This window comes from Sinocyclocheilus rhinocerous, unplaced genomic scaffold (assembly GCF_001515625.1).
Source record: "Sinocyclocheilus rhinocerous isolate Xijiao unplaced genomic scaffold, SAMN03320098_v1.1 scaffold163, whole genome shotgun sequence".
NCBI lineage: Eukaryota > Metazoa > Chordata > Actinopteri > Cypriniformes > Cyprinidae > Sinocyclocheilus > Sinocyclocheilus rhinocerous.
In genome coordinates this window covers 172,389-239,205 of record NW_015627544.1, presented here as the reverse complement: position 1 = coordinate 239,205, position 66,817 = coordinate 172,389, and the positions used below count along the sequence as shown (strand labels likewise).

At 35.1% G+C, this 66,817-nt stretch overlaps 2 protein-coding genes and 1 long non-coding RNA gene across 3 annotated transcripts; 1 reads left to right on the top strand and 2 right to left on the bottom strand.

Annotated features, from left to right (window-relative positions):
• Positions 1-13,384: 13,384 nt before the first annotated feature.
• prodhb (proline dehydrogenase (oxidase) 1b) lies at positions 13,385-31,270 on the bottom strand. Its single transcript, XM_016541794.1, has 15 exons — positions 30,878-31,270; positions 29,728-29,936; positions 27,013-27,047; positions 26,789-26,938; positions 25,209-25,273; positions 24,986-25,102; positions 24,039-24,112; positions 23,646-23,727; positions 22,583-22,675; positions 21,104-21,250; positions 19,053-19,228; positions 16,803-16,901; positions 15,242-15,330; positions 14,052-14,194; positions 13,385-13,948 (listed from the first exon to the last, which is right to left on the bottom strand). The coding sequence occupies exons 1-15, from the start codon at positions 31,262-31,264 to the stop codon at positions 13,901-13,903; spliced, it is 1,914 nt and encodes a 637-aa protein (XP_016397280.1). The 5' UTR covers positions 31,265-31,270; the 3' UTR covers positions 13,385-13,900.
• A 1,198-nt stretch (positions 31,271-32,468) lies between these two features.
• On the top strand, positions 32,469-62,821 carry LOC107730837 (scavenger receptor class F member 2-like). Its single transcript, XM_016541777.1, has 11 exons — positions 32,469-33,156; positions 36,341-36,399; positions 36,480-36,581; positions 38,160-38,679; positions 39,959-40,177; positions 42,601-42,729; positions 44,105-44,208; positions 48,479-48,593; positions 49,951-50,075; positions 58,240-58,389; positions 60,063-62,821. Exons 1-11 carry the CDS (start codon positions 33,002-33,004, stop codon positions 61,163-61,165), a joined length of 2,781 nt encoding a protein of 926 aa, XP_016397263.1. The 5' UTR covers positions 32,469-33,001; the 3' UTR covers positions 61,166-62,821.
• On the bottom strand, positions 46,013-48,478 carry LOC107730844 (uncharacterized). The gene is made up of 3 exons (XR_001638721.1): positions 48,361-48,478; positions 46,292-46,384; positions 46,013-46,180 (listed from the first exon to the last, which is right to left on the bottom strand). It is a non-coding gene; the product is annotated as an uncharacterized LOC107730844 (long non-coding RNA).
• Positions 62,822-66,817: the final 3,996 nt, after the last annotated feature.

Below are 66,817 nucleotides of genomic sequence, written 5' to 3'. Positions count from 1 at the left end.
TACTTCATATATATATATATATATACCTGTATATATATTAGAATAATTAAGTAAATATGCAAAAAAATAAATCTGAAATATTATTACAATCTAAAAGAACGGTTTTCTATTTTAATATATTGTAAAATGTCATTTATTCCTGTGACGCAAAGCTGAATTTTCAGCATCATTACTCCAGTCTTCAGTGTCACACGATCTTCAGAAATAAGTCTAATATGCAAATATTTTTTTTGCTCTTATCAATGAATCAGTTCACAGACTGGTCTGCATAGAATGATTATTTATTATTATTATTATTATTATTATTATTATGTAGAAATTCACAAATGTGAAAGGTGCGTTGTTCGAAAAGCGAGTTGTTGTTTTTTCATTGAGTTACTGATGCCATTGTAAATGTGCTATTTCTTAATTATGTCCACGAGTGAACCCATCCAATAATAGGAGGATTACTGAGATAAACTGAGTAGCATTCGTCTGGTCATGTGATCTCAACATGACGGTTCCCACGTGGAGACGTGCCCTGTCAAATAATATAGTAATGTTCAATAGCACTATTAATTTATTTATGAATAAAACTTTGTAATGAGGGAAAAACTGACTTAAGCCTATGTACTATATAAACATCTGACAGATTTTGGATTTGCTGGGGATCAAGGCTGTCAGTACAGCGCGTGGTTTAATACAAAGAGCGATCCAGCTGACATGTGTCGCAGCTCCAGGTGTTTCTTCGATTCATGTTCGACGTATCAAATGTGCTGTTTGTTTTTGCAGGCATCATGATTCAGATTGTACTTCATATATATATATATATATACCTGTATATATATTAGAATAATTAAGTAAATATGCAAAAAAATAAATCTGAAATATTATTACAATCTAAAAGAACGGTTTTCTATTTTAATATATTGTAAAATGTCATTTATTCCTGTGACGCAAAGCTGAATTTTCAGCATCATTACTCCAGTCTTCAGTGTCACACGATCTTCAGAAATAAGTCTAATATGCAAATATTTTTTTTGCTCTTATCAATGAATCAGTTCACAGACTGGTCTGCATAGAATGATTATTTATTATTATTATTATTATTATTATTATTATGTAGAAATTCACAAATGTGAAAGGTGCGTTGTTCGAAAAGCGAGTTGTTGTTTTTTCATTGAGTTACTGATGCCATTGTAAATGTGCTATTTCTTAATTATGTCCACGAGTGAACCCATCCAATAATAGGAGGATTACTGAGATAAACTGAGTAGCATTCGTCTGGTCATGTGATCTCAACATGACGGTTCCCACGTGGAGACGTGCCCTGTCAAATAATATAGTAATGTTCAATAGCACTATTAATTTATTTATGAATAAAACTTTGTAATGAGGGAAAAACTGACTTAAGCCTATGTACTATATAAACATCTGACAGATTTTGGATTTGCTGGGGATCAAGGCTGTCAGTACAGCGCGTGGGTTAATACAAAGAGCGATCCAGCTGACATGTGTCGCAGCTCCAGGTGTTTCTTCGATTCATGTTCGACGTATCAAATGTGCTGTTTGTTTTTGCAGGCATCATGATTCAGATTGTAATGCCGGTCTGAGGCGCGTGAAATGCAGGAGTGCCACCTAATGGCAGCCGGAGGTAGAGCGCACTGCTGCTGTCACCTCTTTATTGTGTGGACCTTAGAGTGAGTGAGTGTGTATGTGTGTGTGTGTGGGCTCGGCTATATGAATCACTCTCTCAGCCGTTGAGGGGGTAGTGTGTGTACTGACAGAGAAAGCAGATGTTCGCTGCTTTTGGAAGACACACAAAGTACTCAAATAGAGAGAGAGAGAGAGAGAGAGAGAGATGGGTGAAGAGAGAGGGAGACGAATCAATGAAGATGTTATAAAAACAGTAGAACCTTTTTATGATGGATTTCCGTTAAGCCGCAGGTGAAAATGAGAAAGTATGCCACTGATACACAGTCTCTTTGCATCTGCACAGACTCATCACAACCCTGAATGGAAGAAAAGAAAAACAGAAACAAAACAAGAGGGGAAAAGACAAAGATATCAAATTCAGTGCAATTTCCATGACCTCATTCAAGGTAAAACAGGACAGAGATTTAAAGTAATCTGACTTATTACCCCTCGCACCACTATATACACTTTTAGGCAATATACAGCTCAGTTATAAAACAGAAACTTCTTGTCCTGGATGCGGTTTTTCATCTTTGCTCATGGGGATTCATACGGCATTCAAGTGAAGTCAGAATGATCATATTTATAGGTTGAGTGCACATAAACGCCCCTATAAAGTCATAATTACCAGTGGGAAACTCGTTACTTTCTTTAAAGGCATGAAATGGAAATTGCAATCATCTTTTCTTCCTTATTGGGACGTATATCTGAGTGTAATGGCTTCTTGAATGAGAAAAAAAAAAAATGTTGGACAAGAATTGATTTTGTCCATTGGATCGTTGACGATTGCTAATTGGTAGCTGGAGGGCAGAGGTTATATATTAATGTATCCGATAAATATGTATCAGATGTACTAGTAATAATGATCGGATAAATAATTTAAAATAAACACTACAATATTCTATAAACCACCCCAATGAGTTGGGAGTATGTTGAATAAACTTACTGGGCAATTTAGTTTGTACACATTTTGTGTGCTGTTAATGAAAATCAGTGACTGATAAAATACTACTCATTTATGTTGACAAAGAGGTGTGCAACGAAACTACATATCACACCATAAAATAAAAACCAATTACACACCAAATGTGCATGCTTTGCTCTTCATTATGTTGCATTAAGACTAAAAAAGCTTAATATCTGTGTCAGGAATAAAGAACAGGGCGAATTATCCAGTGTAACGGATCACATTATAGTAGTTCCGTTATTGTTAGCTAAAACTAATACTATTAAGAATCATGGTAACACTTTACTATAAGGTTCCATTAGTTAATGTTAGTTCATGTATTAACTAACATTAACAAATAATGAACAATACATTTATTACAGTATTGATTAATCTTTGTTAAAGTTACATCGTTCGTCGTTCATTGTTAGTTCATGTTAATTCACAGTGCATTAACTAATGTTAACAAGCACACTTTTTGATTTTAATAATGCATTAGTAAATGCTGAGATTAGCATCAGCTAAGATTAATAAATGCTGTAGAATTATTATTCATTCTTTGTTCATGTTAACTGAAGTAGTTATAACCAATGCAAACTAATGACCCTCATTGTAAATTGTTACCAGAATCTTTTTTGGTAACTGAAATAAGGCTAAACTGAAATACAATATAAATAGTAGATGAAAACCTTAAAGGGTTAGTTCACCCAGAAATGAAAATTCTGTCATTAATTACTCACCCTCATGTCGTTCTAAACCCGTAAGTCCTCCGTTTATCTTCGGAACACAAATTAAGATATTTTTGATGAATTCTGAGAGCTCTCTGACCCTCCCATAGACAGCAATGTAATTACCACGATCAAGGTCCAGAAACGTAGCAAGGAGATCGGTAAAATAATCCATGTGACATCAGGGGTTCAACTGTAATTTTACGAAGCTACGAGAATACTTTTTGTACGCAAAGAAAGCAAAAATAACAACTTTATTCAACAATTCGTCTCCTCCGTGTCACCCTGGTGCCATTTTGGAGAGTATCCACTGAACGTAAACAGCGTATGCTATTCTGTGTCAGCTGCATCACGCGAATACGTTGTTTTCGTTCAAATCAAGGCGTAAACAACGTAGAAAACGCAGTGTGACGTTATATATTTCTGTAAATTATAAAAAAATTATTAAAACAAACTAGCATTAAAATGAAAACTAAAAATAAAAGCTAATTCACAACATTAGCAAATACTACAATACAATATAAATAAATGCATCACTACATCATAATTGTGATTTCCAAACTTGTAATTCAGACCATCCATCCTTTAAGACTTGAACACAGCATCAGAGCTTTTTGAGCCAATAAACTGAGCCATACCGTAAATGCCATATGATTCATTCCTGAGGTAGAGGAAAATAACATCAAGACTGATTGGTTGATGGCACCATAACCTCACTAATGAAAGATGGCAATGAATGAACTTGCTAAATCTTAAGTGTGAATGGAATGGAATTGCAAAAAGAATGGTTGTTTTCAAAGAGGTTACCTTAACACTCACTCCGTCTGCCATTGGTTGGATCAACGGGTAGTCCCAATCCAAACTCACACCACTCACTTTAGCTTTGGATGAGCCAAAGTTATTGTGTTGGGCTGGGTGAGATGTAATCGCAGCAAAGGTTGTATCTTGTGCTTTTTAGTCCTGACTTTATTCATAATATTATTTACTAATAATATATTGATTCATTTATAGACATCTTATTGGCGCAGATCCAATTTGCTCACAAATTTCAGATGGTGTTTAATGACACATTGATTCTGTATCCAAAGTGGTCTGCACCTCAGACATCATGAAGCGACACCATTACTGTGCTTAATAATGGAGTCCGTGGTCAGACCATTTATTTTATTTTTGGCCTCGACAGATTCTGAGCGTCTGTCCTCTCCAATTAACTCTGACTGCTGATCAGCAAGAGAAAATCCACACTGCCTTTTATGTTCCAGGGCTTCCACAAAAAACACCCACATTATACAGACTCACTCACATGTGCATGTGCTCTTCCTCACGCTTTCTTGTTATCCTTCTTCATCAGGGAGCTGGATCCATCACGTTCAATGTGAAAGAGGGCACCTATCAAATTATGGAGACGAATGTACCTGTTTGCAAAGCATTATACATGCAGAAAGAAAGAGAGACTGTGTGTGAGAGAGAGAAAAACAGGCAGAGAAAGGAAAGACATACTGTCCTTTATGAAAACACACACCTTTGTTTCAGTATTCCAGTAATCCCTCCATTACCTGCTGGTGAAATCAAATGTAAGAGAAAACTGCAAGGCCCCTGTCAAAGCACAAAAAGGTAATTAATTCCATAGTTAAAGCTCAAATGCAATTTCATACTCTTCTCAATTAAAATTGAGATGGCGCCGACGCTGATGGCTGCTTCCGTGGCGTGCTCCGCAGTTGTTTTTATGTTTTTGTTAGTTTGTCCTGTCTTTAGTTATATCCCTGCAATCAGTTTCACCAGAGACGAATTGCTGGATATTCGGAAGTACACACCACCCGATATTTCACCGGTTTTCGATTATTCTGATGTTTTGCTGGACATTGTAGTCGGGGGCGTATGTGTAAACATACCTGGCAATAAAGCTCATTCTGATTCTGATTCTGATTCATTCTGATTCTGTCAATGTTACGCCTGTGGCCCACGATAATTGTCGCCAAAGTCAGCAACTACCTTTACATCTGCCAGTCAGCGTTTCAAAACGTACTTCAAAAAGTAACTAACTAAAAGTAGGTTAAGAACCTAATGAAATGACTGAATAATGACTTTTCAAACACTTCTCCCATCTGCCATTGGTCATTTCAACAGACAGTCCCGCCCCCAAAATAACAGTTTGGCTAAACCAATGTTGCTTGGCAACACAATCACCGTGTTCGAATATTCATTCTGATTCTGATTCTGATTCATTCTGATTCTGTCAATGTTACGCCTGTGGCCCACGATAATTGTCGCCAAAGTCAGCAACTACCTTTACATCTGCCAGTCAGCGTTTCAAAACGTACTTCAAAAAGTAACTAACTAAAAGTAGGTTAAGAACCTAATGAAATGACTGAATAATGACTTTTCAAACACTTCTCCCATCTGCCATTGGTCATTTCAAGGCTGCAACTGAAATAGCATACTTCCCTACTATATAATATGTGAAAAACAATATGTGACAAAAGAAGTATGTCCAAACTCACTGTACTCATAAAAGAGTAGGCAAAAATACCCAGATGACCTCTTCCAGCAAGATTCTGAAGTGTGCACATGATGAGGCTACGGGAGAGGATTTTTTAATGGCAGTGAAGTGACACAACTGACAGGTCACATGATAAAGACAACATGGTGAGTGTATTACATTCAGATTACATTCATGCTATATAGAACATACTTTTTAGCAGTCGCAAATTAATTATCTATTCAAAATAAGCACCTACTGAAGAGAGTATGCAATTAGCTCAGTTTATATATGCCTATTTCCATAATATATAGTATGTGAAAAACAATATGGCAAAATAATAGTATGTCTGAATTCATAGGGTGTATCGAAAATCGCATACTTTGTCCCTGGATAACCTACTACAGTATTCTGGATTCTGAAGCACATATCTGACGGATACTGTACTATCCCATGAGGCTATTGGAGAGGAAGCGATGCAACTGACACTGGAAGGTCACATGACAAATGTAGTATGTCCGAATCACATTTATACTACACTACACAGAATGTTATGAATGAGTTTTTGGAGTGTGCATTCGACTGACTGACTTTTAAGTCAAGATTCAAACCAAATGTAGTACCTACTAGACAGTATGCAATTTCAGAAGCAGCTAAAGTTTTGATAGCAACTTACAGTACACTTATCATGGGAATCAATGTATAAATTGCTTACTTATGAATGTCTCCGAAAGTGTAGCAACAGTAGCGCAACAAAACATAATTTCTTATGTTCACATAAGAATATTCAAATTCTTCAATTTTTACATTTGTGAGATTTCGTCAAAATTTTGCAAGCAAAAAATGGGTCAATGTCAATAGTCAATACTGTTGTGATGTCCTGTAAGTAGCACAGTCACTTTCAAACCAAATAAGTTACCACATGAGCTTTTAAGTTGAACCCATTGTGAAATCTGCATGTGGAAATCTTTCGGCCTCACGCAAAATTCCCAATCGTGTGGATTCCTATTGAAATGACAGGATTTTACTGTGAAAATTCACCAAACAATATTAAATGTGACCACACCTTTATGTCACTTGGTTGGTACCTGTAGATAGCGATATTGTAGTATCTTCCTGAACAATAACACATGGTTTAATGACGCTGATGTATCACTAGCGCCCCCTTGCGCACTGAGGTTATATGTAGTATTTATGTAGTTGTTTGTGTGTGCAACAGGACCATGTGTTGCAATGCATTTACCAAGCGTTTACATCTGCATACTTGTGACAAATTAATAAATATAAAATTAAACCATTTCAACATTTTGGTTCAAAAAACATTCTAGTTCAAAAAAACGTTTTTTTCCCAAGTTGCATTAATTGTATTTAGTGCAAAATTATACATACTGTAAGTTAAATGCTATCAAATGCAACGCTTTAAATGCTATTTTGTTATTCAAATCAGTAGTTTAACTGAAGTTTACCTCCTCAACAACACGCAGTCTGTGTGTGATCTCGTTTCTATATGCTGAGACATTCTTGAATTATTTTTCACATCATTGTCAACAAACAATATTGTCATATGTGTAAAAGCAGCATGGGACATCTGCACAAAGGATTGATTCAAACAACATGGAGTCTTTTAACAAGACCAAGAACACACGACCCCCAACCCTTGAAATATGAATAAACAGATTACAAGTGAAGAAATATTGCCTCAGATAGGGTGTGTACACAAAAAAAAAAAAAATTCTCACTTTCCTTCTTTATACTGTGTGCATCTGTACACTGCAATCTACATATAAAGTGAGTCCCATATTTATTGCTTCACTTTTTTTTTTCTGTGAAAAAACATGAATTCAGGAGCTGGTGTTTTATTTTTATTGTTTTTGAGTTCATAAATTACAGTGTACTGGACTGTGTTTAAAGGCCTAAAGTGTATTTTCCATTTGTATGCCATGAATAATTCATTGAAATAAAAGGTTTTGATTGCACGCAACTGATTATATATAATGTTACATAACAATACGCACTGACACTGTGGGCTAGGTATGGCAAGCTTAAAATAAACCTTATTTTTTAGAGCGTGAGGTAACATCAGTGGTCTTTTGACCCGTGATTTGACACACACAACCACTGTCAACGAGGGAATTAACCTCATGATTCCGCTTGACAAATGAAACAAAAATATTACTTAAGGCTGTGATTCAAGCCTTTTTAGAGAGTTAAAAGGAATATGCGAACATGTTATGATTCTAGAATGTTATACTGCTTCAACGATATTACATAATGTCAAAAAGGTTTATCAAAATATGATGATAACATAGCATCCCTAAATCCCAAAACAGTCTCATCTTATCTATGCTGACACCACATCTTTGTTGTCAGCAGTTTTGTTTGCACTGCAAAACTGGTCGTAGTTGCTGCCTGACCAGTATTAACCCTTGTGAAAACAAAGTATACTTAAACATACTTGCAGAAAGATACTTATTACGGAAATAATATACTTTAAAATAATATACTGAAGTACGAGTTGAATGTAATGTTTTCAGAAACATTACATGTTGTTTACAATTAAGTGAAACTATATTACAGTTTATATGTACATTAAATGCAATCAGTAGAAATTCCGAGTGCTTTTTAACCCACTTAAGTAGGACTTAAGTACATCTTTATATGCAATTATAAAACAGAGTACAGCCGAATGTACTGAAAAGCATTAATGCTAAACTAAAATATACTTTATTGTCATTTCTATTTAAACTTGTATGTCATGTATTTAAATACATCAATAATTACACATTTGTAATGATGATGTTGCAATTTAGTACAATTTAAATGTAATTGCAAATAAATAACACACTGCAGTTAAAATTATAATAAAGTACTTTATATGTGCTTAGTATTTGTCAACTCATCAAAATACAGTAAGTGTACTTCTTTAAAAAGCACAAAAGACTTTAAAGTAAAACCTTTATTTTAAGAATATTATAAAGTGCACATTTTAAAAGTTCACTTAAGTGTGTTTCGAATCATTGTAATGAAAGTGGACTTTAAGTACACTTATATGTCAAGACTAATTTGAAATACACTACATTTAATACAATTAGAAATCTAAAACAGGATGCCGACGACAAACAAATCCATTAAGTATTCCATATCCCAGAATGCTGTGGTAAAGAATGTCTCTCACACAAATGCACACTATAAGCCTGTTCACAGAAATTATGCATTCACATTAACATCAACTGATTTGAACTGAAAAGTCGGTCATCATCTACCCACACTAATGTCACTCTAAATTAGCAGTATGACTTCTTCCCCTTAGAACAGAAATGTCCACACAATGAAAATGCAGTTAAATTAAACTAAATTATTGGGACATGCTACATATAATAAAATGATGTAGCCTATTGATGTTACAATATCCCTTTGTCACATACTGTAGGTATATACAAGTGATAGCATCTAGCTAAATTCATTATATTTGAAACTCATTTCTTCTATTTACCTTTTTTTTCAGGTGAATACATTTAATACTAGTGGGAAGCGGCAAGCTATAAACTACTCCTAATTCCAATGTAGTTAAACTGTCGAGCTAGCTTTTTGGAGAGTAGTCAGCCAAACACTGCTACTAAATAAACAGTAACTACACAGAAGCTAATTAAGAGGGCAATATCTTTTTAAGCATATAATGAGCACAAAAACAATGAAGATCCCATTATACATATATTACACATATCCCATCCCTAGAGAAGGTTGGCATTACACAGAAAATTAAATGGTCAACTTTTAGACCCCACAGCTTTTGTAATTCTCAATATCACCACATAACGAATGAATAACTCAAATGAATACTAACGAATTATACAACTACTGTAAGTAAATTCAATCTTACTGGATAGAGTTATACAATATGTAGCCTACTAAATAGCAAATCTCTGCTTGCTCTAATCTGTTAATTGTGACTATAAGGCATTAAAGGGGTCATATGATGTTGCTAAAAAGAACATTATTTTGTGTATTTGGTGTAATGAAATGTGTTTATGCCGTTTAAGGTTAAAAAAAACACATTATTTTCCACATACTGTACATTATTGTTTCTCCTCTATGCCCCGCCTTTCTGAAACGCGTTGATTTTTACAAAGCTCATCGGTCTGAAAAAGCGAGGTGAGCTGTGATTGGCCAGCTATCCCCAAACAAAGTAGTTTCGTTTTCACAACGAAACACACGGCGGGCTTGAGTGAGCGGAGGTTGGCGGGCTTGAGAACGGCGCAGCCAGCGGATTCGACGAAGGAGCGGTCGGCGGGCTTGAGGCAACCACTTGTGACAACCCCGGGCTGTACTCCGCTTCGTCCACGGTGAAAGCCGATCCGGCGATCCACAGTGCGAAGTTGATGTATTTCCTCAGCGACCAGCACGGATCAGCTCTAGGCATGATGAAGCGGATATCGTCCTCTTTTGGAAGGCCAAACAATGTGAAACAATGAAACACAGCGTCTTCACGACATGGCGGCGGCAGCAACAATACTACAGGTGACGTAGGTATGTGGGGGCGTGTTAGAACAAACCGTTTTAGGTATAGGCGTGGTTGACTCTTAACTTTTATAAAGAATATCTCTTTGGATCTGAGACTTTAGTCTTTGCAACTTTACAGATCTTCTTTATGCACCAAGAGCTTGTAACACTTTAAAGAGAAAGGAAAAATTGAAATCACATCATATGACCCCTTTAAGATATTAAAAACATTAACATCATGATTTTCTGTCCAGCTGCTTTAAAACAATTTGTATTGGGGAAAGTTCTAATTTGACTTTACAAGGTCATGATGCATTTTTTTGTGTTTTGGTCAAAACATGGGGACTTATGATGATGGAAATATTTGTTATTCAGAATGAATACATATTTTAGCTCTGTGTTGCTTTTAATTATATTTTGTTGTAAAAATTATGTTCTAAGTTACCATTAGGATGATTCGTGTTCTTATTGGTGAACTTTCTTCCTTTCCAACCAGTTTATACAACCTTTGAGATATAGACATATTTTTATTTAACCTTTTAAAGGGGCTACTCATGCCACAGTAATTTTTCATTCGTAAAAGCTGGAAATACCTTTGTAACAAAGTACTGTTAACGAACATATAGACGCCGTCCACGCTGCTAGGAGCGGCGTTTTTGATGAAAATGTAAACATGCACAACAAAATAAGCACAACAAAATCAACACTGGTGAGAAAAAAAAAACATTGACAGAACGTTCCTTCGGCATTATCCTGAACATTGCAAGCATTAATTTCATGTGATAGGCTCTCAGGAGCATGCGTAAACGCCACATACTTTGATTTTCCAGGCAAAAACGTCCCAAGTCCTTCAAACATGAAAATTCAGTAATGCTTTATTTTAAGGACCAACTCTCATTTAACCAATTAACTAGTTGCTTATTAGCATGCATATTACTAACATATTGGCTGCTTATTAGTATTTATAAAGCACATATTAATGCCTTAATCTGCATGACCATATTTTAGATCCCTTAATCCTTAAACCCCATAACTTAACAACTACATTACTACATTCATAAGCAGCAAATTAGGAGTTTATTGAGGCAAAAGTCATAGTTAATAGTTTGTTAATAGTAATAATTGGTCCCCACAGTAAAGCGTCACCGAAAATTCTTACATAGTCCCTTTAGGTTTGCTCAACTACCCAATACACAAGTTAGACAAATTTGGTGGAAAGAATCTGCCAAACTAAGAAAGGTCTACATCACTATTAGTTTATGATATAGTTTCCTCATCTTAAACTTAAAACTTCCTCAACTTAAAATACAATCATATTTAATTGGATCCACAAGTAAAACAAACAGTATTAGTTTTGAGTCGACATAAATTACTATATTATCTTTGCTGAAAGCACAGACTAACTTTAATTGTTAAAATTTTTCCCATCAGTTCCACCAATGCTAATTTTGCATACTAAATAGTATGGATAATATGTAAATTAGGATTCAGCCATAGCCTCAACAGAACACTGGGATGTGGGGTGCATTATGGTCTGTCCTATTATTTCTCAAGGCAAAAGGCCCAAAGGGTTGTTAATTCATCATGGATTTAAAACGGGATATAAATGGATGAGGAAATAATGCCATTTACTTAAGAGCAATTGTCTAGAAATCATTAACTTTGGCTCAATTAATTAAAGCTTTTTACTCATCTTCCCCAAATACTCCACAGAGGGAAAGAAAATATTAACAGAGCGAGAGAAACCGTTGGTTATGCATAAAAGGCTTCATCACACAGATAATAAAAGAGTAATTTAATTCTCGCTCTGTATATGCTAAACACCAGAATCATTATGCTGAAAACCCAATTTAAAATCATCTCATCAGAACTTCTAAAGTTCATTGAGCACATCTGAGCACAAGAGAGATATCAAGAATAGGATAAAATAAAGTGAAAATAAAGTTCAGTTCTTTCCATAAAAACAATGTGTTTTTTTATATTACTCTCAATGAAATCCATAGTGCAAATTACAAGATTTGGCTTGAGCACAAAGAAACCACTCACTTGGAATATATCACATCTGAAATATAATGAAATATAATCTGTTTACAGGTTTATGGGGTTATGGAAATCTTGACGACGAGTTGTTGCCTGCACTCCAACTTACCCACAATTTCTCACACCGAGCATGAAATGTCGCATACATAAAATATAGTTCTCCAACTCCACGTGTTGTTATCCTTGAATTCAAGCCATCATTATTAGAAAGTGATACTGATGAGTTTGTTTATTACTGTTTAAATCATGTTTATATTTTTATTATTGGTGTTCCACTCGAGGAATAAAGGTGGGGTATAAAACAGCAGTGCACACTCAGGCGTCTGACATTTTAGGGAGCCCTTTAAGAGTCATAAAGATGCCGGAGAGATGGATGAGAGAAGAGAAAGAGTGCAAAGCCAGACCATCAGTGGAATAAAGAGAAGGGAGCAGTGGAAATGTGGTGGAAAGTGAATTAGAGAAAGATTATATGGAAAGGGAAGAATATAACCTCTTTCTTGACCCTTACAAAAATGCACCAAAATAACAGCAGTCTGCTCTAAAATACCATTGTTACTACAGTTATTGCTTTTGGAATAAAAACTGTTGTTACTTGGTATTAGACACCAGCCAAAATATTCTAAAAGGTTATTTTGCCAGTTAAAGATGATCCTCTGATAGTATCATGTTGTCACAAAGTGATTTTTTGTTAGGAACTTTACGATTTTTGCATTGTGAAATTGTCATGACAGTTAAGCACATTTCCCCCAAATTTTCATTACTATAATGCAGACTTTAATTATTATAATTTATTTATTTTGCATGCTCCCTATAAGATTTTCATTATTGTTATAAAAATACTTTAAATTGCAATACCTATATCTACTATAAAATAAGAATTGTTGTAAAAGCATGCTTGTCAAAATGCAAAAAAACATCCAAAAATGTGTTGTAATACAAAATAAAAATTGTGCCTTTTAAAATAACATTTATAATATAGTGAAATATTACATATTTAGACTTTTTTTTACAGTGTGTGACATTGTGAGATTCACCCATTAATATTTAATAAATATGTTTGACCAGCTTTGTCTAATTTATGCAAAATTTGCAATATGTCCTATTTTATATTCTTGATTTTTAGGTAAAATATGATTTGATGAGATTCACCCATTAATACTTGATGAATATGTTTGACCAGCTGTAGGTGCATTGTTTTCATGGTTGACAAAAAATAAAACATTATAATTGTGAGGCAAAATGTGCTTAATTGTCATGAAAATAATGCTGCAATGCAGAAACTCTAAAAACAGACTTAATTTTTTTTTATCCAAATAGACATTTTTGTATTTTTTTAGATTTGTGATTTTCAGGTTAAGTATGATTTGCATTTTGTGAGCTTCACCCAACTGTGGTATTTGATTTGAATGGATCCCGTGTGCGTTATATCATGAACAGCCTGGGTGAGAGTGGGAAAAAAAAAGATTTACGAATGGATGGGTGAACAGGCAAAAAACAAGCGTAAGGAGTCTCTGGTGAGAAGCCGAGTGTGTTTTATACAGCAGGTGTGTAGAAGACCTCTCCACTGGTCAGTCGGCGCATCTGGGTGAAAACGCAAAAAAGCGTAAGGAGTCTCTGGTGAGAAGCCGAGTGTGTTTTATACAGCAGGTGTGTAGAAGACCTCTCCACTGGTCAGTCGGCGCATCAGCTCTTTCCATAGAAGCTCTCTCTCCATCTGCACTCCTTTCATAATGCCGCGGTTCTCCTGTGCCCGACGGGACAAATACGGAATCACCTCGTTCACCGGACCATAAGGAACATACTTGTACACAGGGAATCCGGCCTGAGCTGGAGATATGAGCAGACAAGAAAAAAAAAAATTTTTTTTTTACTGTTTTACTGCATTTCTTTGGTCATGTATCCATTTGATTGACATGCATTTTATAACTGTACTCTTGGTAATACTGTACATCTTGTACTATCGTATAAACTTCACTATTTTGGTAATACTTTATCTTATCTTACACTATTATATATAGCTATATTATGGTAATTATATATAGCATGGTGTTCCAAATATATAACTTAAATATTACAACATATAAAAACTATATATATAAAATGCATGTAAATTTCATAAAATATTTTTATGAAGGTTCATATATATATATATACACACATACATGTTTGTGTGTGTGTGTGTGTGATTTTTGTTATATTTTTATTTTTTTCTAATATTATAATTTTAATGTGTCTAGCATATGTGTAATTTTAATGTGTATAAATCAACCATCGAAATAAAAAATTGCTTGTAATTTCTTGACAACTACTGCAGTTTATAACAGGATTTTTTTCTTAAAATAAAACATTAGCTGAATTAAAATATATATTTAAAGAATTATGTGTATATATATATATATATATATATATATATAGAGAGAGAGAGAGAGAGAGCGAGAGAGAGAGAAAGAGAGAGAGAGAGAGAAAGAAAGAGAGAGAGAGAGAGTTTTATTTCACCTAGTTCACAAGGCAACATTTCTCATTTCATCTTGATATACTACAGCAACTAAAAATTTAACTGAAATAAAAATAAGAAAACCTACATAAACATGACACTAAAAAAATACTAATAAAATAATAAAAGTACTAATAAAAATACAAAGTAAAACACATCAAAATTACTAAAATTAAACTCTAAAACAATAAATAAAATCTAAAAATAGAAAAACTACAACAGTACCTCAGCAATACTAAAACAAGAGATAATGATATCCAAATAGGTTTATAATTAATAAAAGTTATTATAAAATTTTACTGTAATTTCACTAATGTGACTTTATAAACACTGCTAGCATATATGTGTGTGTGTGTGTGTGTGTGTGTGTTTGTGTTCACCTAACGGAAAGCTGATTTGGTCGCACATTCCCAGGAGCTGGCCGAAGTACACCTTCTTATCTGTGGGTGCCAGACCCATTTCATTCATCCTGTTAGAGCATAAACACACAGAGCGCCGTCACAGAAAGTGAAAAATGAGAGAGGCCCCTTTGGCAAGGTCATTTAATACCGGATACATTCTGGCGATTGCTCACTCAAAGTTTTACACCCTCTTATCGGTTACAGCCATTACACGCACGAACAAGACACATTCTGAGACACTTAAGGTGATATTAAGTGTGAATGATGTAAAAGGAGGGTAACTAGTGTGGACCTCCATATGAATCAAGCCCTGCCGACACTCTTTGACATTGTGACAGAGAATGTTAATGACAGCGGTCACTGGCACACCTTTGTCAAACGAGGTTACACCCCTAAGGAGTGATTACAAAAAAATTAATGAATTGTTATGAATGAAATGTTAATTTACACAAATTAATTAACTCCCAGAGGGATCTAAATGATCCTGGTGATGCAGGGAAGGACCTGATCACTCTAAATGTGAATGTGAGTTTTTCTTGCTTAACATCTCTTCACTTTATGTCCAAATGTTGATTGTGTGACTTTTCCAATGCATTATATGTATATCGTTTATTGATCTATCATCTACACTACCGTTCAAAAGTTTGTGATTTTTTAAAATAAATGTTTATTCGGGAAAAATGCATTAAATTGATCAAAAGTGACGGTAAAGTATTTTTCTATTTCAATAAATTATTCATCAAAGAATCCTGAAAAAAATGATCAAATTTTCACAAAAATATTTGATTTTTTTAACATTGATAATAATAACATATGTTTCTTGAGCAGCAAATCAGCATATTAGAATGATTTCTGAAGGATCATGTGACACTGAAGACTGGAGTAATGGCTGCTAAAATATAAAAAAAGTAAATTACATTTTTAAAATATATTAAAATAGAAAACAGTTATTTTGAATTATAATAATATTTCACAATATTACCCTTTTTACTTTTATTAAATAAATGCGGCCTTAGTAATCATAAGATACTTCTTATAGTAACATTAAAAAACATTTCAAACCCCACTTTTAAACGCAATTGTACGCTCATTGCAGACTTTAAGTCTTAAAACATCAAAATCCATCATTAAAGTATTAGTACATTTAAAAAATGATAATCTATAATGATAATGATAAAGCGTGTACTTAAGAACTTTTAGTGTACTTAAAAGTTAGTGCGCACTGGAGATGATCGCTTATGAAATATGAGAGATTTGATAAAATAAGGACAATCAAGATAATTATCACATATTTTGAGACATTTCCAATCAAAACTGTGCAAAAAAAATATTATGCAATGCGTATTTGGGATACATACAAATCTAGTTGTGAAATTAGCTGTGGTGAGATTCAGCCATTTTATTCTAAAAAAAAATTTAAAATCTAATTTCAACCACCATCATTTCCACCAAAAAATGAATGGATATTTAAGTTGTGGTGGAAATTACATTTGTTTATGATGGTTCATATACTGTATATATAAGAGAAAATCAGTCTTACCTTCTGAGTGTATGTTTAACAGTGTCTATATTGTGTGATGCCACCATGACATTTGCTTTCTTATTCTGTTCGATCTCCTCCAGCACGTAATCCAGACACCTGAAAGACACCAGCTGCTCATAAATCATCCTGCTTTTGGTCCGCACTTTCAGCCAACATGACTGTTGACCGCCAAATACAAAAGCTTTTGAAAAGATCTGATTTATTTTGAAAGCTGTCAGAATGTGCCTTAATCATAAGAGGCTTACCTATGGTGAGATAAGCCAAGACTCTAGATAAATCTCTCCTGCCTGTGAAACATTCTGTCAGCACAGAGACCGTCTGAATGAAGCACAGTTCAGGGGAAGTATGATGTTCTGATAAGGACCTACTGTATATGTGACAAGTATCTTAGGACTGCTGATCTGGACTCAGAAACTACTTGTCATCCTGCTCCTTAAAGAGAGGCAAAGTGAATGACTGTAAAAGTCATGTAAACTCAAAGGTCAAAATTATTTCTGGTGAGAGTTTAAGAGTCAGGAGCCAAAGACTGATGGGTAATGATGTCATTATATGGATAAGACTGACCTCATGAATATTAAATCGGCTCACGATGACTGTGCTTTTCTAGACCGTCCAGTCATGTTACGTAATTACATAATTACATGTCCAGTCAATTACGTAACATAACTGGACATGGCATAAAAATTATTAGAATTTTTTTTAAATTAGACCAAACAAGCATTCAAATATTTAAACAGCAAAAAAAAAAAATAAGATGAAAGTCATAATTAACTGACATAATTTAACATTTTAACTTCTATTCTTCAGCAATTGTCAAGAACCAGGCTTCCTATAGTATGTGACAAGTATCTTAGGACTGCTGATCTGGACTCAGAAACTACTTGTCATCCTGCTCCTTAAAGAGAGGCAAAGTGAACCTGACCCCAGACTTCCCCTTCCTGATAATTCTCTGTTCCAGAACAGCATGTTGCCCACCTAGATGGTTTCAGTAAACTCAGAATGGCAAAAAAAAATAAATAAATAAAAGAATAAGACCAAACAAGCTTTAAAATAGTTAAATGGCTAAAAAAAGAAAATAAATAAAGATGAATGACATAATAAACAAACATAATTAAAATAACATTTTAATTTGTATTCTTCAAAAAATTTCATTTTTGCAGAATAACTTATATATATATAAATAAAATAAAATAAAATAAAAAATAAAATACAAATCTATAATGAATATACATTTCTCTACTTAATCCAACGTCTAAAAAAATACATTTAAAAATCCTAATCCAGTAGTCAAAAAATGACTGCAAAAGTTACATAAACGCATTGGTTGAGTTATGGTAAGAATTTAAGAATCAGAAGCCAAAGACTGGTGGGTAATGATGTCATTATTTGGATAAGACTGAGCTAATGAATATTAAATCAGCTCACGGTGACTGTGCTTTTCCAGACTGTCCAGTCATGTTAGTTCATATTGGTTAATATTCATGAGCCAAAATTGTTCTATGCTGTCTTGCCATTGAAATATCAAGCCAGCACTGTTTGCTTATACATAATCTAATATTAATCCAGAGATACAGTACTATATATATAGTACTATATATCAAACAAATGTAATATTATAAAACAATTACACATAACACACGTGCTTTTCCAGACTGTCCAGTCATGTTAGTTCATATTGGTTAATATTCATGAGCCAAAATTGTTCTATGCTGTCTTGCCATTGAAATATCAAGCCAGCACTGTTTGCTTATACATAATCTAATATTAATCCAGAGATACAGTACTATATATAGTACTATATATCAAACAAATGTAATATTATAAAACAATTACACATAACACATATAAAATAAACTAATAAAAAATCCTAAAGGTATAGCAAAATAAAGCCTATATCTGAAATTTGGTTTTAATGGGAGATAAGAAACGATATCAGACGATGGGGATGTGAGCTGAAAAGTGGTCCATGGCCACACTGCATTAGACTCTATTGAAATCAGCTGTGAGGGTTAGTGGAGTCTCGTGTGTGTTTTTTGCGAGTAGCTCTATTTGTTTTGCGTGGGTGAGTGACCGTTAATGGAGCTGCTGCCCAAGAAGAACTGTCAGATGAGTCACTTATGAGGCTCCATTTCAGTTCAGATGCTGCTTAGAAAGTAGCAGCCTTTGTAGACAACAAGGCCGCACACTAGGTTTTGGAACAGACTTCAAGCGTGAAATTTGCAAGGAAGAATTTGGAACATTTTTTGCCTGTGGTACATTCTGTTAGTGGATTCATAGTCGGGGTTGATGGGGTCGTCGTATCCAATCTCCGCAGCTCGGCTTCTCTCCTGGTACATGTAAGCCCCCCTTACCAACTTGGCACCGAAACACCAGCCCTCTCTTCTTGATAGCTCCACATCCATGGACACATTATCAAATGCCTCCTGTGCACAGAGGATTCATTACATTGCTACAGATAACCTGATTTTGTATGAATTTGATATATCATGTAAACAAACATTTGCAATGCAGACCTCTCTCAGAAACCAAATGGCAAAAATTGGTTATTCATAAATTGTCATGGTATTGAAATTAATGCTGTGGGGACTTGTTTAATATGTAAAGAGGATAGACAACATTAAAGGAATAGTTCATTCTAAAATGAAAATTTGCATCCGAGATGTAGATGAATTAGTTTCTTCATCAGAACAGATTTGAAAGAATTTAGCGTTACATCTCTTGCTCACCAATGGATCCTTTTCAGTGAATGGGTGCCGTCAGAATGAGAGACCAAACAGCTGATAAAAACATCACAATAATCCACAAGTAATCCACATGACTCCAATCCATCAAAAAGCTAAAAAAAGCTGCATATTTATAATAAATGCATCAATAAGAAGTTTTTAAATAATTGCTTCCAGCTAAAATACAAGTCCTCTATCCATAATGTGGATTTCTCCACTGAAGAGGTTGTCTCGTATGAATCGGGAGAGAAATATACAGTATCAAGCACTATATACAAGTGTCTAAAACTGTTCTAAACAAACATGTTTGTGGATTTTGATGTGAGAGGACAACAGGGGATGTACTTCACTGGAGGAAGCATTATTATGGATTATGGAGTCATATTTTGATGGTTAAAATGTCTTAATGTTGGATTTACTTCTTGCAAACACGCTTTTCACTTTACAAGACATTAACTGATGATGTCTTGTGATTGTGATGTTTTTATCAGCTGTCTGGACTCTCATTCTGACGGCACCCATTCACTGCAGAGGATCCATTGGTGAGCAAATGATGTAATGCTAAATTTCCTTAAATCTCTTCCAATGAAAAAACATACGCAACTACATCTTGTATGGTCTAAGGGTGAGTAAACATTAATCAAATTTACATTTTTGGGTGTTATCTACTGTATTTTCTGGAAAATAAGTAGCAACGGGTTAAAAATGCATTGTTTACAGAAAAACACAGATAAGTTGCGTCTGTGTATAAAAGCATTATTACATTCAGAAATAATGTAAAATACCAGTAAATAAAAATCGAAATGTTTACAAAACATTGTAAACATGTATTTTAGTTTCCCTCATTCTACAACATATACAGAATAAATTGCAGAGCAGAATAGGAATGAAAAATATAAGTATAAAACAAACATGAATTATAGTGACATTATAAAACAACATTTATTATAAACCCTAGAATAATGCATTTAAAGTGAAACTGACACTACCTAGATTTGGCAAATGCGCTATACAAATATTTTTGGGCTCACGTATCTCTCTCGTCTGGCACAAATCCAAATCCTGATCGTTTTGGAATATCAGTTGCAGCACATTCTTGATAATTAAAAAGCACAAATTATATTCTGGAAAATTTGGTACATATAAATGTCTTAGCAATAGTAGCAAAAACAGCATATTTATTCATAAATGCTAAAGAAAACGGTCATGAAAAACGAATTATTACCATTTTTGGTGCAAGAATCCATGACCAACATTATAAGCAGACCCTAAAGTATATGGAGAATCAAAGTTGTCATAAGTGTGCGTGCACTGCATGGGTTTAATTGTCACCATCATCATGTTTTACATTTTTAAGATTACTTGCAATATGAAGACAGATTCCAAGCACCACGGTGCTAAATATCAGTTTTGATGCTGCATTGTCTAAATGTTATCCTGCTATTACTGTATAGCATGTTTTCTGCACAGCATCTAACTGTAGATAAATCCCAGAATATCATCATGTGATCCACATTAACACCATTCAGAGGTGTCAGACGTGTGTGTGTGTGTGTGTGCATGTGTGAGGCTCACTTTGAGGTAGCACTGATAGGTGTTGAAAACGACAGCTTTGTCTCTGTTGAAGATTCTCTTCATTTCCACAGTGAGTCTGCTGATGGCAGGTTGGAAATATGTCTGTTCGGCGTCCACCATCAGCCTGACGCCATTTTCCACCGCATGCTGTTCAGCACATGAGAAGCAGGCGGCGAGTTAAAAACACATTAATCAGCTGACTAAAAAAAGATATCACCACAGACAGCGGCATTTTAATTGATGTGGCAACCGTCATTCCTGATATAACCAAGGATTTGTCAACAAATAACCTCCGCTATTATAATGACAGTGATACAGTGGTGCTAAAAAGTATTTGGACATTTAAAAATGCTTGCATTAGATAACAAAATAACAAGCCAAGTGGCATTCATTTTAAATTGCACATGCAAAACACTTCAAAATAAAAGTAGTTTGATAGGTTTAAAGGCTAAAACAATAAATGTACTGTTCAAAATGAAAATACAAAGCATTAACTACACTACTGTTTAAAAGTTTGGGGTTGGAAAGGTTTCTTAATGTTTTTTAAAATAAAGAAGTCTCTTATGCTTAACCAGACTGCATTTATTTGATAAAAAATACAGTAAAAACAACAATAATGTGAAATATTATTATAATTTAAAATAAGTGTTTTCTATTCCAATATACTTTAAAATAGAATTTATTCCTGTGATGCAAAGCTGAATTTTCAGCATCGTTACTCCAGTCTTCAGTGTCACATGATCCTTCAGAAATCATTCTAATATGCTGATTTGCTGCTCAAGAAACATTTCTTATTATTATCAATGTTTAAACAAAGTTATGCAGCTTAATATTTTTGTGGAAACCATGGTACATTTTTTTCAGTATATTTCGATGAATGGAAAGTTCATAAGAACAGCATTTATTTGAAATAGAAACCTTTTGTAGAATTATAAATGTCTTTACTGTCGCTTTTGATAAATTTAATGCATCTTTTTTTTTTTTTTTTCAGACCAAAAACAACAACATCAACAACAAAATCTTACCCCAAACTTTTAAGGTTGGAAATTATTTTGGCATAAGTTGCATCACACCGCAACTCGCGGTAGAATGAGTGAGATCCACTAGGTCACAGTTCCAACTTGTAAAAAACTTGGATTTTTTTGGAGAACCAATTTGGAGAAAAACTGTTATATGCAATCTCTAAACTTTGTTTGATTTGGTACTTCCAGGCTGAAAAACTGGAAGCCTTGAGTCTACGGTGAGTCACACTGCTTGTACCAGCGGCCTTTCACAGTGCGACATAAACCCGATACATGTTCCTGGCATCAAGTCGACGGGGCGGAACAGCTCTCTAACCTCCACACTCTGCTGAAGGCTTACTCAAAATCAATCTCTGTTACATTCTTCATCCATGACTGTCTGTTAGACTATGACCTTCTGCCACTCCGCATGAATACCACAGGAGAAATATAAGAGGAACACAGCCAATGAACGCACCTTAGCCAAGACGTCCAGTCGCTGAAGCATCCTTTTCATCTGCCTTTCCTCTTCCTCCGTGAACTTGGACAGAAGAGGCTCCAACTCACCAGTCTGTTAAAATAACAAATAAAAAAATGGAACGAAATTCAGTATTTGAACAGAAATTCAGAATATGGGTGCATTTTCATTTGAGAAGTGAATCTTACTAATATTAATTTTCTTTTAAGTACAGTTTTATTTATTATTTTTAAACAGATGGTTTTGGATTATTGGACTGAGATCTTTTAAGTAGAGGGTACAGTTATTGTATTACATTACCTTCTCCTATTCCATTTTATTATGCAATAAGAAAGGCATTCATAGGTTGACTTCCTAAAGATTATAAACATTCGAAGAGTTTATAGCATGAGTTTGAAGAAAAACTCCCTGTCTGACCGAACAATAGAAGAAAGAGGTGTTTTGGAAACCTGATTGGAAACAATATTCATTAGAGCTGCATGTTAATTGTTATTGATCATACTTAGGGTTGGTACTGAGTTTTTGTTTTGTAACAATTAGTGATATAAACAAGTGTTACTTCAGTATTACTTGTAATAGTGTTTATTCTTATTTTGAATTAGAATTTACTTTTATATTTTCAGTTTTCGGATACGTTGTTTACGTTCAGATCAAAGCATAAACAACGTATCCGCGTACATATGTTGTTTACGTATGTGATACTCTCCAAAATGGCAAAAAAGGGTGACGCGGAGGAGACGAATTGTTCAATAAAGTCGTTATTTTTGTTTTCTTATGCCTTTAATGACAGAATTTTCATTTTTGGGTGAACTATCCCTTTAAGTTATGCAAAAAAATGAAGACAACCCCCAAAAATGAAGATTTTCTATACTTGTGATGGAAGCCTCTTGCTTCTCTTGCAGGCAAAATTCCAGACATATCTTCATAATCGAATGACCTGGGAAAAACTCAAAACTGCGAAGGGGCATTTGCTGTGTTTATAGAACCAATTAGACCATGAGAAATCGATAACCCTCTTAATTTATGCTGTGGTTAAGGTATCCATTTCTTGCTGTCTGCCTACCTGCAGGTTCGGGACAACCAGTAGATCAGATATCTTCGTTCTCTCGTCGATCAGACGGTTCCAGTCCAGCATGTCCACCATGCTTTGGGGAACAAATAAAATACAGCATTCACGTTTCAGCAGCTTGTCACAAATGATGTTTCTTAAACATCAAAAGATTTGCATGCATCATTACGGAACTGGTCGATTCTGCAGCGCAAAGTGCTCTTATACGAGTTTAGTTACTCAGGGGTTTAGTTGACTCGAGGGGGTCAAGCAGAGTAATGGAGCACCCGTGGAATAGTCCTTGAGTAGCTCTCCTCAGTTCATAAGATAACTTCATTGTCTGCCATTGATTGGAAAGATTTACAAGTCTGAGTGTCAGAACAGCTACGGGAAACTGGTGTTTCTCACCCTGATGAGTGCAGTCGTCCATCAGAGAAGCAGCTCTGAATGTTGCCTTGAGCTCCCAGTCTAGCTAGACATGTCTGCAAAGAAAACACACACGTTTCCATTCATCAGACCAAACACTACAAAAAGACCGCATGATTAAAGGGAGAGTTCACCCAAAATGAACCCATTGGATTGTTGTGTTCCAAGGAGCGCAAAGTGATACATTCTGAGGAATCAAGGGTCAATTCATGTAGTATCACTATCGTTCACCCAAAAATGACAATTTGCTGATTTCTGTTTGATCTGTGCATATTTCTCTCTTGATTCAGACAACACAACTTTTTCCCTGGAGAAAGTAATAATATAGATAGAGGACTTAGAAGCAATGGTTTGAAATTGAAAACGTCTTAATAATGGATAGGTTTATTATAAACATGCAGCTTTTTGCTTTACAAGACATTAATTGATGGACTGGAGTGGTGTGGATTACTTGTGGATTCTTGTGATGTTTTATCAGCTGTTTGGGCTATCATTCTGACGGCACCCATTCACTGCAGAGGATCCACTGGTGAGCAAGCGATGTGATGCTAAATTTCTCCAAACTGGTTCCGATGAAGAAACAAACTCATTTTGGACGGCCTAAGGGTGAGGAAATTTTCAGCAGATTTTCATTTTTGGGTGAACTACTCCTTTAAGCAAAACCCACTTCGGTTTATCTAATGGAAATAATCACGTATAAATGTCCCGTGTAAGTGTCTGCTAAAAGACTAAATTATTTATTGTCATGTTAATTACATTTTGCCATTAAAATGAATGAAGCTCATACTGTACAGACATTGCAATATAGCATCCAGTTGCTTGCTGCAGGTCAGATTTGTTACAGCCGCCTTACAGTCTATTGCAGTATTAAACGCGCTTTAGTGTTGGTTGATCTGTGCGTTTGGCCGCAGTTTGAACCCAATTCGTACCTGCAATTGCTCTAGATCCAGTTTCTGCTCCAGCACCTCCACGCCGTCTTTTCCCTGCTTGGCAGCCAGGAAACTGAAAAAGCGTCTCCATTTCACCAGCACCTCGGAGAACTGGAGCTACAGACGCCCGAGGGAAGGATGAGGAGCCGGTTTAGTTCACCAAGGTGATGGATTTTAACCCGTGTTTTCTGATGAATGAACCCTGCCTGAACCTCAGTCTTACCAGGAATTGTGGTCGCCCCAAGGCAGTCATCTTAATAGCCGAGAAACCGTCTTCAGAACTTCCACCTGAGCAGGCAGGTGATTTTCTTTTAGAGTTATTTTAGAGGTAACTGCAGCAATGGACGTGAAACTGCCTTTTTTAGGAGCAATTTTCCAGGAACGCTGAATGAATTCTATGCAGTTATACTTAGTGTTGCCGGTGCATTACAATGGGTGTTTCTCCAATAGCGCTGGCATAATGGAAAACTCGAGCTGCATGCACATTCACAAATATGAATGCTTTGAAAAGTTGGTCAGCTTCCATGCTTTCTTGGCACTCTTACACATACACTAAAAATACATGCAAATAATCTGCATAGCACACAACAAGGATTAAAGGAATCACAGGATAAAACTTTGCACCACTTTCCACGAATAGAGTACATTTTGGTGCCCCGTAATTTTTTTAAAAGAGGCATAAATCTCAGCTTGAGAGGTTTGATGGAAGCCAGAACACAATGTTACAGAAAAATCAACTTATTGCAAGGCAATGCCGTTTACTTGAGAGTAGAAGTGTTTTAAAACTTGCTCTGCATTTGAAAAAGGCATCATATATGCCATCACGACATCAAAATCTAAACACATGTTGATGTGTCATACTCTATGTTTGTATGGTCTATGAATATGAGCCATATTGAATAATGTAAACTCATATAATATGGCACAACTCTGACACTATCAAATAAATGGTATTATCTCACAATATGTGGCTTGTGTATTTAGCTAGATTTCCTGGCAAACCTGATCTTGAAGAATAGTTTGGCATACACACCTCATAACTCCTCCTTCTGGACTCTAAAATATATTACTGACATCATTTAGACCCTGTCTACAGATTAATGTGACTTAATTTTCCTTTTCTGCCTAATAACACCAGGCAAAAGGGACTGAAAATAAGCCTTTTGACCAACTTGTGTACATTTACATTTATTTGAATGTTTATCAGTGTATATTGTCCCTTTTCTTAAAATAACTAAATGCCATTCAAATTAACAAATTTTATTAACTTGGAATATGTTGTGTGTTTAAATAGTAAAAAAAGAAAAAAATAATTATTTTTAATCCAATTAATATTAATGATATTAATAAATTAAAATAATCTACCTTAATTAAAATGCTAAATAATGCTATTTATTTATTACCCTAATAACTATTGTTTCTCAGTTTCTGTTCATTAAAAAAAAAAAAAAAAGATTAAAACCAAGCAGATGAAAATTGTGCTGGATAATTTGGGACCTTCGAGTCAAAAAGTTTAAGAAACACTGTTTTAAACAATTCAGACAGACATCCAAAAAGAAATAAAAAAATAAACAGATCATATAATATTTAGTTGTTGCCAGTTAACATTATATGAAGGTCAAAAAAATTTAATTAACTTGATCTTGTTTTAAGCCCTGCTTTGTATCCTATTCGTGGAAAGTGCCCTGCTTACTTTCTATGTTTTGGTCACTGCATTTTCTAGCTCCTGGCTTTTGTTTTGCTTGTAAACTGACTCCAATTCCAAAGTTAATTACTAATCAGCTTTAATAGATGGTCTGTTACCCGAGGCTTTGATGCATTTCAGGAAAGTCTCCATGTGTTGGTCGCATTTCGCCTCATCGGCATAGAAATAAGTACGAGCGCTTGTCACGCCTTCACGACGATCGCCAAACTTCCGATGGGCTGTGAACTTCTTCTCCCGGTGGTCAGCTCCTGAAAACAATGTCCAAAAGGGAAAGTTTGACCTTTTACTTCAATATTACAAAAGAAATGGTGCACATACTCACCAGGGCTTTCTTTCTCTGATGCAGACATGCAAGATCTATCAATAAAGAGAGAGACATTGACATTTTTAATAAAACAGGGGACTAATGAAACCAACTACTTGTTCTTTAGGTCTTTTTAGAGACCTTTAGCCAACAAAATGAAGAAACAGCAGTTTCTGTAGAGAGGAATCAATAATAACTGCCGAGGCTGCTATGAAGTCACTTTACTGTGGCGCACTTCTGCTATTTGTTTCCCTTCTATATTTCAGGGTCAGCACTTAAGAGTCACACACTGACCCCCGCCTGATGTCTATGCTTATACCCGCATGCATTTAAACTCTCTGCTGTACAACACTGATGCTCAGGCCAGGCATTCAAACCAACTCAAAGGTTACACAGCCACACGGAGCAGTGATTTGTTTAGATTGAGCTCCTGTGATGTCCACATCTTTCGAACAGCACTCACACCAACGCCTCCGCTCTTCCCCATCCACCCCCAGAGCTGTGGATACGCTGCATGGGGCGGCTCAATGGAGACAATGTTTCGACGTCTGTAATGTTCCAACAGGAAGGAATGTTGAGATGTTGATGGGGTCATTAGCGGACGGACTCGAGCCCTTCCAGATTTAAAGTGCTCAGTTAGTACCTCAGCCTGCAGCTAAACAAAACAGAGTTATACATGCAACATATGAGAATCTTACTCCCAAATCTCTCCATTGTTTGCAAGAGAAAATCTGAAGTGATGGGTCTATGTATCTAGATATAGCAACTGAATATAAATGCAAAAGAAAAGAGATATATTTGCAATGAAAAACATTAGATTTTACCAGAAAGTTACAGGGTAAAAAAGGATGCATAAAGAAAAAAATATTTAGCCCCTTTTCATTGTTTGCTAGGGAAATTTTTATGTAATATCTCTTATTATTAACATTAAAGACAAATATAAATTCAAAAGAAAATAGATTTTCTAGGCCTGTATCTTGATTATCTCTATACATCGATAACAATTTTTTTTTTACTTCAAAGTCAAAGAAAAAATGCATAAAGAAAATGTTTTGCATGTGAACCTTTCTGCTCTAATTGTCAAAAAATATATATTCTCTGATGTAATTACCTTTACGCTGTTTTTAATAAAACGCAAACGCTGTTTGCAGTTATATATTCACACTCCTAATACATACTGTATTAGGACGTATTATGAATGAATTGAATTAACATCAATAATACAAATACAAAAAACAATGAATAATAGATATTATGAATTAACATTTTTCTTTAATATATACATGCATGTGTTTGTATTTATATATACATAATAAATATACACAGTACACACTCATATATTATGTAAACAAAAACTCTTATTTTGGATGCGATTAATCGCGATTAATCGTTTGACAGCACTAGTTTTGTTTCAAGCACAGAGGAATTGTGGAATTGTCTTGGGCAGACAGCTGAATGTTATATAGCAGACAATTCATAAAATCAATACATGCAAGTCAATTACAGAGGACCGATGGTTGTTATTATAATAATGGCTGTCTGCACCAAACCAAGACTTAACAATAACAGCTTTTTCATACAAAATGATACATGGCAGGTACGGTGTCTCGGAACTCACGGAATGATCAGCCCTGGGTTCCTGCATATTAGATGGCAGCCTACTCAAATGCCACATCCTCCAGCATTCTCCCTCTATCACACCCTTGATAATGCAGAAAAGCCAAGCTGAGCACTCTATTCTGTATAATAGCCCCGAAACAGCCAATAGCATATCAACTCTTTGTTTACATCTGTGACAGCAGATCAAATCTCAGTCTATTTCTGTAGGCTCTCCACATGAGCACAAATCACAGCATGGCCATTAACCTCTAGGCCCTCTACCGAAAAGCAGTTAGTGTGACGCAAAGCAGGTCTTAAAAGACTAATTCAGGCCGAAAGATTTTGGAATCGTTCTGCCAAGCTAGGAGGATCTAAAAGGGAGAAAGTTTTCAAAACGCTTAAGGATTCAACTAAACTAATTGCACAAAACAGCAGGTTGATATTAAGGAGAGCAAAAGCTCTTAATTAGCTGCTTTAAATTAAGCAAATTAAGCACTATAGCTCTATGGAGCAAAATAATTGCGCTCATTTATATTCTGTTCTTATACTTGGTGTGATCTATATCACTGATTTATTTATTTTGCTCTTAATTGGTCAGGTCTGGCTAATGTATTCTGCAAATACATGCCTGCAGACTAGTTAAATGTTCAGCTGAATGTAAAATGTACCTATCGATAGATAGATAGATAGACAGATAGATAGATTATATCTATCTATCTATCTATCTATCTATCATAAAATAAAATAATGTTAAGCTGAATGTCTTGAGCAACATTCTCCTATGTAGATGACAGACTTTGCATTTTGTTAAATTGCACACAAATCTTACCAGTCACCTTGGTACCTATGATCGATTGAAGCAGCGGTAAACATGGTAGTTTATGAATGTAAGGAGCAGAACTACAGTCTAAAAAATGCTGTGTTAAATACAACCCAGTGCTGGGTAAAATAGGGACAAACCCAGCAATTGGGCTGTTTTGACCCAGCGGTTGGGTTAAATGTTTAACCCAACCTTCTGGGTAGTAACCCAACCGCTGGGTCAAAACAGCCCAATTGCTGGGTTTGTCCCTATTTTACCCAGCACTGGGTTGTATTTAACCCAGCATTTTTTAGAGTGTACAAGAGAGCACTTACTCCATCTCTTTCCTCTCAGCCTCTTCCTGTGAGAGATCCTCTTCTACACTATAATCCAGCACAGCCCCGACTCCATACGCTTGGTTCTTCTGCACTACAGGCCTGATGGACTGATGGTCCTCTCCTGCCACAAACTGACCGTAGAATGTCATCTTCATAAACTGCTCAAACATATTCTGTCCCAACAACTTTCTGCTGAGGTTCATTATCTGTATGAGACAGAGAGAGTGTTGTCAAGGCATGCACATATATTACAGTATCATCTGAAGTCATCTTGAGCTGAGAGCCCTATATTCTTTTAGGTATGCACTCAATGCATACTACACTCTAAAAAATGCTGGGTTAAATACAACCCAGTGCTGGGTACAATAGGGACAAACCCAGCAATTGGGCTGTTTTGACCCAGCGGTTGGGTTAAATGTTTAACCCAAACTTGTGGGTAGTAACCCAACCGCTGGGTCAAAACAAACCAATTTCTGGGTTTGTCCCTATTTTACCCAGCACTGGGTTGTATTTAACCCAGCATTTTTTAGAGTGTAATATTTAAATGACTAAACTGTTTCCCCATAAACACTACTTGTTATTTAATGCAATGCCATGCATACGTATTTAAGTGTGGCTTACTGTAGGTGCCTTGCAGTTTGGGGCCACTGTGTATACTGTATATGGGACTAGAGACCATGTCAATCGGAACACAGTTCATTCATGGAACTCTCTTCTAACGAGCTGGTGATTTGAATCAAGTGTGTTGAACAAGGACATGCAAAATATACAGAGCTGGGGGTCATGAGGACCAAGATTAAGAAACGCTGTTGTAAATGTTGCCTAAAGGTCAAAGAGACTTACATAAGTCTGAGGTACATTCTGTCCTTGCCAGTACACTCTAAAAAATGCTGGGTTAAATATAACCCAGCGCTGGGTTATATTTAACCCAGCATTTTTTTAGAGTGTATAATCTTGGCTCTAGTAACTACACACTAACCACATGACTGCTCCCTGGCAAGATGCCATTCCTGCTAATCATCTGGGACAATGCCACAGGAGTAATTCCAGACAGGAACATGGTCTTTCATATACAGTACAGTACTAGAACAGGATGCCTCTCCTTTTTGGTTAATATAACTATATAAGCATTAAATACATTACATACCTCTTTATTCTTATCAACCAGGATGTCATAGGAGCACAGTTTGAAAACCACCAAGCTTCTAAGCAACTCAAGAGTGTCTTTGCTCTTGTAGGCTTCTTTGGTCTGTTCAAAGTCAATGGAGATCTTGTTACTGTACGATACATGCTCTCTGCTGTCCACGGACTCGTCTTCTGTGTTTGTTTTGGTTGGATGTAACGCTTGCACACTCCGATGACGGCGTGTGGAGATCACCAAACTCCTGTCAAGAGTCGCGCGCCCAAAGGCAGGGAGAGTTTTGCGGAGAGACATCAGTTCAAGACTTCTGTACAGACAGCAGATACAAAGCAATCTCCTGCACCCTGTCCTTAAGTACATTATATTTAACGCTACCTGTGGGGTCCCGCCCATATTCAAATCTGGGCTAAAGGATTGGCCCAAATCCAGTGACGTTTCTGTTTACCAACATATACGCGCATGTGCTGCCATAAAAGGGATGCTGTTGCATAAACGTTCCGTGACGTAAACATTACAGTTTTATAATTCCGAGATGGTACATACATGTACAAATTAGTTTAGTTTAACTTTCAGGTTACACACGCAACGTGTGGGTTTCGATATTGCAGGAAAAAACTATTCACCGAGGATTTTATTTAAAATATCCTGTTGTTGCTCTCTTTGTCGTTTAGTTTGAGAATGTTTAGTTTTGCTCTTGCTGCTGTGTTTGTGACGTAAACGTTTGTTGTGCATGTTTTATGAAGTTAACAGAGGGGGGAGCCGTTGCATTGTTAAAGTAATTCACTTTACAAGACTGGGGGGAAAAAAAACTACTTAGCTAAGCTGACAAAATTTATGGAGATGTCCAAAAGTTATTCATAAACGAAATAAAATAACATTTTGTTTACTTATTCAGACTGCAAAAGTTTAGGTCCGGGTTAGCCTGTATTATAATTTACAAAAATGATATTAATAAACCATATTAATCATAAATCATCATAAATGAGGGGAAGAATCTGTAAAGGGGATGGATCAATCTTAATGTACAGTAACTATGCAAAAATGCATGCATTTGTTTAGCTATTTGTGAAAATGACCACATAAATAATATGAAACAGGTCAAAAACCAACTTAAAAAAGGTCAATCTGGCATGTTGACGGCTTTTAAATAAAAATCTTAGCTGTAAAAATATTTGTTCTGTGTGACTTAAATCCAATATTACCACATGCACATATGTAGTAAGCCTATAACCCACTAGTATTTATATATAGACCGGGACGTTTTAACAAAAAGACTAGGCTAATATATTTATCTGTTTACTTCTATCCGTTTATTTACTTTTAAAATTTCAATATTTCTCTTTTAGTGGTTATAATTAAGGGTAGGTAGTTATTATATTACATTAAACAACTAAAGTGTATTACATGGGCACGCGGTACTTGTGCGCGCGTGCGCATTAATGAGGAGACGAGACTGGCAGCGCGTTTGACGGGGCAGTAAGGGGGGCTGGATGGGTCCATGGTCCCAAGTCCTAAGCATATACACTATAGTCACACCCACCCGATGAGGAGCTGCTCGGGTGGTTTCGGTCTGAATTTGGGAAACCGCTGCACGCCAAAGAGAGCACCGAATTCCCAAGAGCCAGAGCCAGAGATAGGATAACTAATTCGGAATTTCCCTTCTGAAAAGAGAACAACGATCCGTTTTAAAGTTCCCGTTTCTTTTCCAAAATGGACGTACTTAAAGTTTTGCAGAGCTTTTTTTTTTTTTTCTTGACACGTTCTGAAGCAGCATATCCTCTCTGAAAATCTGCATTTTGGAAATAATAGCGGAAAATTGGGAATACCAGGGTGTCAGAAGTTTCCAACAATGCACCAGTTTCGTCCACCAGTGTTTGGAGCGCATAATAAAAGCAGAGGTTCTCCCCAGGAACTGGGGCTGGACGGAGGGAATAACTGTTTGGTTTTATAACTTCTGTGCGCCCTCTCCTCCTCTTTTCTCTTCTCTGCCTCAGCCCTTGGAGTCTGAAAGCGAGTGTGTAAACGATTTATGCGGATAAAATAACTCCCAAACGATTGAAGTCGACGGTTTTGAGACTTAGAAGATCCAGAATAACCCATCTGAACTTCTAGAGATTGTAAAGAAAAGGAATGCTGAGCAGAAGAGGCGCATGGAGAGATGCTGTTTCTTCTACCATGGATCTAAAGGGCACTTTAGCGGTTTTATTGCTTTTGCTTCTATGCTTATGCCCTGTTTTCAGTCAAGAACTCAATCCAAAGGGTAGGAACGTGTGCAAAGTTCCAGGGTAAGTCGGATGAATAACTTCTGGCGGGGGGGGCGGAAGAAATTAAATAAAGCATTAATGTCTTCTGATCATACGGTAGACCCGATGCATGATATCAAGCAAGTACAAAGGCCTTATGCGTTTGAAAATCAAATGTTATTAAATTAAGGTTTATTGAATGCAGCAGTAATTAATGGCAATTAAACACTAGGCCCATTTCTGTGAGCTCCAAGAAAACAGTCTTGAACATAAAGAGGTATTTAAATTAAGAGTTAAAAATGTAAAAGTTAAAAATGACATATTTTTTGTTGACAGGTTGTTTGTTATTTCACTATATGTTTGTTATAACACTAATTAATCACTATATATGAAAGTGCACAGAAATAAGTGACTTTTAAACATTAGTGACTCTTAAAACTGTACACACGTTGTTTGTGATGTTGTTCCAAATACAAATGCATTTGTGTCAGTCATCCTGTTTCACATCTGGGTCTGACACACATTAAGGGATAGGGGGCGACACCAAATACTCAAGCAATTAACAATATCTATGCACAATCAGCTTGTAACACTCCAAAGAGAAAGAAAAACTTGAAATCGCATCATATGACCCCTTTAACAAAAGTAGTTGAGCATGGTGAACCTGGAAATAATCTCTAATATATATATATATATTGGTCTGTCTCTTTCTCCAACATGTTTTAATAATCATACAAAATGATATTGTGAGATGTATGATTTTAATTCAAAGCACTATATGTTATATAAAACAGCTGGATTTAGATGTTTAGGTGTTTATCTCAAAATTATGTTGTATTTCTTCTCACTAGGCATTTTAGGGGAATTCTACTAGCAGTGTTAAGCACTGAATGGTTTACTCTGTTGTTTAAAAGTTTGTTTACTTTGTGATTACTGGCTCCAGATGGCTATCGCTGTACTTAAGATCAGAATGGAAACCACCAGATATGATCTAGTTTGTATTCTCACAAACAGAGATTCTCACCCACCACAGACGTTGACAGGAAGTTCACATTCGTTTTACAAACTTGCTCAGAAATTCCACACAGGACTTTATTGTTGCTGAATCAAGTTTGGCCCCCCCCAGCTGTTGACTGATGCTCAATTTCAATTTGTTTAAGCTTTCATCCACGGTCCTAGCTTCGTGTTCTGGCTGCGGTGTGTATGTTGGGTTTGACACAGAGCAGAGAAGTCAGGGCTGTGGTGTAGATCATGTCTGGCTAAGACACGCACACATAGGCTAAACAAACTCCGACTGAAGGCAGAGAGCGGCCCCCACGCTTCAGAGGAAGCCAAAGTGTGGACAAGGCCTCTCTGGGGTCACATGTGGAGGAATATGAGGGGCGGCATATGTCTTATATCCAAGGAACACTTAGAGAGTATTACATTTTAAGGGGAAGCCACTTGAAGTAGAGATAGCGGGGATAATTTGAAAGGTTTAAAGAAGAGAAGGAAGATCACTTTGTTTTTCATGCATGGAATGTAAGAGAGTCTTTAAATGAAACTGCACTTACACATATTTTCCATTGAATCGCTTGATATACGCTCAGTTCAAAAGTTTGGGGTTGGTAAAAAGTGTCTTACGCTCCCCAAGGCTGCATTTATTTGATCAAAAATACAGTAAAAACAGTAATATTGTGAAATATTATTATAATTTAAAATAGCACTTGTCTATTTCAATATATTTTAAAATATAATGTATTAATGTGATGTAAAAGCAGAATTTTTAGCATCATTATTCCAGTCTTCAGTGTCACATGATCCTTCACAAATCATTCTAATACATAATACTTGTTATTATTATCAGTGTTGAAAACAGTTGATAAAAACTGGTACACATTTTTCTGTATTCTTTGATGAACAAAAGAACAGCATAATTTCAAAAAGATTTTTGTAACATTATACATGTATTTACTGACATTTTTTGATCGATTTAATGCATCCTTGCCAAATGAAAGCATTAATTTCTTTCAAAGAAAGAAAGAAAGAAAGAAAGAAAGTTAGAATTTTTTTTTTTTTTTTAAATAAAATCTTCTGTAACATTGTAAATGTCTTTACTGTCACTTTTGATCATGTCTCCTTGCTGAATAAAGTATTAATTTTCTTTCAAAAAACTGGCCTAAACCTTTGAACAGTAGTATATTAATCTACAAACATGCATGTTGAAACCTTAAGATAATTGTGTTGTGGTGCTCATATGGGAGAAATGGGCTCAATTCCAGTCCTTATTGTGTCCCAAACCCATTCCTCGCTCTTCCTCCCATAATTTTCTGTCAACGAAATGCATGTAAGTTGCTGCAGCAGGCCTGTTGTGAGATGCTTTGAATAAAACACCCACCGCAGACACATGCAAAATTCCGTCGGGATCATATGTGATGGATTAAAAGAGTAATTCATGCAAAAAAAATTACAATTCTGTCATCATTTACTCACGCTCATCTCGTTCCAATCCCGTATGACTTACTTTCTTCTGTGGAACACAAAGGAGATGCATATGACTCATGCACTATATTTCAATTCTTCTGAAGCCGTAAGATAAGTGAACCAAATTTAAGTCATTAGTCACTGAATATGTATTCAGAATTGGTGCATGAAGAACTGTGAATGAGATTGAGAGTTCTTTGTGTTTTTTTAACGGATACAGACATTTTATATTTTGGATTTAGAAGAACATACTGCGTTTAAACAAGCTCAATTTAATATTTGGAAAGGCTTTTTCTAAGCTTTCTATGGAGTCCAGACTGTTTATTAGATGGCCTAATGAAGGACATTTGCATTGCTAATCAAATCAGGCCTTATTTGGGATCCAGCCGCTCATTTGACGATGCAACAAAGTTATTGCTTCAAACGGCTCGTCTGGTTCGCATGACTGCTGTCGGGCGAGATGGTGGAGAATGGAATGAATGCTTACGCTTGTGTTTGTGCGACTGGATGCGAGTCAGTGTATGTTCGCTATCTGAAACATCTGCGCTTGTGAAGCTACAGATGGCATCCAGACATTTGCAATATTCCTCATGAGCCACATGCTTAAATCTCTCATGGATGGTTGAGACTTTGGTCAAGGCAAAATATGCTGATGCAAGATGCTGTCCTTCCAGATAGTAGCTTAATGTAATATAGATTGAATATTCCTTAATCAATAAGAGAGTGCACTTCATTTGACCTTGATTTGTCATCTTATCTTCAGGTCACCAGGGTTTACATGCTGCAGCGGATGGGCGCAGCAAGGCGAGGAGTGTTTAACGCGTAAGTGTCATTTCCTGTATGTTAGATCACTTCCTGAGTGTCACTTGATTTATATCTTGATTATGTCCTTCTCCCCTCAGCTCTCTGTGAAGGTAACTTCACTTGTAATGAGAACGAGGTGTGTGTCCGACCAAACGAATGCCGCTGTCGTCATGGATATTTTGGGGCAAGTTGTGACACAAGTGAGTTCGTCAAGCTAATTTTAATTGTTAAAAAATATTTTCTGCTTTTTACTCGATGTTAGTAAGCTTTGAGGTCATTTATATGCTCATATAGCTACAATTTACAAAGATGTGCACTCAAAATGTAAATTATTTATTTTCCAAGTAATTGGACTTAAAATACTTTATACATTTTTTTTCCCCAATAAGTTGCTCTTGAAAAAATGTCCCAAATCAGCAAATCATAAAGTTGCTAAGCTATGATCAAAACTAAAGGCTATTTATAAAAATATAGTCATATCTTTCAGTGTTCCAATCCAAATTCTTCTTGTGAAGGCTTGTACTTGTTAATTGTAAGAAAATTGTTTGAAAAATGAACAGCACTTTTAACAATTTTAGCAGACTTTAAAGACAACATGACTTCAAAATTGAGCCATTTGACTCTATTAAAGAAAAAAATATCATAATCGTTCATAATTTTCATAAAGTTCCTTCACCTCTGAAATGACTTTTCAATTCTAACGATGAAACCAAGGCCACTTGAATAGGAAAAAGTCATATTGATCAGTAATATTTATTTAACTTCACTCCTATTCAAAAGTTTGGGGTAAGTAACTTTTTTTTATGAAATTAATAATTTATTCAGCAAAGATGCATTGAATTAATATAAAGTGACAGTAAAGACATTTTTTTTCCATTTCAAATAAATGCTGTTCTTTTGAACGTTCTATTCATCAAAGTATCCTGAAAAAATGTATTTCAATTTCCACTAAAATAATAAGCAGCAGTTTTTAATGTCAATAATAATAATAATAGGAAATGTTTCTTGACTGCCAAATCAGCATATTAGAATGATTTCTGAAGGATCATGTGAAGACTGGAGTATTCAGCTTTGCATCATAGGAATAAATTACATTTTTAAAAATATATCAAGACAGAAACAGTTTTAAATTGTAATAACAGTATACAATATTACTGTTTTTACTGTATTTTGAGCAAATAAATGCACCTTGGTGAGCATAAGAGACTTAAAAAAAATAAAAATAAAAATCCCCAGACTGGTAGTGAATGGTAGTGTATATACAATATGACACACATATAATAAGCATAATAGTATGCAATATTACAGTTTTCACTGTATTTTGAGCAAATAAATGCACCTTGGTGAGCATAAGAGACTTAAAAAAAATTAAAATTAAAATCCCCAGACTGGTGGTGAATGGTAGTGTATATACAATATAACACACATATGATAAGCATAATAGTATGCAATGTTACTGTTTTTACTGTATTTTGAGCAAATAAATGCACCTCGGTGAGCATAAGAGACTTTAAAAAAAGAAAAAAAACCCAGACTGGTAGTGAATGGTAGTGCATATACAATATAACACACATATGATAAGCATTTTGTTTACAAAATAGACATGTTATGCAGTGGTGAAAGAACAATTTTCACTGAGCAATCTGAGTTTTATAATCAACATAAACTATTGTCTAATATACTTTTACAAAAAGCTGAAAAAAATTATTTCAGCTTCCCAGTTGCAAAGTAAATATGTTTCTTTTCCTTTGACACTGTGCTTTTTCTGACTCCTCTAGAGTGTCCCGCTCAGTTCTGGGGTCCAGACTGCAAGGGCATGTGCACGTGTCACCCTAATGGTAAATGCGACGACGTGACCGGGAAGTGCACGTGCTACCCAAACCGCTGGGGTGAGAACTGCCAGAAGCCCTGCAACTGTCAGAAAGGGAAATGTGACCAGGAGACGGGCAAATGCACCTGCCATGCCGGGTACTGGGGGCCGCAGTGCAACAACAACTGCTACTGCAGCATCAACTCGGTGTGCGACCAGAACACGGGCTGGTGCATCTGCAACCCCGGCTGGTTCGGCCGGAACTGTGGCGCTCAGTGTGTATGTAACAACTCGCCTTGTGAGCAGTTTACGGGCCGATGTCAGTGCAGGGAGAGGCTCTGGGGTCAGCGCTGTGAACGCCACTGTCAGTGTGCCAATGGGAAGTGTAACCCTGTGGATGGATCGTGTACCTGTAAACCCGGATACAGAGGAAAACTATGCCGGGAGCCGTGTCCAGCTGGATTCTATGGACAGAACTGCAAAAACAAGTGAGAAAAAAATGATGTAGAGTACAATAAGTCTCTTATGCTTACTGTGGCTGCATTTATTTCACCAAAAATACAGTAAAATAAAAATACAGTAACCAAAAATACTGTTAAAAAAATTACAGTAAAAATATTTTACAGTAAAAAAAAATATAAAATATTGTGAAATATTATTTCAATTTCAAATGACTATTTTCTATTTTGAAATATTTTAAAATGAAATTTATTTTTTATGATGCAAAGCTGAATTTTCAGCATCATTACTCCAGTGTCTTAAGTATCACATGATCCTTCAGAAATGATCCTAATATGCTGATTTACTCCTCAATAAACATTCTGTATTATTAAATCTCAATGCTGAAAAAAAGTTTTGCTGCTTAATATTTTGGGGAAACTGTGATGTACTACCATACTAAAAGTATACTACCATATACAAAAGGGGTAAGTAAGATTTAAAAAAATAAAAAAAATATTTCTTTTTCTAGCAAGGGTGCATTAAATTGATCAAAAGTCACTGTACAGACATTTATAATATTACAAAAGATTTATATTTCAAATAAATGCATTTGTTTTGAACTTTCTATCATCTATTCATCAAAGAATCCTGAAAAAAAATAATATTAGAGTTACCACAAAAATGTTAAGCAGCAAAAACTCAATATTGATAATATTAAGAACTATTATTTACAACTGAGCACCAATAATAAAAGCATCAAATCAGCATATTTCACAATATAACTTTTAAAAACAGTAAAAAAAAATGTGTACAGAATATTGGTGTTTATTTTTATGATGCAAAGCTGAGCTTAATATTTTTGTAATTGTATTGCCATAACATCATTGAAAATATATATATATATATATATTTGTTAGTTTTGCAATACAAATGTCAAAAGATTCTTAAATCAAAATTTTAAAATTCTTAAATCAAGATATTACTTGAAAAGCAAAATGACATAAGATATTGTTTTCTGAATAAAATATCAAAATTAAGTGAGTTAAAAAAAAAAATTACAATAATAGAGTAAGAACAATAATCTTGTTTTCCTTTTGAATTAAGTTGATCGTTTCTGACCTTATTAGCAGATATTTGTCCTTGTTTTAATAATAATTAATAATTTATTTTTGTTTTAAACATAAACTCACATCATTTTGATTTGAAAACAAGACTTAATATCTAAAGTATTTTTGTTTAGATATTTGACAAGACAAAAGTACTGAGTAAGATAAACATTTTTGGTATATTGGTTTTGACTGTCTTTTCTTGTTTCTGCTGCTCCAGGTGTGGCCACTGTAAAGGCCAGCAGCCCTGTAAGGTGACGGAGGGTCACTGTGAAACGTGTGCGAGCGGCTGGAACGGGACAAAATGTGATCAGATGTGTGCAGAGGGTTACTTCGGAGAGAACTGTAAGGATCAGTGTCCGCCGTGCAAAGACGGTCACTTCTGCAACCGGATCAACGGGAAGTGTTCCCACTGCAATCCCGGCTGGATTGGAGATCGGTACACAATTTTGGCCATTGTAGCCAACTGTTATAAAAAAAAAATAGCTGTTAATGAAACAAGAGCAAAACAAAAATACAAAGTTGACAAGTGAGGGGGGAATTGACTACAAATAAGAATTATTTCTACTGACAGCGCTGTTTATTTACATATACTATCTGCATTGTTTTTAGTGAAGCACCCACTTAAGGAATTATGCACATCAAATAATAATAGAAACATAAACTGAAGTACATAAAACCATTTATACATCAATACACTACCAACTAAAACATTTGTGGTTGGTAAGATGTTTTAGTGTTCATGAAATAAGTCTCTTGTGCTCATCAAGGCTGCATTTATTTGATTAAGAACTGTAAAATTGTAAAATATTATAATAATTTCAAATAATCATTTTCAATTTTAATATATTTTAAAATGTAATTTATTCCTGTGATATAAAGCTGAATTGTCAGCATCATTACTCCAGTCTTCAGTGTCACATGATCCTTCAGAAATCATTCTGATATGATGAGTTGCTGCTTAAGAATCTTTTATTATAATCAATGAAAACAGTTGTGGAACCTGTGACATATTTTTTTGTTCAGGACTCTTTTTTTACTCATTTATTTGAAACAGTAATCTTTTGTAACATTATAAATGTCTTTACTCTCACTTTTGATCAATTTATTGTCTCTTGCTGAATAAAAATATTAATTACATAAAATAAATCTTACCCCAAACGTTTGAACATATAAATGTTAATAAATAGCTGAATTCAATAAATAAAACAGCAATAGCATCAGGCAAATAATGTTGATTTTTATGAATAAAGCACAGTCTACAATACTAATATTTGCAATTAAGAGAATTATAATGGTGCTATAAACCAGCTTGATTAAACTAAATTGCGTGTGATTAGTGATTAAAACAGGTTTTTGCTATGAAATATCATACCCAATAGTGGAAGTGTACCAAGTGTTTAAGTGAATTCATCTCTGAAAGTTTTCACATGTTGCTGCTCTTTAACTCTTTCCCCAGCATTTTTTTTTAAAAGTTGCCAGCCACCGCCAGCGATTTTAATGATTTTCACTAAAATTTGATGGCCTCCAGAATATTTTGCTGTATGAATATTTGAATATGCAATACACCAAAATAAAGATCAGAGCCTCTACTTTTAAACAAAGTTTTATTCTAGCTTAAAGCATTCTTTTTTTATCAACACTTAAATATAGGTAGGTTTCATAAAAATGCATAATTTTGAGCAAAAAGGTGAGAAAATCACATTTTTTTTTACCAAAAACTACATCTGGATAATATTCAGTACCATTATCAAAGCATAAATCCAGTAAATCGCTTCTATCAACACCTCCAAAGCTTGCACAGACATATACCACTTCCTGGATCAACATTTTACTCCGTAACATTATGCAGTTTTCATTTATATGCTGCCATTGCTGATGATCGCATTATTTTTCATATGCATCTGTTTACATAAGAGATCGCCAGTTTCTCCATCCTGTTCACGTGTGTTTTTGTTCGGGAGGTTTTGTACTCGTTCAGATGTGTAATAGCGCCCCCGAGTGTATAACAGTGAAAACACGAAAAGCCGTAAAAACTCGTCTTTGGCGGGGAAGCGTTGTCTTCAATGTACTTATCTTTTGATGAAAAGCGAGAAACTGAAAGTGAGTTTAAGAGGTGGGAGCGAATCGGTGTAGAGGGTTTGGGATCAGAGAAAAAGAGTGGAATATGGAAAAACACTGCATTATGATCAGAGACTGCAAAATCAATCAAATTCCCATCATCCACACAGAATCCATTGAGGGCTCTCTGACCCTCCCATAGACAGCAAGGTAACTACCACGTTCAAGGTCCAGAAAAGAACCAAGATGATCGACAAAGTAGTCCGTGTGACATCAGTGGTTCAACTGTAAAGTTACGAAGCTACGAGAATACTTTTTTGCGCAAAGAAAACTAAAATACACACGCTCGTGTCATGATACTGTCGTGAACGCACATCCAAAGTGACGCAGTAGAGACGAAAATGTGGAATTAAGTCATTATTTTTGTTTTCTTTGCGCAAAAAAAAGTATTCTCATAGCTTCGTAACTTTACAGTTGAACCACTGATGTCACACGGATTACTTTGTCGATCGTCTTGGTACTTTTCTGGACCTTGAACGTGGTAGTTACCTTGCTGTCTATGGGAGGGTCAGAGAGCCCTCAGATTTCATCAAAAATATCTAAAATTGTGTTCCGAAGATGAACGAAGGTCTTACGAGTTTGGAACAACACGAGGGTGAGTAATTAATGACATAATTTTCATTTTTGGGTGAACTAACCCTTTAAGTATTTTCTTGGAGATTGTTTTGATGAAAACTAAAATCAAATTTGAAATTGACCAGCATTTGTATAACCTCTACCTCTTTCTCTCTCTGTATTCAGCTGTGAGGTGCGCTGTCCTAATGGCACCTATGGAGAAAACTGTGAAAAAGACTGCAGCCATTGTTTTAATGGAGACTGCCATTTTTCCACAGGAGAGTGTCTCTGTGACCCTGGCTTCTATGGGACATAGTAAGTCACATCTGAGTCATGCACAAATTAAGGTCATCTTGATATCTAGGTCTGTTTTCATTAACCAATGAATCATCCTGAGTCATCCTACATTGTTTAAAAATGAGTAAACCTTTAAACAAATTACAGTGTGCAAAACAGGACACCAAAAGTGATTAAATGTGCATTGATGCTTTGTAAACAGAGGCACTAAACATGTCCATCATAGAAAGAAATGATGATCCTCAGAGGAGCATCACATAGACACATAATTGTATGTTTTGTGAGGAAAAGCATATATTTGCCCTTATAACAGAAGGAAAGCAGTTTTGATACTCTAACTATAATTACGATTGCAGGACTTATTAATATTCTGAATATTCTGAGTGTGAATCACTTAAATGTTCAGATTTCACTTGAACTTTGTACAGAAGACAATTTCAGTCTTACGGTATCTGTTTTTTGGTTTATCAACTTTTTATTTAAAAATATTTCTGTAATGGCAAATCTGAATTTTCATTCTAATATGCTGATTTGCTGCTTAAGAAACATTTATTACTTATTATAATCAATGTTGTAAATAGCTGAGCTGCTTAATATTTTTGTGGAAACCTTTACAGTTTTTTTTTTTTCAGAACTCTGATGAATAGAAAGTAAAAAAAAAACTGCATTTATTTGAAATCGACATCTTTATAGATTTAGATTTCTGTTTATTTCTTAATATATTTAAAAAATATATATAATGTCTTTACTGTCACTTTTGATCTATTTAATGCATCCTTGCTAAATACAAGTATTAAGTGCATTTAAATAAAAATCCTACTGACCTCAAACTTTTGAATGATAGTGAAAAATTAAATAAACAAATATAAATTGTTAGAATATTCAGATTTCACATCTAAAATGGCCAACAGTGATATCCTTGTAATATCTGCAAATTACTTTATTTCACTTGATCAGATTATTTCAATCTATCTGTTGAGTAAGACCAATCTAAATATTAAACACTATTGAAAATGATTCTAATATTTACCACAAACTACACTTGAATCATATCATACCTTTATTTTCGGTCAGAGATCAGAGAACACATTGAAATAGAATTCATTGTTACTTAAAACTTGTTTTCTCAGAAAGACACTTTAAAATGTTTTGTCAGTTTCAGTTCAGAGTCTTTAAATGAGAATATATGTTCTTGTTTCATTCATTGCAAATGCTAAATTCTAAAATTGGAAATTGCATTTCCAATATCAACACAATTGCCTTTAATTCCCCAAGCAAGCTGCCTTGTTCCATTTTCACTGGAAACTCCTGTTGCTACGTGCACACAATGCTTGCATTGATTTTTGATTCATCAGTGTTGTTTATGTGCTCTTTGTATTCCTCTTCATTTTAGCTGCAACCTGACCTGTGAGTTGGGTCAGTTTGGAGTGAACTGTGCCCAGGTCTGTCCATGTCACGACAAGAACTGCAACCCAGTGTCAGGAGCCTGCAACTTATGTAAGAAACCCTTCCTGCCTCTCTTTGGGAAAAGCAAATGTAATTTCTGAGCTTTCTGTGATGTCATTTGCTATGGAGACACAGAAGAACTCCTAAAGTGTTGACCCTTACCAAAAAGTAGTATACTTCAAGTTTATTTTATTAAGTATACTTAAGTAAAGTTCAAGTATATTTTAAAGTATACTTTATGTAGCAAGTATACAAATATCAGTGTACTAGTAGTATACTTGTAAGTGTACTATTTCAATACTCCTTGGGACTAAATTGAAATATATTTAGACTTTTTCTAAGTATAAGTCAAGTATACTTAAATGTCATTTTAAGTATATTTCTGAGAAGTACATAAAGCCCATTTCTGAGAAGTACATAAAAAGTAGACTAAAAGTATACTTTCCTATTTTATAGTTTAAAAGAAGTATACTAATAGCACACTTGAATAAACTTCTTTTTCGTAAGGGGAGACATATTTGTGGGGTCCAGCATCAGTCATATTTTCCATTACGTTAAAGGGAGGGGGGGGAACAGCTGCCCAGTTGACACCAAGGTCAACTTAAGATTCAACCTTTTGACTCTCAACGGATTTGCGAGCACGTCGGTTACTAAAGGTGGAACATTTTAGATACAGCAAATGCAGCATGACATCACGTCATGATTATTATACACATTATGCATTGTATAACAGCCACCCTGATTTTTCCAGGCTAAACTGTTTTTGTCAATGGTGTGCAAAATGGGTATTTTTTCCCCAAAAAATACAAAGTTCCATACAGGACAAAAAAAGTACCATTAAAGTAGTTCACAATATCAGCTTCTAAACCATTAATGGTGTGTCGCTTTCCATTAAAATATGTAAATATATCTCTATACAAGAATACTTATTTTCAGAGTATACATCTTTACCTAAAGCCTTTATATATAATGCATTATAAAGGTATACATCAAGTATGTTCTAATGCATTATATATTTTCATAAATAATTGCAAACAAATATATTATAATATTTGAAGGTTTGTTTGTACTTCAGGTGTTTTTAATGCATTATACTTTATAAAAGTATAACAATGAAAAAATAAGTTTTAGAATGTATTGTAACTGTTGCGGTCATACAATGCATTATAAGGCATAACTAATGCATAACAACTACTTTTGGAATGCATTTTATATAAAGTCTTTAAGTAAAGTGTTACCATATTTTTTCCTACCCCATTGACAAGTACTTTTTGTCTTGTTAAGCAAAAGTTTTGTTAGGTTTATGCTTAAAACAATAGAAAATATTTGCCTTTGGAGTAAGAAAAATACATTTATTTCCAAGATATATTCTCTGAAAACAAGTCTGATTGTCCTTATAAACTGATCTTATTTTTTCAATGTTAATATATTTTTACAAAAACGTGCTGTTTACCAAAACATCTGAATAATCAAGAAAAGTAACACTTTCATAACCTAATAAAAAACATTTCCCAGAAAATAAAATTGTTAGCTAGAATGCTAATAAAAAAGCATATTTGTATTTTTTTTGGCAGTACATAGGATTTGTGTGCTTTATTCGAAGTTGTCGAAGCCGTTTGATTGCTTTGCGTGAGATACAGACCCAAAATTCAATTCATCACTCACTACTCTTTAAGCTAGTGTATTTATAAGGCTCATTAACTTCAATGCAGCATAATCTTCAATATCACTGGATTAAAGTTATTTCTGGATTAAGGAATGAGGTTAAAATCATTCGTTTTTCTTCAAAAATCTATGAGAAGCTTGTTGTGCAGGCAAATAAAAACACAGTTGCTATTGGTAACATGCCTGCGTAGTCCTCACTATGTAGGTCACTGCCGTAGACAGCAGCAGTTTAACATGGTGGCCCTGATGGTGTTTCCAGAGTGGTGTCTTATTTTTACGGCTGTGTTTTTTGGCTCTGTTCTTGCCTGCTCGTCGAGTTAGTGAGAGCCGAGGTTGTTTCACACAGCTGAGAGAAATACTACAGGAAGAGAGCAAGAGAGAGAGAGAGACAGTAATGAGGAAAGGTGTGGGTCAGCAGAGGTTTCACAGGGACCTGAGTGAAGGCAGTAATGATGTCACCGTGGCCGACCTCAATAAGGCCTTCCTCGAACACAGCTGTGCTTTCAGGACATGTGTGGATGTGCCCACACCCGGACTGAGCTCCACACTTCTGTGACAGAATCTACAGCACAAATCAAAGAGTCAAATGGGTTGTCATCAGTTATTATGCTTGAACTGTTTTCAGTTGGTTTTTAGAAGCAAATGTTTGCACAAGGAATATTATGAGAGGAATATTTGGGTTCAGCTGAAAATCATTTCTGTTTAACAAAAAAAAATGTACTCTCCCTCAGGCCATCCAAAATGTAGATGAGTTTTTTTTTGTTTTGTTTTTTCAGAAAAGACTGAAGAAATTTAGCATTTGATCACTTGCTCACTAATGGATCCTCTGCAGTGAATGGGTGCCGTCAGAATGAGAGTCCAAACAGCTGATAAAAACATCACAGTAATCCACACAACTCCAGTCCATCGATTAATGTCTTGTGAATAGAAAGACTGTGTCTCTGTAAGAAACTAATTTGCCAAGATGTTTTTAACTTCAAGCGTCTATCCTTAATATTGTTTTCTCTCCAATAAAAAAGTCGTTGCTCACTAATGGATCCTCTGCAGTGAATGGGTGCCGTCAGAATGAGAGTCCAAACAGCTGATAAAAACATCACAGTAATCCACACAACTCCAGTCCATCGATTAATGTCTTGTGAATAGAAAGACTGTGTCTCTGTAAGAAACTAATTTGTCAAGATGTTTTTAACTTCAAGCGTCTATCCTTAATATTGTTTTCTCTCCAATAAAAAAGTAGTCTAATCTGAATCAGGAGAGAAATATGCACAGATCAAGCACCGTTTACAAGTAAAAACCGTTCAAAACAGTTGTTAACAAATACGTGGATGAATATTGATGTGAGAGGACAACAAAGGATGGACTTTTTCATTAGGGAAACATTATTATGGATTATGGACTCATATTTTGGCCAGAAGTGACAGTTTAAAGTTAAAACACCTTAATGATGGATTTGTTTCTTATAACACTGAGCTTGATAGACTGGAGTGATGTGGATTATTATGATGTTTTTATCAGCTGTTTATACTCTCATTCTGACGGCACCCATTCACTGCAGAGGATCCATGGGTGAGCAAGTGATGTAATGCTAGATTTCCCCAAATCTGTTCTGAAGAACTGATGAACAAACTCATTCACATCTTGGATGACCTGAGGTTGAGTAAATGTATTGCAAATGTTAATTTTTGGGTGAACTATTCCTTTAAATTTGAAGTACACATTTTATACGGCTTTACTTTTGGACATTTTTGAAGTTGCGAAAATATCAAAAATTACATAACATGTTGGATGCACCATATTTTTCGTCTGGATCATCCAAGGCCAGTAATTATTTCAGTATGTATTATTGAGCTTATAACGATGGACGATCCAGACTACGGTGAATCCAACAGCTGAAATTCTTCATTCTCACCAGTGCCAAATTAAGCATCCCAACATTGTCTATGTTTATGAACGGAAGAGCCAAATAGCTACACTTTATGCTCCAGTGATAATGCCTGTTGGCAACAGATGCAAAGAAGCCACTGGCAGACGTCCCGCGTCTCACAGCACACAACTGCTAGCTCTTAAACTCCTGAACTCGTGTAGTAAGACATTTAATTCATTTCTGCAGAGTGTTCTTTAAGTTCAAGGAAATTTAAAACCTGTTTAATCTAACATTTGCAATGATGCAACATGAAATTATTCTGTGTATCAATTTGAAATTACTACACGGCTCTTGATTTTGATTGGTCAATTGCGGCATTCTGCAGGGTACTTATAAGGATCGTTAACTTTCATGCTGCGTAAACTTCAGCATTACTGCATTAAAAAGACTAAAATAGTTTATTTCTCTTTAAAAATCCATAAGATTTGTTGTAGTCAAAATAAACTGCTTTTTGCATGAATGGAATTGGTTAACTTCTGTACATTTTTCCTTAGCAGGCAAAATTCAAACTGTTTAATGTGAAACGCCATGGGCAATAATGCAACATGAAATTATTCTAAATTCAGTATTTTCAGTTGCTTCTCAGACTTTGAGCATTTAAAAGAAGGTTTCACCTGTTGTTCTGCACAACTCAGTTGCATCTTGGTCTCCTACTACAGCTATGTTTTCATCAGGGAAGCTTTGAGTTAAATTGGAAACTTGACACTCTCTTTCTGTCTGTCTTTCTCTCAGATCCTAATCAGCGGATGGGAGTAATAGCTGCAGGAACGCTGGTGACATTCCTGCTGGTGGTTCTTCTCTCTCTGCTGTGCTGCTGCTTCCTCTGTAGCAACAAAGACAACCGCAAGTAAGTACAAATCAACACTAGTTTCACAATCCAGTTCTTAGTAAGTCCCAGCCTTCTGTATTAAAAGGTTTCTCCAATTACAGTTTAATATGCAAGACAACATTAGACGTTTATTTACAGATTTTAGTGAGTTTAAACATTAGGCCTCATTCATGAACCTTTCACAAATATGAGTAATTTGCACATAAAATGGACTTTCACAACTCTCCGAAAGAATTCGCAAATGCTGTGTAAACCTCAGATTTGATAGGTAAACGTGTATGTTAATGAATTCCAATCATTTGTAAATAGGACGCCTTCATTATTTGAGTGGTTTGATGTCAAAATTTGGCTAAACCAGTAATGTAAGTTTGAGGCAGAACTACTTTAGATAGAACTTACATACTTCACCTATAAATAAAATTTTTTTTTAAAGTATTGAGAGTGTCAGATATTCTCCTTCCCCAATTATATAATCAGATATACTAGTTTAAACTCAAACACAATACCATTGCTCACCATGGCTGCATATATTTGATCAAAAATACAGCAAAAATTTTTTTTAAATGTTAAATATTATTTCAATATAAAATAAGTATTTTCTATTGTAGTATATAACAAAATGTAATTTATTCCTGTAATGCAAAACTGAATTTTCAGCATTATTACTCCAGTCTTCAGTGTCGCATAATTCTTCAGAAATCAACAATGTGATGATTAGCTCAAAAACATTTCTTGTTAGCAAAGTTGAAAAGAGTTGTGCTGCTTAATATATTTGTGGAAATGGTGATGCATTTTTTCAGGATTCTTTCATTTCTTTATAATATAACAGCTTTAAACAACTAGTCTAGAGTGGTTCTGCTCAAACTGTACAAACGGTTTGTGAACACAGCTGTATTTGGTGCTGTAAAACCAGACTGACGGCCATATTCTGCATCGACAGTGTGAACGTGGCCCTTGTGTCTCCCTCAAACGCACTCTGTTCTTACACCCCTGGCAAAAATCATCTTTTAACAAAGCCTGTCATCAGAATTGTTCACAGTTCACTGAAGTGAAAGCCTCTTCTGTTCTCCGCAGTCAGTCGGGAAAACTCAAGACTCTCGTGTTCTAGAAATCACAGTTGGCTGTTTTCTTAAACTTTCCACCTTTTCTAAATGGCTGGAAAACTAAAGAACGTAAGACCAACTGAGCCTAGATTTCCTCAGTTTGCCCGTGAGGCAAATTAATCCCTCCATTTCTTCCTTATTTGAACATAATATCTACAATCTCTATGCAGTTTATGCTAGAAGGCAATCGATCTACAATAGCACACATCTACAATATTCAATCCATTTCTAGTCAGTGCAATGTTGGTCTAACGTCACTCTTCCTCATTTAGCCCTGACCAGGAAAACTCCACCAACAGCAAGAAGGCCAAAATAATCCTCTGCGGCGGATTCAGTCGAATCAGCACCAAACTTCCCAGAATCCCTCTGAGGAGACAGAAACTACCCAAAGTTGTTGGTATGTCTTCATTTTCCATCATCTAAAATTACATATGGTTTAGGTTAAGTGTGTCATGAGTAAACAGATCCATGCAACAGATGAAAGATGCACTTAATATGATCTGCCTGATGTTTAGTCTTCAATGATTTAACAAAAACAGCATATTTAGCAAGTATGCTTTTTGTGTTAGAGCGTATTTTGATGCACATCTCCCTCAGCCTAAACAGACAGTGTCATTTTTACATGTTGGCAAAATAAACTTTTAAGTAAACCTTTATTTTTTGAATGTAAAACTTTTCAAATCTAGTTTAATAGCAGAAACAACTGTAAGATACATTCTGGTTCAGCTAAAGGGAGTGTAACTGAAGGATGCAAGCCTCAAGTGACATTTATAACAATTTAACACTTTTTTTAACTCAAAACATCTTAAAAACAATTGGGCCACTGATAAAACCATTGAGTTGCCATGCAATGTCGGGACACACTGCAAGTCTGTGTCATGTATGAACTCCCTTAAAGGGATATTTCACCCAAAAGTGAAAATTAAGTCATCATTTATTCACACTGGTGGTGTTCTCATGCTCTATGCCATAAGGAGAAATTTTAAGAAATGTCCCGTTCATGCTTATTCATGTAATGGCAGTAAATAGCAACCAGCATCAAGCTTAAAAAAAATATATAGATAGTAATAAAAACACAGCATGAAATAATGCCAAAAAAAGTATCTGCATACTTTTTCCACTGTTGAATATCTTTGGTTGTCTGATGACAGAATGATAGTTCTGTTGGCACCTTTTTAAAAAAATTTTTGATAAGTGTGTTCTTGTGCTTGTACCTTGGCTGGTTTAAGCCTGTCATGGATAAATATGACACTAAAACCGCCAGTAGGTGATAGCAATTAATTCCCTGTCTTAATGAGTGATTCATTGAATCATTCATTCAAACAATTTGTTCAAAATGAAGCGTTCTAACTGCATTCCCAAGCCCAAAGTACTGTATACTTCAGTTTTTTACACATACGCTAGCGTATGCATGTAGCCAAATGCGTAGCCTTCCTAAGTATACTCCATTTGATAGCATACACGAATGCAGACGGTTGACATGCGCTCAAGAAAGCTTCATCTTTACAAATGTATATTTGTAAACTTTTGTGATCAGACAGCATTTTTAGCTCCTGATGAGCCATTGTTAAAAGAAACAAAAAGATTACAAAGGGGTGTTACATCTGAATATTTTTACACACACAGATTTGGTTGATTTGATAGCATACACGAATGCAGACGGTCGACATGCGCTCAAGAAAGCTTCATCTTTACAAATGTATATTTGTAAACTGTTGGGATTAGACAGCATTTTTAGTTCCTGATGAGCTGTTGTTAAAAGAAACAAAACGATTACAAAGGGGTGTTACATCTGAATATTTTTACATACATACAGATTTGATTGATTTGATAGCATACACGAATGCAGACGGTCGACATGCGCTCAAGAAAGCTTCATCTTAGTCCAATGTCTGCTTTATGTTAGTTATGACTGATAAAAATGTATTTGTACTGTTTTAAACTAAAGTTGCCGCTGTCTCATAACCCTCTCACACAAGTACTTGTCAATGCAGGCATCTGTTGTTGTTCTGTCTCTTTAGTTTCGATTTCTACTGTGAAACAATGGCTTGGGTCAGTGTTGCCACCTTGTGGAACAACTGATTAGTGCAAAACCAAGTCAATGCCCATGTGCGACCTGCACATATGCTTCATCACATAGTAAATGCTTTTGGACTCTCAAGATGTGTTTTTGTTTAGATTTTTTGTTTTTGAGGGCGTGTACATCATTAAAACAACATTTACGATATTGTCATAAACTATAAATATTACATATCCCTAACTGGGACATTTCGCAATTTATTATTATTATTTTTTATGTTCATGCTATAAGGATGAGTAAATTATGACACCGTTTTAATGTTTGGGTGAAACATCCCTTTACCCAAATCATTTGTAGGTTGACTGCTCTGTGGTGATTTCAAATCATTGCTGTGTTTAATCTGTCAAATCAACTTCTGACTCAACCAATGGCATGAGTTTGGGGCGGGGCCCTTTGTTTGTCTGACCATTGGCAGAAAGGGGAGTTTTTGGGAACCTGTTTGGAAGGAATCCTAATTAAAGCAATTCTTATTGGTGCTGCTACTGGTTAAGAGCTTCAGTCGGATTGAAAAGCGCTCCGCGTTTACCCAAACAAAATCTTTAGGGTTTCATCTGAATGGAATGCTTTGGGTGCTCGTTTTATTTCCCTTGGCTCCCTGTGAAGTTTGAGTCCTTATTAATCTGTACCCAAACAGATATTTGTTTTCTTATTCCCCGCATTTCTTTCCTCATTTCCCTATTTCTTGTTAAAACAGACGGCTGGGAGCTGACTGTTCCCCAATCGAAGACTGTTTTTGCCAGGATGGAACCCCTGTGTGGAGTTCTTGTGGTTGGGGAACTGTATTGGCTGCGGCTGCCAGGAGAGTTTTTAGAGAGAATATTAAAGTGGCCATGAAAGCATATTATACATTTTCGAGGCAGTTTTGTTTGTGATATTCATTTTGGACTTGAATTCGTCTCAGAGAGCAAATTGCAAAAGGCATGGCATACTTGAGTTAGCACCGCCGAACAGTAAAGAAATTGAGTTGGACTTTTTAAATATAGAAAAATGTGGGTTGCTTTTGCTGTGGAGTTTTACAGCTGTTTTGCTTTAGTATGCACAAATAAAAGAGGTCAAAAACTACACCAACTCACATGCTTTCCACAACTGAATGATTAACTTTTAAGGGAAAGCTCACACAAAAATAAAAACTCTGTCATCATTTGCTCACCATCAACTTGGTCCAAACCTGTGGAAAACAACTCACAATTTTAACAAAATGCAGAAGCTGCTCTTTTTCATACTGGTCAAGTTCCTCAAAAAAAAAAAAAAAAGGACCATAACATTTTCCCCGGAACACATGTATTTCTATTTCAAGCCTTCTGAAGTCACACATTACATTTGTATGGAACAAACCATTTATTTCAAGTACTCAAATATCATTTACACTTGTGCATATACGAAGTTTACACATTGCAATCAGATAAACTTGGTTGATATAAAAATTAATGATATCAAATTGGTGCCATATTTGAAAAAGAAAAGACACATGAGAATGAGATTTGAAAGCTACAGTTGAGATTTAAAGCCCCTGGTCACTTTGTGCTTTTGATTTATGGGGAAAAAAAAGCAGTCTGAATATAAAGATAAAATATAATTTGGCTGCGGAGTGGGTAAATGATGACAATGTAATTTTCAGTGGACTACTTCTATTTAGCTTGCACTTGAATATGTCTGAAATATCATTGCATATAAAATTGTATATTTATATAAACATTACAATAAAAAATACAGAAAACTCAAAAGATTTAAGTTAACATATTTGTCAATGTAAGATGTGAAAGACAAAGAAAGACAGCACAAGCACAGTTTTAAAGCAAAACATCTGACAACAAGAATCTTGTTAGGTTTTAAATGATAAAAGAATAGATAATCAGTTGAAAATGGAAGATGTTTTGACAATAACATGTCTAAATGTGTAAAATGTTCATACTTAATGTGATTCTCTACACCTGTGGTTAGTCTGCTAAGAACTTGAGGAGAACTGACTTTATAGATCCACTATAAAACACCAAAACACCAGCTGACTAAAAGGCTTAGAGCAAAAATGAAGAAAATATGTTCTGAGAAAAGCCCGTCACAATGTGACCTAAGTCTCCAAAAGAGCCACTTGGATCATCTCCAAACAAAAATCAAAGATCAATTGAATTCTGATTTTACGAAGAACATGGATGGCACAGTTTTATTTCAAACACACAATACCCCAGTGTATGGGTAACAGGCGGTCACGGGTGAGCACTATTTAGTTATTTAATGACCGAGAGAAAGCCCAGAGCCATGCTGTCCTCCAAGAGAAACGTGCTTCCACGCTAATTTACCACATTACCACAAGTTAAGAGCCACTGCCATCAGAACAGAGTAAAGAAAAATCCTCTGTAAAACAATAATGTCACTGTTGGATTGTTTCAATAAAACCCCTCAAGCTGTAAAACCCTGGACAGACAACAAAGAATAAGCAAGTAGTAAAATGCAATAAGAAGATGGCACTTTAACTGAAGAGATATGCTCTCGAACATAAACCGGCCCTTTCATCCTCAGACTTTATGAGAAAATTGAGTGAGAATGCATGTAAAGCGTCTCTTTCATCTGACAAATCAAAAAGTGTTAAATGACTTCAGGAACGGCCAAAATCAATGCAAAATGTTTCTTTTCACGCTCACTCTAATTTGGTAAACAATTGGGGTTTGCGATAACATATGAGAGGAAGAACTGCAAGCAATCGCAGATGTAACGTTTACCCCGTTCTCTTCCCAACCCCCTCCAACTCTTTACTTAATGGGAGGAGCTGGATGAAAATATCGCTCTCTGGTTCCCTCTTTTTCCTCTTCCTCCTTTTCCTGTTGCAAGCCAGCGGTTCTGCTATCCTCATTGGCCGACTGCAGCAGTGAGGTCTGCTATTTTTCCCTTTCTTTTCTTCCCCCACTTTTTTTTTGTAACTCTACCCTCATAGGAGAGCGAGCGGGGGGCTGGGGGTTCTTCAGACAGGAAGTGACCAAGTTTACCACAGTGTGCTTTTAGAGCCCTTTTTATTCATCCATGCAGCTGGTAATGACAGATTTAGAAAGAAAAAAAAAGAATGAAAACGTTTACCCCTTCATCTCCTAGTGACCTACATGCTGTCTCTCCATAATTCAGATGAGTAGTTTAGGAGAAATATTTCTACAGTCAATCTGTTTTGAAGCAAACAGCCGTATTTGGATGATTCTCACAATACCTGTCAAGAACACGTCCAAGAACACACACAAAATATAATAAAAAATTATATTTTGCTCAAAATAAACAGCATATTTTAGGCCCATCACAATAAAGCACAAATTTCCCTCTACCATATTGTCAGATATTTAAATTATATTATATAAAATAAAACATATAATTATAATAAATATAATATATATTAGTGTATATTAATGTATATATTAATGTGTATTTTTATAAACATTTTTATATACAATAATTTCTAATATACATTATACTTGTACATTTTTGTTTTTATTTTATTCAATCTAAAATTATACACATTTATTAAACCATATATAAACTAATACTAATTTAACTGAAATTACAATAATATGGTACACTGCACATACTGTAGTTTTATCTCTCCAAAAATCACTATTGAGAAAGAGGGAATAAAAAAAAAAGGTAAAAAGTAAAAGTAAAACATCTGGATGCATTGCATATTAAGAATTTGGCTAGGGGCTTAAACTTCATGAAAATAATGTCACAATGCTACTTTTTTTTTTTTTTTGGGGGGACATGCAACATGCAACTGCATATTTTTGTGAGATTCGTCCATTTACGTTTTACTTCTATATCATACTAGCCTAATTTATGTTCATGTTCTCACATATTTAACCAAGACAAATGAAACCCTGTAAAGAATGAGCCAAGGACAGTGTTCCTGTGCACAGCTTTTTTTGCTCTTGATGTACATCTCTCTTAGTCCAAGTCTATAAACATGTTTCTGGAGAGGCGTCAGAGAGACAGGCCACCTGCTGCCCTACACCAGAGTAGTTTCTGCAGCTGTGGGGACTTGTGCAGCTGGGACGTCCCAGTAATGCACTTTTGTTCAAGGCCTGTAGAGCACAGGGTGGGCAGCCAGACCAGCTAAGTCTCCGATGTCAGTAAATCGCTCAGTAACAGCACTGAGTCTGTTTGCATGTATTCCTAACATGTATATCATGCCATTTCACAGTCCCACAGGGGCATCATGAAGCTGCATGATCAGAATGCTGGTGACATGAACAGCGGTACACAGAGAAGAGATATTCCTTTGACATTTCAGGAAGGTTCTTCCAGCATCTACAGCTGTTTGGAAAAAGTATAAAGTATGGAATGTAAATTGTTTCATTGAAGGCAAAACTCCAAAAATGCAGTTTTATTTCTCTGTGGTTTTCACTGCTATGTGCTGTTGAAATGTTTATTTTTGCAAATGTACTTTTAAAGCTTTTTTCCAGCCTGGGAGAACGTTGGAAGAAGCCCTTTGCGAGCCGATTGAGTCTTTCTAGATCTAAAACACATATGCAAAAACTCAACATGAAAGTTCACTTTGTTTCAGTCTTTGAGTTATTGTGTTATTCACTTTATGAGTAAACTAAACTAAACAGCCCATAGTTTGTCAAGTGCTGAAAATCAATCTTTCATTGTGTACAGTAAATCTTGTTGCTGGTAGTTTTAAATGTAAAAGCTACTAGTAATTGAAACCATATGATGAAACAACATTTAAAAATCATTTTAATACTTACGCAACTGATGTATTTCAGAATTAAACTAGACATAAGCGAGAATATGGACTAGCATGTCTGATCCATCAGGATTTAATTGGATTGTGGAAAATGGGTGTTATGAGCCATAATGGAGACAGATGGATGGAGGGGGAGGCTTAATGATGTCACCTGAAAAAGAGAGTTGTTTCAGAGACCGATTAAGTTTAAAAAGCATGCATAATTAGACCTCCAGAACATGTAGAAAATGCAAAAGAAGTCCATTTTAAATGCATGCTGACTTGAAAGAGATCTTCTGATCTTGCCTGGAAGGCTTCGCATGGCCAAATAGCCAAAAGAGCAGTGTGAGAAAGGCGTAACCAGGCCAAGAAAGTGTGGTTAGCATCTACTCTAGTTCATCCTGAAAGGAGATGTGAGCAGCAGACCACAGGAATCCTGAGTTGACCATCTTTTCTAAGTCAGCATGAATGCATCATCACATATAAGTGGGCGGAAGGAAGCGGCCTCTTGAAAACCACTGCGTTAACTACTCATTAGTACCAAAGTCACATGCAGGAGAACCAGGCAAAAAGTTACCACTGTATATTTGTAAACTTTTGTGATTAGACAGCATTTTTAGTTCCTGATGAGCCGTTGTTAAAAGAAACAGAAAGATTACAAAGGGGTGTTACATCTGAATATTTTTACACACATACAGATTTGATTGATTTCTTTCCAAAATTGCATTGACTGTTTCAGCAGTTTAGGACACAGAATAAGACACATGGCAATTTGATAACTGTTTTACTTCCTATTTTGGTTTCTGTATATGCTTTATTTTTTAAATTAACCGTTTTTTTTTTTTTCAAGGCATTGTTAGATGTGAGTGCTTCCTGTTATAACTACGCAAAGATTTGATAAAAAAAAAACGGTATCATAGCTATATTAAACTATATCTTGTTATGATTTTAAATCTGTATTTCACCAGAATGATTTCAGAGTAAAAAGAGGTGTTAAAGGAAAAGGAAATAGTTACACTACTTACTACATTTTAAATGGGGTAACTTGTAATCTGTAACCTATTACATTTCCAAAGTAACCTTCCCGACACTGTATATAATGTAATTTATATATATATATACATATATATATATATATAATATTATGTTATATATTTTTTTAAATGATAAAAATAAAGCAGAAATTAAAACGTAAAGGTAATTTATTACTATTTACAATAAATACTTGTGTTAATCTGCATTTAAGTTGTACTGAATTTGATAAAATATTAATTTACCTAATGTATTGCACTGTAAATAATGTACAGTTTTGTTCTTTGGAAATGGAAGAATTTGGAAATTATTGCAAAAAAATTGTTTTTTTAAATTTGTTTAAGATTTGAGTTACACTCAGTTTAATCCACACAAAACCAGTGTGTGCTTGATTTTTTGCTTCTAAACAACATGGTTATGTTGGTCCATCAACACCAAACCAGCAGTACTAACCCTAACCGTAATCTAATTTACCCCCGTAAATTCCTAGCTCTTCAGATGATCTCTGATCATTCCACTAGCGTGCTTTGAAGTGTAGCATTTCTCTCATGTGCTGTCAATGCTGGCTTTCATACCGATTATCCACGCTCCACTATTTGCCCTTGTCGGTCACTAATGCAGACTGTAGATCCTAACATCATCACATATGTTGTCAAAGAGCCTTTGTGTGTTGTGGAACCCAGGGAGCCTTCTTCAACTGATCTGACCTGACCTCTCTGTTTGTTTTCCCCTTGTCCAAACCCTTAGTCACCCACCACGATCCTGAGAACACCTTCAACAGTATTATCGAGCCGCCCTCCGTGGTGGACCAGCCTTCTCCATCATGGTCATCCCAGGAGTCCTTCTCTTCCTTCGAGACGAGCGAAGACGGGCCCGTCTACTGCGTACCCCACGAAGGTGAGCGGGAACTAGTGCAGATAAGCCATCTGTTTGTGCAACATGGAAAAGAGATGAGGGAGTTAAGAAATCTCCAGACAATTTTATTAAATGACCCCATTCTGTGGTAAATGGTTGCCCTCTGTATATCACGTGCATTGAGATAACACAAACAGTAAATGCTATAAATGGCCAAGTCAGCAGATGCAGCACTTTCAGGATGTGACTCAGAACTTTCCGCTTAAACTGTTGTGTGGGAGATTGCTGGAGAACTGATATAAAAGCATTATAAGGAAAATTGTTTCATAAAGCATACAATATTCTTTAGGGGTCCTTATTTTGTTCTGTTTCTGTAATAATCTAGAATTCTTGCTTGGTTAGTTGTTTTTAAAAGCTTTTCAGTACAGTGAAAGGTTACTAGCTTAAGATTTACTGAATAATGCACAAAATATACTGTATACTGTTACTGCAAAAAAAAAAAAAAACTATGTTCAGAAATAACCAGGAAATTAGGTTTAAAATACTAACAAAACAGTGTTGTACTAAAACTTCAAAATGTTTGTGTTAATTGACACATTAAGCTATCTATCTATCTATCTATCTATCTATACACACAGACACACACACATACACACACACACACACACACATATAACAGTGGAAATGTTGCCAGAAATGTGGTAACGGATTGACATAAAATGTGCTAAAGTACTAAGATTACAAAAAAACTGACATGAAAATACATTAAAGATAAATAGATATATAAAAAATTAATAATATGATAAAAGCAGATACATTTATTAAAATTAAACTGAAACTGAAAATAAAAGCTAATTCAAAATATGAATAAATACTATAATAGTATGTAAATGATACTAAACTAATACTGCACCAAAAGTGACTAAAATTTCCCTGAAAACAAAAATATAAGGGCAAAAAGTACCCAAAAAAGGCATTATTGCATAGTTTAATTCTAGAAAAAAAAGATTTAATTTTATAAGTAAAACAGAATTAATGAGCTGTTTATTTGTAATTTGCATTTTAGAAACAATATCTCCATGTATTTTGTGTATTTTTTGCTTTGCCAAAAAAAAACATAAATCAAAATAAAGTCAGCAGAACACAGAATAGTGGTATAACTAAATTAATTGGTTCGGCAGAATAATTGATTTGTTTCTAAATGAATCAGTGTTTTTTAATAAGTTGTTGAATGATTGTTTTAATAATCACCCATAATAGATCGCCTGTTTGTTTCCAGATTGAATCGGTGTTTTTCAACAAATCAGTTGTGTGAATGATTCACTGACTCACTCATATAGACAGTCACTTGTTCTGTTCATGATTTAATCAATGTTTTTGAATCAATCAGTTCAATAAACGACTCACTGAGTGACTCACACAAAAAGACTTATTGGCACCTACTGGTGTATCAATGTTACATGAAAAATACATAATGCACAAAGACTGGAATTTAGAACAAAACCATTTAAATTACAAATATAAACAAAGACGTGTTAAAAAGTGCAGCTGATATTCTTGCTAGTTAATTCATCACACAGGAAATGGCCAGACAGTTTTTCTTTTGATTTTATGAAGGTTTTTGAGATGTTTAATAAGTAGAACTAAGACTTTATTAGTCAAAAATATCTTTCTCTTCTACTTACCCTTTCCGTTTACTCGCTTGCATTTTTCAGAGACTACGAATGAGAGCTATGACAAGCGAAATTCTAGCGCTGCTCAAGAAATACCACCGACCCCCAATGATGAGGACGCAGGAGAGTACACATCCCTCAAAGACACAAGAGAAACTACAAAGCAGTACATTAGCGATGGGAGCGAGCAGCCTCTCCTGAAGTCTTCAGACAGCGAGGGCTCCACCAGTGGTTCTGAGTCAACCATAGGAGCTGTTTACGCCCATGTCGCCCGCCTTTCCAAACACTCCAAAGAGGAGGAGGATAACGCCTCACCGGAGAAGACAAAAGAGAGGACGAAACCTCGTCCTCCAGACCCTTCTACCAAACCGAAGTTGTCCTGGATCCACGGAACATCTGGAACCAACCCAACAGAGCAAAGCCAGACTCCATCACCACAAAAAGAGAAGAGGAAGAACAATTCAGAAAGTTCTGGAAAGGTTGATGAGAAGCAGCGGTCAAAGGAGAAGTCGAGCAAGAACCGTGAAAAGCATCAGGGCGGTAAGAAAGCAGATGGACCCGAATCACCAAGCAAAAGCAAATCTCACAAAGCTTCAGATACCATTGAGCACCTCAATGGAACATTCCAGAACGCCCTGAAGAAGATCGGAAACTTCCACTCAGACAAGAAAACAAATGACACCAACAAAGATCCACCCAAGAGCCCAAAGATCATGCATCCGCACATGAACTCTGAGGCCGCCACGCTACTCGCGGCTCAGCTGAAGGAAAAAACCCAAAGCCTTAACCGGAACGAGAGTCTCATGGTGGGCATCAAGCCCAATGGTGTGTCAACACCTCAAGCCAACCGAGAGAAACCCACCCCACCTCAAAAGACCAAACGCTCTGCAACTGGAACCAACAAGCCCCTTCTTCCCACCTCCAGCAACCTACAAAAGATGGTGGCTCCAATTTCAGACTCTACGCCTGAACCTAAAAGCCCAGAAAAGCTAGGGGTTAATGGGACCAGAGTTGAAGGAGACGCCACCCCAAAGAAAACGCCCATCAAAAAACCACCGAGGAAGAAAGGAAAGGAGGGAATACTGGAGACGGAAGGCAAAACCACTCCAAAGACGGCCATTATGCCACCTCAGACTGTCAAGTAGATCTTTGATCACATTGGTGCGTCCATTTTTGAGAATATAAACGTACAGTTTTTCTTTCGTTAAACATTATATAGGAATTGGATGGATTTTTTTATTTTTAAATGGACGAGCTGCTTATAGGATTTAATATTTTGTTGGATTGTGGTTCTCGTTAACTCTTTGAAGACCAGGAATCGGAAACGACGCCGTGACTTGTGTACAGTATTAAAAAGGAAGAGTAAATGAATTTAATGCAATAAGCTCATCTTGTATGCTCTCGGTTTTACATATGCATCACTCCACGTCCAAAGAGAGATTTTCCAATACTATCGTAATTGTGTGATCAGCAGGTTTTTGTGTCTGAAAGGTTGTATTTAGCACTGTTTTCATAGGTGTAAAGAATGAACCAAAGGTACTTTAAAGGTACAGGATGAATGATTCCAATATTAATTTTCTCTCAGGCTGTATCAGTATATTCAATACCTTGTAAACGATGGCATGAAGGAAATTCTCTGTCTGGGTTCTAAGACATGTCATTTGATTCACATTCAGCAGTACTTCACCTTGCATCATGCTTTTTAAGCTTAAAATGATATTTCTTGCAAATCCAGAGTGATGTTGAAGCTTAGCACTAGTTTTTCCTTTTCTCATAAAGTACCCACAATCGGTAATGCATTTTTTTTTTCAGGCCAGATAAAGACCCCATATTATGTGTTTTTTTTGTTTGTTTTTTTGCCTTTTAGTCTGTGCATGTTGGCGTTCATGCTCTTTATATGATATTATAGTTCTAAAAGTTCAGAAAATAAGTACAGTTATACAACCTTTCTCCTCTGGGATAGATCTTGTACACTGGGGAGTATTCAAACTATTGCTGTTAAAATTCAGTCCTTGCTGAACTTCCTGATGAAATAGGAAATACACAGGGAAAAAAATGACAATGTTTCAATCAGTTTTGAACTTATTGTTAAAATTTGCATTAAAAATCAGCACTTAAATGATTCTTTTTATGCCTTGAAAATCTCACATGCTTTTCTGTACAAAGTTTCAATAGCATAACTATGCCATTACTATAGTGCTCCCTGGCATTTTCTGAAAAAGAATTGCCATACATTATTTATATATACAGTATACACATACATACAGCAGTTGCAACCTACAAACTTTTACCATCAAATATTATTTAACAATGTAATGCTTTAAAGATGCCAGTTTAAAGCAACCTACGAGTCCGATTAATGGTTATTACCTTAATTACTCATTCCTCAGAGTTTGCCTTGACTATACAGTTGCAGGAAGTTCAATGCAACCAACAAAAATATGTTTTCTGTGGCTAAAATGAACACAAGAATGACTCATGACTGCAGTGTGTTTATATTTTTTAAGCTTACTATCTAAAACACCCTATAGCACTTGCAAATACTTTTTAGGATGACACCAACAGAAAGAATTCATGAAAAACTGGATGGTTATTTTTTAACAAAGAACATAGGGTTAAATGTTCAATCTGGGTCTGCGGTATTTTTAAGCAAGCTTTTCAATTGTGGTGTACAGTAACTGCTATTCCCTCATATGGTACCTTATATTTTTCTACATGCTAAGATATTTTGTAAGAATATTTTTACTCTCATTTGTAAGCTGTGCTTATACAACTTATATCTTGCTTTTTTTTATTTTATGTGTGTGTCAAATGAACTGGTTTTCAATTTTGATAACATTTTTTTTATGTGCTAGCATCAGGTACATTTGGATTTAATGTTTAAATATCTTTCTGTTTGCTTTCAAAATATCTTTTTCACATTTCTCTGTGGATGTTATTGTTTTTTTTATGAACGATAAACTGCATGATGCAGAGTTCAGTGAGAGATCGCTGAGAGATATCTATGCATGTTAGCCCATGTTCTGTTTTTGCTGTTCTGTTACTTGGGACCTATGACAAAAAACGACTTTTCATGTTTTTGCACGAATCCAGAACCTTACCATCCGCAGTATATGACTTTATGGGAGTATGAATAACAGATTTTTCTACTCTGACTTTGGCATGAGCTTTGACTAAAGTTCAGCCTTAAAATATGGAGCATTATCAGTAACATGCATTATCTTCATTCATTTTGTCCTGATTTTTGCCTTTCTATGTTGTTGATGTGTGGTTGTTCAGTTACCGTATTTGAAATAAAATCAAACCTGTAGCTCATGAATCTAAAGGGTACAGATATCAAATGGCTCTCCCTTCAACATTCAGTATATAATATAATATAATATATAATAAAACATTTTATAAAATTTAACTAAGACACAAAAGACAATATTTTACATTGAATCTATAAAAGATTATTTAATTGTACTTGTGCTTAAAATTGTAAGAGTCCATCTTACAAAATAAGTCATTAAAAGTATATGTGTGTGTGTGTGTGTGTGTGTGTGTGTATATATATATATATATAAATTATATGGTCTAAAAAAGGCAGATAACGAAAAAAAATAAGTAAATCTTACACAACCTTATTTAAATTAAAGTTATTTAAATAAAAATTTGAAAGTGGCCACTGTTGCTAACTGGATTCAGAATATATGTAAATAAAATAAATAAATAAAGCCTGCTTTTTTTCCACTAAATGAGAACAATATACAATAATATATATAATATATATATATATATATATATAAATTATATGGTCTAAAAAACGCAGATAACGAAAAAAAATAAGTAAATCTTACACAACCTTATTTAAATTAAAGTTATTTAAATAAAAATTTGAAAGTGGCCACTGTTGCTAACTGGATTCAGAATATATGTAAATAAAATAAATAAATAAAGCCTGCTTTTTTTCCACTAAATGAGAACAATATACAATAATATATATAATATATAAAAAATAATGCATTAAAAATTACATTTAATTTCATTTACTGTATATGCACTAATATATTAATGCCTAATAATAATAATAACAATAATAAACGGCAATATTTACCTACAGATATATTTACAAAATATTTTGAAGCATATAAAATATGCAAGGACTTCTGGAATTTGAAAATGAGTGGAAATGGGAATGGGCATGCTAACAAGCAACTACTTAATAGTGAGAATTGGTCCCTAAACTAAAGTGTTACCAAAAAATAACAATTATTATTATTGTTTAGACAAAGCAGCTCTCATTCATTACAAGACGATCCAGGATGTCTCTAAATAACACTCTGCTCTCTCAGTTGTTTTGTCTCTCCCATCCATTTTCTCATTTATACAGTAAAAGATATGTTACAGTTTCCGCTGACTCCTGGCTGCCTCTGTGCTCTGAGCAGGGGATCATGGGGAGGTTTTTTCGTCGCGGTAGCTGTTGCAACGGTGGTCTTATGCTCATCAAACTCTAAAGGGCCCAGAGGACTCAACTGGCGAGCTCCTCTACTGGCACAACAGCTTCTTTCATACAGGAACAGTTGGAAGTCTGTGCGAATATATATATATAAATATAAACAAATTATATTTCTAAAATTATAAATAAATATTAAGCATTTTGCTTAAAATAAACTGAAGCCCAATCACATTTTTTAGAAAAAAAAAGAGAGAGAAAAATAAAATTAAAAGTGAGAAATAATTTCAAAAGTACGTACATTATTATTTTTTTTAATTTCTAAAGTAATAATTAATAAATTACATTATTGAAATTATATGTAAATGTTATAATTATAAATGATAATAAATTACAATAAATGTAATATCATTAAATACAAATTAAATACAAAGAGATCAAATCAAATAATCAAAAGTAATAAATTATATTTTGCTTAAATAAAGGAATTTTATTTTTCCCCAACAATTGTCATTAACGCATCCAGATGTTTTACTTCAGAGCAGGTTTTCACATTATTTTTTATTATTCTCCAAAAAAAAAAACTGAAATACAATCATTTTTATTTTAAAAAATCAACATGAATTCTAAGGAAGTATAAAAGTACTGCCATTAATTATAAAAATGTAACCATTTAAGTAATATACCATTATTTTGTCTACATTACAGTAATGCAAATACACACATCCTAGGGCTGCACGATTATGACAAAAATCATAATTGTCGATTATTCCCTTGAAATTGTAATTGCGATTATTAATTACGATTATCACAATTTACATTGAATGATCTTTATACCATTGTTTGATGCAACTGCATGCCGTATTTTTATATGAAAATAAAGAAGCTGAAAACACTCTAACTGAAAAACCTTTAGTGCTTTTCTATAGTATTAAGCCTCAAATGTCAACTAAACATCGGATTGATTTCTTCTTTAAATTATAAAAAAGTACAAATATGAATGCCATTATAATGTTATACTAAAACTAAAATTAAAATAATGGGAAAAACCCTTAACATAACATGCAAAAAGAAAAAAACCCATCTTAAGCACACAGAATAACATAAGTGGACTTTGAACGATTAATTGGCGCTTTGAACGATTACGTAATTGTGGCATCCATAATTGTAATCGCGATTAGAAATTCGATTAATTGTGCAGCCCTAACACATACTAACTCCAAAATCATTTTCCCAGTAAAATTAGGTACAGTAGAGGTACGAGACAACTGAAACAGCACTCCAGCGCTGGAAAAGTCATTTAGGCTGAGATTCTTCCAGGAAAAAAAGTGTATTCCAGAAAGTATTCACAAAACAAGGCTTATGGCTTTCAAAAAAGATATGGTTTATGACTGTCATCTGCGACCGGACAGACAAACTGATATTTCAGAAGAGGCGATATGACAAATGGAGTGCCAGCCTAAACATACCTCTCCAAAACCTGGAGCACAATCAAACCGACCCGCGGCTACACGCCTGTTCACAACCCAGCCGTCGCTGGTCCTCTGGAAAGCTGACACGCTTTGCCTGTTTAAGCAGGTTTACATAGGAAACACACTATCCAGCGGGCGACAGACTCCAGAGAGAAAATGATTGTATAATAAAGGCTGACAACAACATAACTTAAACATAAATCATATGCTTATATTCTAGGTGCGAAAGCAAGAGCTCTTCCTGTGTCAGTAGGATGTTTGGTCTCTAAAACGGGTTGTGCTCCTTTGTTATTTTCTTATTTTGTCTGAATCTCTGTTACAAAAAAGAAGAGTGATAGATAATAATGCAATGCTTTGGTTACCATATTCATCATTGCATAAACACACTATTCTGGGTTAATTCAAACAATAATATGGTTTTGCCTTTATATAGTGTCAAAAACCTTTGGACAAAAAGTTTTTGGGGCCTCAGATGCACTTAGAAACGTTACAACAACATAACTTAAACATAAATCATATGCTTATATTCTAGGTGCGAAAGCAAGAGCTCTTCCTGTGTCAGTAGGATGTTTGGTCTCTAAAACGGGTTGTGCTCCTTTGTTATTTTCTTATTTTGTCTGAATCTCTGTTACAAAAAAGAAGAGTGATAGATAATAATGCAATGCTTTGGTTACCATATTCATCATTGCATATACACACTATTCTGGGTTAATTCAAACAATAATATGGTTTTGCCTTTATATAGTGTCAAAAACCTTTGGACAAAACGTTTTTGGGGCCTCAGATGCACTTAGAAACGTCTCGGTGTCAACGCTTTAGATAATAAAATATTAAAGCAAGGATTTCAAGAAGGAAACAAATATGTTTTGTGTGTGTGTGTGTGTGTGTGT

Coding starts and splice junctions, on each gene's coding strand:
- prodhb (XM_016541794.1), bottom strand. CDS start 31,264: ATGGGCGGGACCCCACAGGTAGCGTTAAATATAATGTACTTAAGGACA. Junction 27,048..29,727: donor GCTGAGAGGAAAGAGATGGA/GTAAGTGCTCTC, acceptor CTTTATTGATAG/ATCTTGCATGTCTGCATCAG. Junction 19,229..21,103: donor CCTATCAGTGCTACCTCAAA/GTGAGCCTCACA, acceptor CTCTGTGCACAG/GAGGCATTTGATAATGTGTC.
- LOC107730837 (XM_016541777.1), top strand. CDS start 33,002: ATGCTGAGCAGAAGAGGCGCATGGAGAGATGCTGTTTCTTCTACCATG. Junction 38,680..39,958: donor GGACAGAACTGCAAAAACAA/GTGAGAAAAAAA, acceptor CTGCTGCTCCAG/GTGTGGCCACTGTAAAGGCC. Junction 50,076..58,239: donor GAAACTACCCAAAGTTGTTG/GTATGTCTTCAT, acceptor CCAAACCCTTAG/TCACCCACCACGATCCTGAG.